A 72,089-nucleotide genomic window follows, 5' to 3' on the forward strand; every position below is an offset into this window, starting at 1 on the left:
ATACGACACCATGTGGGATTCATTAGTACTCAGGCTGGAATCATACTACCCCAGCAGGTCTAAGGCGTCTAGCCTTCCGGATTATTTCCGCTATCTCCATACTTTATTAGCTTACATGATTACAAACAGGGAAGATAGTTTTAGAGCGATCACACAGACCGATGTATTCATCCTCTGGGCTATACAACATCGTAAGAAGCTTGACTAGGGATATATGTTGGCTCGTTAAGTCCGTTCATTCATAGTCGACGCCTAGAAGAAGATGCACTGCTGTTTTGGCTCGTATGTGACTAGGTTAGCCAAAAGACTAGATATTTTGGATGATCGTCTGTCAAAGCTTTTTCAGAATAGTGATATGACACCACTAGGGATCAGACAGATGATCAACATGCAAATGATCACAGCTACTCGACACCCACATGGCATAGAGCACAGGCTCGTTAGCGCAATAATAAGTGAGGCTAGAGAGGCATCAGCTAGAGGAGCCCAAGACCCGATGGCTGAGATTCCAGATGTTAGGATTCCTAACCCAGCCAGAGTGTTTATGCCTACATCAGGAGCCTCCTCTTCTTATTCTGTAGGGACATCAAGTGCTCAGATTAGTGCTTTGGCTGACCGACTAGATTGATTTTGCAATTTATAGCAGCAGAACTATATTGAGTTTGTGCAGCATAGAAAGGAGTTTGGGCAGTTTCAAGAGGAGACTAGGGCACAGTTTTAGGGTTTAAATGATATGCTCCAGCAGCTTATGCATGGGCTGGATAGGCAGGCCATCTAGACAGAATGGCGGAGCGAATTCAAAAGATGGTGGAGCAGATTCAAAAGATGGCGGAGATCGGAGCACAAAATCAGCAATTCATCGATGATATGGAATTCGATCTAGCAGGTTGCTTCATGGACCCTGTACCGCCGTCGCCGCCCCTCCTTCAGCACCTTCCCCTACTCCTCACCCTCTAGTAGATCCAGCCAATGAGGATGCGCCTTCGGCAGACTACCAGCAGTGATAAAAATTTGTGCTCTTTTTCTTTTCCTTTTCCTTTTTATTTTCCTTCTTTATTTTTATTTTTCTTTATTTTTGTTTCTTTTTGCATTTTCATTTTATGTTATTTTATTTCATTTTCCTTTCATGTTATGTTATTTTAGTGGAACACTTTGCTTTGCCGTCTTGATATGTACATTTAATATGATCTTCATTTTTTTTATGATGTGCTACTTATGCGCTATACCCAGTTTTATTTTTTCTAACACTATGGACAATGTTATTCTCAAGTGTGGGCTAGGTATCTGTGGCTCTATCCCTTGATTGTTTAAGGCAATGATAATGGATTATTCTTAGGATGTTAGGACCTAGGTTTTTCATGACATGTAAGCTTAGTTTATTCTTTCGTAATCAATGACTTAATTCACACACTAGTAATTGATTTTCCCTCTCGATTTTTTATTCTTGAAGCAATTTCACTGTATTTAATATGTCAATTTGGCCGGGTTAAACCGGTGTTACTTAAGTTCCTTGCAAATTTATAACCTTTGACTTTGAACTTTGATTATACCAATCTCTTATTCAATTTATGTGATGATTCAATTGACAAGTCTGGGAATCAATTGCAAATTTTAGCCACTTCAAACGTGAGTTTTTGTTCCAAATTTTGAGCATCCATCGCACATTATGCTCATGATTTTTCTTGTTTGAGTGTGCGCTGTACTTAATTTTATTTCTAGAACTTGCTCTGTAATGTTCGTTGAGGTTATATGAATTTTTGAATACCATTAGATGATTTAGGCAACTTAGGAATTCACCACATCTGGCCAAAACCTACCCTTTGTTTCCATTAGTCAGCCAATTTTGAGCCTTAACCTTTTCTTCATGATTTACACCTAATCACTACACGTACACTATTCTATACATCTATTTTTCCTTTCACCTTATATACTGAGTAATTATGTGTTATGCTGCTTCATTTATAGAATCATAGTGCCTAACTTTGTTATAAATTCACTTAGTCTTTTTAGTTATTCTTTGATGCTCCCTTCAATCTAAATTGGATAACTATTCTCATTATTTCTGTCACTAATCATGCAGCCCCTATATAAGCTATTGTAATATATATACATATTATTCAAAAAAAAGAGAAGAAGAAAAAGAAAAAAGAAAAAAATTTCTGACTTATTTCTTAGCTCTTAGCTCTTCTGAATTTAATTCTTGTGAGCATCCTTTACTTCAAATAAGGCTTAGTGAGTATTTTTGTTGTTTTGGCACTTGGATCCTCAAGCATTCATTTTAAATAAGTGCATGATTTTGCAGTATACTCTACATTTCTATCCAAATATTCTTACCTTTTATCTCAGCCACATTTCAACCCTTGTAAAGACCCTTTGATTTTGGTATTCATTTATTCGCAGTAGCGAAGATGAGATTGATGAGCAAGCTTATGGTAAATAGGTTGTGTGCAGCTGCGTTGAGGGAATTTTCTTTTTTACTTGTAAACACTGTAAGTGATTTGAGAGATTCCTGTGAGGCAATGGTTCTTAGTGTTTAATGCTGAATTGTTATATAAGTTGTAGTTCAAGATGGTATTATTATAGTTTTTCTTTAAAGGTGTATAACTTGTTAGTTACTTGATTTTCATTCTTTATATGTTGAATAAGGTTGAGTTGTGAACTTTAGCATGAATTTTGAGAGGCGATTGTTGCTTGTGCATGTATTGAGTTATTGATTGCTTGAGGACAAGCAAAAGCTTAAGTGTTGAGTGATTTGGTGTGCATCATTTTATACATGTTTATTGCCCAATTATTTACATTTTTATGCATAGTTATCTTGTTTTATGCCAAAATCACCTGTGTTTTGGTTCCTTTCATGTTTCAAGTCATTATCGAGGGACATTATCAGTAATCGAGGGAAATACGTGTAATTACGGACCAGAATCCATCAAAATTGAACAAGGACTAGCATTCCAAGGTTGAGCACGGCCTGGACTCTAGTCGTGCTGAACCATCAACACTTGACCTTCAAGAGTGCCATTTTGGCACGATTTTTAAAGCCACCACGGCCTCCACTATGGCCCATGGTGGCTCAGCACCGACGAGGGCACTGCCAGGAAGAAGCCGTGAGTTGCGGGATGCGGAGGTCCAGCACAGCCTAGACTCTGCTCGTGCTGATCGGTACGAGCTTGGCCACGGTCGTGCTGAGAGATTTATATAGGCAAATGTAATTTATTGAGTTAGGGTTTGATTTTATGACTTGATTTCACATATACAAGCATAAGCCATCTTTTCCTAGACTTCAATACTTGACTTTAGAAGACCATTTCATCTATTGAAGGAAGGATTACATTGGTTTTAACATCAAATTGAAGATCAAGAGGAGATTTGGGGCATTCAAGAAGCAAATTAGGGTTTATCATTCGGAATTGGAAATTTAGGGTTTTTCATCCAACTTGAAGAAAAAGGGTGTACATGCCTTCAATTTACTTTTCTGAATTTGTTGTTTACTTTATGTTGCTTATTAATATGAGTAACTAAATTTGTTAAACCCATTGGGGTTCCTATGTTGTTGGATTGATTCTAATGCTTATGAGATTTTGATTATCAATGCTTGTCTCTTCTTGCTTTCATTATTAATGAGATATCACATTATTCATGAGACGTTGTGAGTTGTGGTATTTAGATTGCTTTATATAATTGAGAAATTCATTTAGTAATTGGAAATTTGAATAGCAAGAACTGGTTAATGATCACTTAGAGATAAGGGTAATTGACTAGCCGGATTAAGAATTAACAAAGATTAATAGAGGCGAGTTAAAGCTTAATGCTGATTTAATAATCGATCGTTAGGAAGAGATTCCAACTTTAGTTTATTAGGTTTAGGAATTCGGTTATCTCGAGAAGGAAACCCAATTCAGTTAAGAATTCGTTCACGGGTAATTGCAATTGGTAATCAATATAATCTTTATCTTCACTAAAATCCAACTAGCTTAGGTCCCTTTGGGTTTGCTTTTTCCTTTGATTGTTTTACTAAATCTTTTCAGACTATCTGACACTTAATTAACCGCTTGTTCATGTTTAATCATAGTATAGTAACTTCATCGATTTTGTTAAGGTTAGATAACAAAAGATGCTGCAGTAGTTCTAGGATCACCCTTTCCCGTGAATATGACCTTAATACTCGCCATTTGTGTTAGTCCGCATCGATAGGTTCACTGCCTTAGATTTTAGCTACACAAATAGCCTATTATCTTTGCAATTAAGGGGTCTGTAGTGCCATGGAAATCAACTGCACCCTATTTCCTTAATTTATCATATCTTTTTTCCCTGTTCTCCTGTGGTCCTTGTAGTTCTTGGTCATGTTGCTCAAAGTGTGCTTGTCCATGAGTTTCATGTTGTGTATAAGAATGTGTAGGAGATCCAACCCTATTACTAGGTTGATCTCGTGATGGATGATATGAGGCTTCCATTGAATGTGTATCAGCCGACTCCTCTCTCCTTGGTGGTGCCCTATAGACATGCAAGACTATATTATATGATAATGTTTAGCAATGCACATGTCATGTCATACTCATATGTATGTTCCCTATGGAACCTATCTCGGCTCTGATACCTAAATATGTAACACCCTATTTCTTTACTATTTAGATATCCCAAGTTTTTATTTAGTGTATTAACACAATCATATCATGGTGAAACAAAGTCAATATATTATTTAAGTATATTAAAGATCATAAAATTTTTATTCATATACATGTGAAGTACATGTACAAATATAATACAAAATATATGTCTTTATCATGTGGATGCTTATGATACAAGGAGAGAGAGAGAGAGTGAGGGTTCATCCGGTGACCTTTGCTCCATACTTTATTTATAATGCTATATGCTTCAAATAGTCACACCTCAAGCTTCACTATCTGGGAAAAATAATTGCGATTTAGTGAGTTGCGACTCAATGAATATAAATATCAATTAAATTCTAAAGAAACAAAAATAAACAATTAATATCATATCAATCCAAATATGGTTCATTCAAATGCAAGTGCTAATATATTGTTTATTTATTTTTCATGTGAAACAATTGCCATTTGATTTTGCTGGGCAGCATATAACATGTGAATCATGTGATTTCCTTTGATAATTTGTATTTGCCATATGATTTTGTAAATATTTTCCAAGCCGGTCACAACATCTTTTTAAATCCGTATGTAAGTGCTTAAGTGTCAAATTTGCATTGAACTTATAAACACTTGTATATAAACATAATCAATCAATAAACAAACTACATACATTTAAATAATTAAAACAACTCACCTCAATCACATAATTTCACCACATGTTCACGCTAATCTCAATCACACAATTTCACCCAAGAATTCAATCAATATTTACACTCACATTTTATATATTAATTACGTTATGGACAACCTGTATTTTCTTCTCGAGCTTCATCGATGTCTCGAGATCCTAAAATATGACATATATTTGGTCAAAAATATACCTACAATAAGTGTTTACGCTTGGTATACAATTAGTATATTTTCAGGATATGCCCTTTATATGTGTAAGCTTAATATTTATGCACAATTCTTTCCTATTGGACAGCTTGACCTTGCTAGACATGAGAGTGAATAATTTTCACCACACAATTCTAAATTTGTTGGTTCCTTTTTTTCTATAAAACTAGACACACAGGGCTATAACATATCCAAAAATTATCACAATATAAACTCTTCATAATTAATGATGAATTTTTGAATCTAAATCTACGCTCTGCACAAAAATAGTTTGAGCAAGTCTCATTCAGTTTAAAATTTCTCAAGTTACACAAGTCCAATTGAAAAATCCTACTCTAGAAACTTCATTAACATATAAAGGAACAACTTTCATGTTTTGTATTTCTCCTAATTATTCTTTTATGGCTATAAAAATAGGGGTATAAAATTCTGCTCTGAAACAAAATTTAGGGACTATGAAATCACTTCACACTATAATCATATAATTACAATTATAATATAGAATAAAAATAAGTAACTTACCCAAATCAATAGCTGAAATAAAAAAGATTTAGGTTAGGAATTTGAGAGAAAAAAGGAAAGGAATTATATATAGATTTTTTTTTTATACGAGAATTATAGCTTAATAAGGAGATACACTAGAGTTTTCTAGTGTTTTTATTTCACAAGATAAGGACACTTCCATACACATCCACTACCTCCGTACACATCCACTATCTTATATTTATTATTATTATTATTATTATTATTATTATTATTATTATTATTGTTATATTTTAATCAATTATCAAATAAAAGTCCAAATCAATCTATATAAATAAGTCAACTAGATTCAATTTCTTACATATTTATGTATTGACTACACTTCAATTTTATAATACCTCAAATACATCTTATATTACACATACTAAAATATGCCATTGCAATGCATTTTGACAAATACAAAACAAATGAAAGATGTGGAATTCACATAATCAAATGGAATGATTTGAGATGCATATATTTAAGTGTATTTTATGCAATACATGCAAATTTAAATGAAATGCTTGTGGTTAAGGTCGGGGATGTTTTACAAGATTCTTAGAACATTCCCAACACACTCTTTATTAATTATAAACAATCAACTCTCTATTTATACTTATATTGAAATTCATGTGTGTTTCAATAACATTCTATTTTACTCTTTCGTCAATCTTTTTATTAATATAAAAAAGAGATAATAAATAAAGAGAAAAATATAACACTTAAAAAATGAAAAAAATATATATATATTCTTAATTTCTTTTAACTTTTCTCACTTTATGATAAATTAATAATTTAGGATTATTTAAAAAGTATTTTTAAAAATTTAAGGTACTCTTTTAGAGATGTGGCAAGGAATGTTAACTTCCCCTACACACAAATGTTGAAATAGAAGCAGGGGTAATTTCTCTCCTTTTTGTTTAATATAGTCCCAACACTTCAGTTGGGGCATATAAATTTTTTTCTATTTCAACTATTATTAAATTTAATGAGAAATTGATTGTATTATATTAATTTATATTTAATACTCATTAAAAATATTATTTATTTAAATTTATAACAAATTATTTAATAAGTTGTAATGAAATATTAATATAAAAATTTTGAGAGGCTAAATAAAATGCATATAAATATAAATATAAAATATAAAATATAAAATCATTATTATTAATAATTCTTAATCATGCCAATATTGTTAAACGTGTTTTATTCTTAATTCAGAATCTATAATCACAAATTAATAGAACATTTGCTATAAGTCACACAATTATCATTAACAATAAATCCTCACATGCTATAATTTTGGACTAAAACAATAATTTAAAACATTCATTATTTTCAAGGGCCTCCACCATTATTCTCTACAAGGCTTGTCCCCTTTTTCTTAAATTTTTACGTAAATATTATAAAAAGAGCTAAAAAATATCATTTTAGTGTCAATTTTTTTTTAAAAAAATATTGTTAATCAATATGTTATTTAAAAAAAAATATTGTGTAAAATATTTTAGAATACACACATCAATATTAGGAGTGAGAATTTGGGCTAGATGCATATTCAAATAAAAAAAAATTACAAAATATCATTTAATCCATTTACATGTTTTCGATTAAAACTCTAAACTAAGCTTTTTCTTACTATACTATTTCTAAAAGGATAGTTTTTTATATATATAAAATGCATATGAAATAATAAAAGTGTTTTTGTTGTTATGGAATAAAAAGGAATAAAGCCCAATTTGGCCACTGATTTTATTGTTTGAGTTCAACTTAGCCATTTTCTAAATTTATAGACATTTTAGCTCAATTTTTACGTATTTAGATTAAATTAGCCTTATTTTTTTATAAAAATAAGACTGTGAATTATACACTCTCTAGAAAGAAAGAGAATATAGTAAAAAAATTAAAAAATATTAATTTCTTACATTAAATTAAATTACTTAAATTAAATGATATTTATTGATATTTAAAATAATGTATTATATCAATGTTGGAAGATATAAGGGTGCAGGTTATGAATAGATTATGGAATAAGAGACAATCTGTTAAGAGTTGGATATGTGATCAATCTCCTAGGTCTATGAAAAAATTAAAGAAGAATAAGGAGAAGTCTTTTGGGTGGTTTATAAAATGGAATGAGACATAGGCTATGAGATAATAAAAGTCATGGATAAAGAAGATAAGCATACAGTCAACATTGAACAGAGAAGTTGCAATTTAGAGAGTGGAACTTGATAGGAATTGCCTGTCAACATGCAGTCTGTGCCATGTACTATAAAAGTGATCATCCTGAAAACTATATGGCACACTAGTTTAGAGAGAATTGAACCTCCTGAATTAAAAAAAAATGCCAAGATTCCCCAAGAAAAATAGGAGCAAGGACAAATAAGAGGTAAAGAAGAGATGAAAGTAATCTAGGGTTGGGAGCATCATTGACCTGTGAAGTTTGCAAAGAAGCTGGCCATAATATTAGGAGTTGTCCTAAAAGGACAGCAGAAATCCAGGTACTTAAGGTAACATGTTTTTTGATAATACATGTTCACTTTATGATAATTGGTTTTTAATTGTTTTTTTTTCTTTGTAAGGTTAAAGCAAGAAAAAACAAGAAGAAGCAAAAACTGACAGTAGTGAAGTTAACGAGGCAGCAAAAACATCAAAATGTAAACTGGCAAAGGAGAAGGGATCTAGTTCAACTGCATTGTATGATGTGAGCAGTTTTGATTTACTTAAGGAATTTTATAAATTAAAGCAGGCAAAGGAGAAGAGATAAAGTACAACTGGTTTGTATGATGAGAAGGGCAAAGGAAAAAAACAACACACCTTATGAGTCTAGATTCATCAGGGAGAGACCATCAGCTGCTGAATTTTGCTTAAGCCCTGATTATTTCACTACTGCAAGCTCACAGCTTGAACCTCAAAGGCATATAGGAGTTGTGAATGCTGATAAACAATATTATTCACAATCAAAACGAAGGAATTCAAAAATGAATAGCAAAGGAGCAGATGGTTATATTAACATGAGAACTGGAGTTGCAGAGCTACAAGTATATTTATTTATTTTTAGGTTCAACTACATGGTTATGTTCTGTCATTTACTAATATATTTAATGCCATTGTCGTAGTCTATAACACAATTACCAAAGCATTTATATGGTGGCGTGGAGAAACCTACAACTGACAAGACTGTGAATCCTGTAACAGTTGCAAGACTAAAGAAACCTTTTACACCAAAAGACTTTATTCTTCAAAGGGACCATATTAATGCCACATTTAAAGCAAGAGGTCTTCAACAGAATGGTAGTCCTGCTGTGAGCTCGAATGACTAGCATAATAAAAGATCAAAGAGGATATCAAATTCTACAAGACCTATTTGGAAACCATGAACATTGGAACACTTTGATTTTAGATGGTTATTTATAATGTTGTGGATTTGATTTCATTAACTGTTTTTGAGCAAGTTATGATCTTGCTGTTTTGGATTTTAGTTCATCAATTGTTTTTGAGCAAGTAGTAATCTTGCTATTTTGGATTTTAGTTCATTAACTGTTTTTTAGCAAGTAGTAATCTTGCTCTTTGCTACATTACTTTATTAGTTCTTTTTAGCAAGTTATGATCTTGCTATCTGGGATGTCAGTATATCATTCTTTTTTGGTTAGTTCATTATGTTGTAGTGTTGGGTTAAAGCAAGTTAATGTTCATGCATCTAACACTGTCATCTTTTGGTATTAATGCAATTCAGGTTCATTACGTTTATAACAGTTCCAATTCGTTTTTAATAGCTTCAATTCCTTTAGTTCCATTTCAACATAAAAATCATAATGCTGCAAGCAAATTTCTATCTTCATGCTGCAAGCAAATTTCTTTTTTCTTTTAGTATATGTTGATATATCCTTCATCATTCGTTTGTTCCCAATTAACTCCCATCTTATGAGTGCGGGTTGATAACTTTTACATTTTGCATATTGGATTAGGTGTAACTTTCATACTTCACTTTTTTATTTTTCTCAACTTCCTTTCCACATTACAAAAACATATTTTATTCTTCCTGAATATGTTGCAACATTCACATTATTCTTTATTTTCTTTCACCTACTTCTTTCCCACTTCATAACAATGTATTGCAACCTTTCAAAAGACTCGATAGCTGCCTTTCTGCCTCTTTGCGTCATTGTTTATCACATGTAAATAATTATTAACGATTATTAACCAACTTGCATCATTGTTTATCACGTGTAAATAATTATTAACCAACTTGCATTATTGTTTATCACGTGTAAATAATTATTAACGATTATTAACCAACTTGAACTAATGGGCCGAGAATTTATTAATGGATTAGGAATCCCGCAATGGGTAAAAAATTATGGGCTTAAGTATTTGGATAAAAATTGAATAGGATTTCTCAAAGGATTTGGCCAAATTATTAGACTTAGGCTAGTGCTAAATTTAGATATAAATAGCCGTGAAGTAAAACTTTGGTAAGGAAAAAAGAGTAACCCAACATAAAAGCGTCTTGGTCATGACTAAGACACTCAACCAATATAAGGTCATAAAACTAATAACAGCTTTCATCCTTATTATGAAAAATTACATACAGTGGCAGACATTGGGGGCAAGAAGGGCCATTGCCCCCAAAACTTTTTTTGATAAAATTTTTTATTAATATTTTTTATATTTCGAATTTTATCCTATAAATTTCCTAAATTTTTTCAATTTGCTTCCCCAAAAAACTTCCTGAAAAGATTTTTTTAACAAATATTTTTCATATTTGAGTTTAAATTCCATATACTTTTTAAAAATTTATAATCTGCCCCTTCAAAATTTTAATGCTCCATCTGCTACTCATTACATTCATGCTCGTCTTTAATAAGAAAATAATAAAATAATATATTACATACTTCTAATAGGATAAATATTATAAAACTAGAATCTATACCTAGGTTTACAATTTTAGATTTGTTAAATTTGGGCCAGTAATTTTATTGGCATAATGCAAAATTAGATATTTAGACTTGGCTCATTTAGTCATTTTAATACCTTAACTTTCAATTTAACCTAATAAATACTTAAATTTGTTTTATAATCTCTTAAATACTTTTAATTTTTATTTTAACGACTCTGTACTCTGTTTAATAATAACATTAAATACTTACGTATTATTCACGTGGACATATTGGATGAAACATATGTCAAAAAGTTTAAATAATAAAAAATACGAGTTGAGGCGTCTATCAAATTAAATAAAAAATTAAGATGTTAATAAGTTCATACATTGAAATTTGTATTTAGCCTACTTTTATTAAGCTAAGGTTACTTAATTTATTACACTTTTTTACATTAGGGTTATAAGTTTGGACTTAATTGGTTAGACTTGCACTTATATATATATATATATATATATATATATATATATATGTATATGAAGGTTTTCTTTGAACTAACTAAAATAAGTTTAGAATTAATTGATAATTAATATAATCTATTCTAATTCTATATATAATTAATTTAAATTTTTATCCTAATAAAATTAATTAGTGATGGATCTAATTTATCATAATTTTATATACATTCCTAATCCTATAAAAATTAATAAATTACTAACACTATATATATATATATATATATATATATATAATAGAGTTCAAATAGCTCAATCAAAATATTTAAAAAAATTGAAAATAAGAAATTAGAAAAAAGTAAAATATTTTTAATTTTATTTTATTGATATATTAAATCATGTGTACAAACTAATGGAATTGAAATGATCTTTGGATTGATCAGAAGATCCCTTCAATTGGATAGAATTCCTTACTTGAACGAAACTAAATCTTGTGGAATCATATTGAATATTTGACGACATATTCCATGCCTTACTAAAAAACTGATCCTTGTTTACCAACTACATATTGTCTAACTAAATCCAATTCTCTCTCGATATGTTCCTAAAAATATCTGATTCGTGCGAATTATTCCCTCAACTATCCATTAAGCACAATTTTGTAAAGAAATAGCCCACTTCTGTCACGACCCCATTTGTGGGCCCGTGACCAGCACTAGGTATTGGATAGGCGTAAGGTCATCGAATCCCGTAGTAAGCCTGACACTCACTAACTCAATTAAATCTCATCTCATTTTACTGATGCCACAATTTATCTTAACTGTTAAATTTTACATATTTAATTCGGTCTGCCAAAAGAACTAGGCGAGACCCGAAACTGCAGAAAATTGCAATTGATATATCTACTATTTCTACCGCAGAGAATCTAAATTCTTACAAGTCAGAAAACCGAATCAAACACGTCAACTGATGATGAAGGAGTCGGGTTGCTTGATAAGAGCCGCGGGAAGACTAACAAACTAAAATATGAAAAACAGTAAAATTGAGACCATCAGTCTCGAGAGTGAGTTAAAATCATATATCTCAAAAATAATTTCAAACACTTTAATAATACATTTATTTAATTTGAAATAAATATTAAGTCATGCAATAACATTCGTGTCATGCCATGCTTAAATAAAAATAAAAATATAACCTTCACATACAATGGGACGGGGTACCTCAGCAGAACCCTACTCTCAACATTAACATCTCGACTAATCTCAATACTAACATCTCAACTTTCTCATTGTAACAGAACTGGCGCCCAGAGAGCGAAGCTCAACCAGGATCCTTAAATCCAGTTCAGCCACTAATTATCACTAACATTCTTAGCCTTTCGGCTCTCTTACTCCAATAAGACTGGCGCCCAGAGAGCGAAGCTCGACCAGGGTCCTTAACTCCAGTCTGGTCACTTAGGTTTCCAAATAAGCTGGCGCCTAGAGAGCAATGCTCGACTAGGGACCTTTACTCCGGCAAACACACTCTATTAAGCCCAGAGAGCGATGCTCAACCAGGGCAAATCCTAAGCTTTCCTTTTTAAATTTACCAATTTACCCTTTTTTTCCATAACTCTTGGATCTATATCGATACACTCATCAAACTAATGTGTTCTACTGTTGTTCCATTCTGTGTCATTAAACAATAATAAATTCACTGATGAAGAACATGATATATATATATATATATATATATGAATAGTAATCAAAGAGCATGATACATATGAATAATAATTAAATGAATAATTTAAACTTGCAATCATTTAATCATAATAGTTATTCAAGAATTTATGCATGATGACCTCATATCTCTGCTCTGATGCCTCAGATGGAGCGAGCCGAACAGACGGATTTATCTAATCACGAAAAATAATTTATAATAACGCTGAAACAGTTGACAATTAACCCTAGGTCTAGATCCCTAGAACTGACTGTCTAAAAATCCCGACTCCGAAGAATTCTACCGAAAATTCGGCAGAACCTTCCTTAAAATACAGACATTTGCCCCCAGTAAAACGGGTCCAGGACCTGCTAGAAAAATACTTCAAATATTCGACAATTTATTTTAACGGGAGTCGGGTTCCCAAGATTTCACTATTTTCCTGACTCCGCCACACATCACAAAACACAACCTAAGGCAGGCAGTCCGATAAACAATTATTTTAACACATAAATATTATCTAATACTCAACACAAATCAATAAGCATATAATAAACCAAAGAATTCCAAAACCTACGGGCCAAAGAAAAATTTACCGAGACGCTTGATCGCTCGGTCGACTCGCCTCCAGCTGCCAGAGTCTGATCGACGATCCAAACGCACCAACGGACTTGAAACAATTCGCTAATGACAATTCCCGCTTCCGATCCGATCCCCGATCATCCGGAGAGATTTATGGATGATCTCGGCCGTCAATTTTTAAACAGAGTCTGATCGCTGGAAAATTAGTGTTATTGGAAAGTTTGTGACGAGGGGAGTCCGTTGATGAGCTCTGATCAGCCTAGCCTCTTCGGAGATGGCTAGAAAAGCTTAAAAACTGAGTTGCCAGCGAAAACTTTCCTTCGCTGCAACTTTCTTTTCCGGCAATCCTACAACACGATTAAGGGTGTAAAAGAAGGCTTGCACCTCACTGGTCATTTTGAGACCGGAATCTCTCGAAATGGTCGCCAGAAACTCCTTCTACAACGGTGAGAAGCTGCGATCATCCTCCGCTTGATTCGCCACACCGCCACCATCATGCTCGGAGCTGCACCCACCACCACCTGAGCAGGCGCCTCCCCATCCGCCAGCCGACGTCCCCAACCTTTCTCCCTCTTCTTCTTCTCCTTCCTTCTTTCTTTTCTTTCTTTTCTTCTCTACATCGGCAAAGGGTCCCTGAACTTTTCTTTCTTACCATTTGGTCCCTCATTTCGCCTTGAAAAATTTCTAACTAACCCTTAAACCTTTTTTTACCTTTCAATTAAGCCCCTAACTATTTAATTGGGGCTAAATTAGAATTATTAAAAACACACAATTACATATTTATCCTTATTTTTAAATATAAAATTACCAAAAAGCCCTTGCCAACATGTTTAATTATAAAAATACCAAACGTACAAATTTTCATGAAAAACCCATATTAATAAAGTTATACTTTTAATCCTTATTCCAAAATAAATTTCTAATTTAATCCTAACACACAATTAGATTAATTAATCAATTTGCTAATTATTTTTCAACTAAAATTTAATACCATTAGCTAATTAAAATACCATTTACAATTTCTTTCATGACTCTCAAATATAGAATTTAATTAAATATATTCATTTGGAGAAATTTTTGAATAATCAAAAATATAATTTATTTCTCAAAGAATTTACTTAATTAATTTCTTAAAAATTCAAACTAATAGGATATAGAAAATAGCTCATTTATTTATCTAGCATTAAAATTCTATTTAATTCATTCCAATTTAAACCAAATAAAAATAAAATAAAATAAATTTAAATAAAAACTCATTTATTAATTATTATTACTATTATCTTTATTAAAGAAAAAAAATTTGGGTATTACAACTTCTTTCTCGAGAAGAGATGGGAAACATGCTCAATATCATTTGATTGAATAGTTGACTGAGCTCCTTGTTGTTTGAAGAAACCCTCCACTTCAATTGATATTTTTTCACAAAAAGCAAACATGAGATAACAAATCCAGTTTTTTATTTTATAATATCTTATTTAGTATGCTTATTGTTAATTAATTATATCATATGGTTAATATTTAATCTATATACTAAACTAATTTTATATTAAAGGATCCCTCTAGAGACACACACATATATATAATTGAATTTTATTATTATATTTTATCATAAATCTAATTTGTGTATAATGTAAATAGAAATTTGAAGATATTTTGAATTCAAACAACTCATTCTTACTTTATTGTTAGTGACTCTAATGCAACATATAACATAATATAAAAGAAAATATCATTTAAGCTTTTTAATGTCTGTTTACTATTTAATAATTTGTTGCTATTGTTTATCATAAAAATTTAAAATTTATTTTTTTATATTCACTTTTATTATTTTTTTGAAAAAATACATTATTATTTAATTTTAATAATATTAACACTAAAATCGTATATTATAAAATTATTGAAACTAAAATATTGAACTTTTTAATAGATATGGAGATTTTGTTTTACTATTTTTATAAAATAATTATTAGAATAATATAATTAAATTATTTTAAGAAAAAATAAAAATATTATTCAATTGAATAAGTTTTAATACTTTTTCTTTATGGAGAATTTATTAGTATTTTTATTAAATAATTACTAAATTATATATTAAATTATTTTAAAAAATAAGAAAAATTATTCAACCAAAATAAATAATTTTCCATAATTAATAATTTAAATAGAAAATACAATTAGATAAAATAATCATATCAAGCCTAGAATTCATCGAATCAAAGTAAAGAACAAAATTAAAACGTTTTATAATTTCATATAGATTTATTTAAAGTCTAATAATTTAATAAATTTATAAAGTGTATAATAATATATAATTCTTACTGTACAGTATAAAATAATTAAATATTTTTAATAAATATTATATTATATAATTTATTAGATATTATATTTTATAATTTTAATAATAATAATTTATACACATAATGCATGATGAGTAATAAATAAATAAATTTATATATATATATATTTGGTTTTTTTCTCATTATAGTACATATCAATTGAATACAATTTTTAATATAAATAATTAATGAAATTTATAATTATAAAAAGAAAATTTTGGTACAATTTAGTTTGAAGAAAGTCAAATAATACAGTTCTTAGTATTCTTTATTCAGTTTCTGGAACAGTCCGAAATTTCCAAATCCCATACTCAACCCTAGATCTAACGAATAACAAAATATGATAATATTATGAATTCACTTTCAACAAAAATATTAATAACATTAATAATAGTAAAATAATTAAAAAATTCTTTTGTATACCAGAGAAACGGTCTACTATCCACAAACTTCACTACACCATAACAACCTCTTATCTCCAAAACCAGAATTTATATGGATAAATAGATATAGATAGCGTTTCAGCTTCTACTGAGACAAACCCAAAACCAGAAGCAACCAACAATGGCAACATGTACTTCATCACCATCTTCTCTCATGCTAACATACGGCGCATCCACAGTACACCCGCAGGACCTAACCCCATCACTCCTCTCTTTCAAACCAAAAACTTTCTTTTTAAATCCATTAGCTTTGGGTTCTAATGGAGATAGAAAATCAAGCAAAAGTTTCAATTTTTATACACAAAAAGATGCAAAGATTGGAACTTGTGGAGGCGGTGGCGGTGTTGTTGTGGCTGCTGCTTTGGCTGCAGAGGCAGAAGTAGCTGATGATGTTGAGGAGAGAGAAGAGGGCGGTGATGTGGCTACTGCTACAGTTGCTGCTCCCTCTAAGCCTAAGAAAGGGAAGGCTGCATTGCCCTTGAAGAGAGACAGAGTATGATTTTTGATGTTCTGGTTACTGTTTTTGTGAAGTTTTTATTTTTAGAGTTTTCTGAATTGTGGGTTTTGATTGTTTTGTTTGAGAATTCTTTTATTGGTCATTTATGTGTTTCGATTGTTTTGTTTGGGAATCCTTTTATTGGTCATTTCTGTGTTTAGAATGATTATTTGATGAGGGATTTGATATCAAATTAGAAGGATATTTAATATTAGTGCCTTAGAAATGATGCTTCTATTGATGCCATTGTCTTTTGTGCTTCGTTGATTTCACTTGGTTTTAAGTTTGAAGTCTTCCTTTTGGAATTTTGGTGTAAGAAACTATTTATTGGAGTAGGTCTAGTCTAAGGTTTCATTTCTTTTAGTGAGAGGTGGAGGATGCGGGAAAATGTTTGTTGATCAGTTTCAGTTATAATAGTCAAACACAAACTGTCTTCTCCATTTCCCCTTTTCCGTTTTTGAAGATTATCACACAGTTTCAAGCATTCAATTTTGTACCCTTTTTGTTGAAAATGGTAGGCAAGGTCCAAGAGATTCTTGGAAATTCAAAAGTTGAGGGAAAACAAGCAAGAATATGACTTACAGACAGCAATATCTTTACTAAAGCAAATGGCAACTTCAAAGTTTGTTGAAACAGCTGAAGCTCATTTTCGTCTTAACATTGATCCCAAATACAATGACCAACAGCTCCGAGCAACTGTGAGTTCTTACTTGAATTGGTTATTTGAAACTGCATTCACTCTTAATCATTTGTCGTAATGATAGTTAATTTTGTTATATTTAATGCATAGGTAAATTTGCCCAAGGGAACTGGACAAACTGTTAAAGTGGCAGTGCTTACACAAGGTAGTTATGCTCTCTGTTTGCTGACTTAAACCAGATTTAGATTTGGCATTCCACTGAGTATCTGTGCTTTTTGTTTATTTCAAAGTTTTTGCCTATTTTTGTCATTGAAAATACATGGTTTTCAAATGGAGAATTGCTGACAGAAAATAACCAGTTATTATGTAGCATCTGCAAAGACATTTGAATTATTGCCTCTGAAGATACTAAGTATAGACATAGTAGTATAGACCTCACTGGGGATATCACCAATCCACTGGTGTGCTTCTTGCTTTGAATGCTCTATCAAAAGAGCCAGAGAAGTTGTTGAATACAACTTATCTTAATAAATGTTCAGCCTCTGATTGAAAGACGCCAAGCTGCTTAATTGAGTGGATTTTAGGCAGAAGAAAGAACCACTGATCCTCGAAACTAAGCTTGCAGCTGTGGGCCTAATAATAGGTTATTATCTCTAACATATTCAAAAGTGGTTTTGTTGGAAAGATGAAAGAACAGTTGGATTTCTTCTGCATTCCCTTTTTCCTTTCCCTGGAAGCCTTAGGAAAAGAGTTGGGGGATATGCAGTTGTGTAGCAATGGAAAGGTAGGAATCTTAATACATTGGAAATATAATTTAGGAATGCCTTCAGATGTGCATATCATGCACTGCATATCCGTTATTGTTTTGTGCTTGGTATTTCTCCTATTGAGGTTTTATTCAGCTGAGTTGAGTCTTTTGGTGATGTATTGCTGTCAATTATCTCTTGGGAAGTTTGCTTATGTCTTTCTTCCAGAATGACTTAGGAAACTTTGGGTTTATGTAATTTACTAAAATGAGCATGTCAGAAGAAGATGTTTTTCTGGGTGCTTCTTGGTGATTTTCTTTCTAACTGATCAAGTGAAATTAGGAGGTCTATATTTGTGCTTAAACCAAGGAGTTGAAGCATTAGGTGGAAGAGTCAATTTGAAGTTTACTGGGACTGATGAGATTTTTGTTGGATCCATTACATGATTGTTGGCTTTTGAATGGTTTGTTCCCAAGCACAAATGTTGTTCAGTCAAAACAGTTTTCTGAATACTTGAAGGCTTTATTATATTCTTGTCTTAACAAAGAGGCAACCTTAAAAAAGCCACCAATTAATACTTAGGAAAGTAGCTCAGAATGTAAATTCTCATTGTTTATTATTGTGTTCTAGGTTAGATATTAATATTGGCACACCTTATTCTGAAGTGCAGCTATTAGTGGCTGAGAAACACCATTCGAAACCAACAGATTCCTTTGTTGTTATTCAACAGGTTTTAGATGCTTGGTCAGTCTGCTTCCTCCAGTTGTATTAACTTCAGAGTCTTCTATCCGTCGTTGAACAAGAATTCATATTTAAATTATTGGAGCCTGACGCAGAAAAGAGATTTGAGAGGATGACTACAGGGGGATGTAATTTTGTGTGAGATTGGGTAGAATACACTTCATGCATATTATTTGGTCCCTGTGATAAAAGAAGTTGATGTCCTGGACTTGTCATGTTCATTCTTTGAGGACTTACATATGACCCACCTGCTAACATTTTATTGGATCAGGGTTATGTTTTATTGACTCTTGTTTTCTTGGAATTCTCGAGTATGCCTCATCTTGTTTATGCAATTTTCCAAATGTCTCTCAACTTAAAGTTCTACTTTAATACTCGAAACTGTTATATTCTTTCAACTTGGCCCTACAAACTGTTCTTGCTTATGCATTGCATTCTTCATAACATTAAAACATTTGCAGGTGAAAAATTCGATGAAGCAAAAAATGCAGGAGCAGATATGGTTGGTGGGGAGGACTTGATAGAACAAATAAAAGGAGGATTCATGGACTTCGACAAATTAATTGCATCTCCAGATATGATGCCTAAGGTATTGCTCTGCTTGTCTAGTTGTAGTGTAATTGCAAACTATTCTAAGGTCAATGAGATTCAATTATGATAGTTGTTTTAAATTGTGACTATGAGACTCGCCTCAATTTTGTATTATATCATGCTTTTTTTAAAACATTCTTTCCTATGAAACAATGTTAAAAGACTCTAATTTTAATATAAGTTTGGGTGTACAGCACATCAGTTGGTTAAGCACATTACCTTTTTCTGCTAAGTGATCTAAATTTTCAGCTTCTTTAGTAACCTGCTTTGAAGTTGCAAGGCACATTAGTTAATCCAATTTGGCTAAATCTTTTTTGTTATCCTTCTTGTTGGATTTCACAAATGATGATCTGGTAAATAGAGACTTGTATGTTTGATTGTATTGACTGCAGTTAGATCAGCCAATTTATTCATCTTTTCATTAGTTCATTTAGAAATGGCTGCCTTTCGATGTAAGTTGAAATGAAGAAATTATCTTCCTGATTGCAGACAAACGTTATATGTTTCTTTGCTGCTTCTATCAGGTTGCCAGCCTAGGTAAGATTTTGGGACCACGTGGACTCATGCCAAATCCAAAAGCTGGTACTGTTGCAACGAATATCCCTCAGGTATAATGTGCCTTTGCTTTTATTTTTGCCTTCTGTTTCGCCCATGATTTTGCATATTGCTTTGACTATCAGCTAGAAATAGCTTTTCAACCAAAAACCGTCATTTACATATCTTAATCAACAGAAAAATATTATGAATGCTTTCTTTGCATTAGTAGGATGTAAAAGGAAAAACAGAGTCGGAGAGGAGAACAGGAGTTCACTCTTATAATTCTATATTAGCTAGCAATTGCAAATGCCTGAAAGAGAGAGAAGTGTGTTTGCCCGTCTTCTGCACTGATTCTTTGTGGTCAGAGATGAGTCAGATGAGGGCAATGTGAAATCCAGGAAAAATGACAAGGCTTTTGCTTGTGTTTAACATTTTGATTCACTGTTACAACATGGTTTCCTTTAATGTGTTGCAGGCGATAGCAGAGTTCAAGAAGGGAAAAGTTGAATATAGAGCAGATAAAACTGGGATTGTTCACATACCTTTTGGAAAGGCAGATTTCTCAGAAGACGACCTGCTTGTAAACTTACATGCTGCAATAGTATGTCCTAAAACCTACCTACTACTTTTTATGTGTTTTTCCACTCGATTTTTTGGGTTTTATTGGTATCTGGAGTGTTTCTTCAGGTGCACTAACAAATTCATCTTCTCCCAGAAATCAATAGAAACAAACAAGCCATCAGGTGCGAAAGGCGTGTATTGGAAGAGTGCACACATATGCTCGTCAATGGGGCCTTCAATTCGGTTAAATATAAGGGAGATGCTGGAGTACAAGCTTCCATCAAATGTTTAAATAAAGCTAACACCTGTAAATGATTTCGGCTAAGCATCTTCTTCAGGACTTGCCAGTGTTCAGTAAAAATGTTAGGTAAAAGTTAGGAAGAATAGAGGCAACTTTGATTGTTAATTTTGGTTAGTCATCATGGATATTCTGAGTAATCCTTGCTGGTGACCCAAAATCTTGTATGCGATCGATATTATCAATTTTAGTTACTTTGATCACTAGGAATTGCTCCCGGACCATATTTTCAATTTTATTTGCACTTCTCAATGAGGATTTTCAATTTCAACTGGCACTCTTGTGAAACCTGATAAATTCAGGTTTCTTGGCGGGATCCTGATATGTTGGCTGTTGATATTGTGAAGTCACTGTTTTTATTGTTGTATATGCAGACGCAATTTACCTCTGCATCCATTGGATAACGTAAAAATACATTCTAGAAATGAATAATTGTAAACTGGCTGTGTTAAAGAGGCAGCTTTTATCTGTTAAAGAAAAAAGAGCATTCAAATTGCTACAAACTAGAATATCGAAGCCAATAAACACCTTATTTACAAATTTATTAAGAATTTACCTAACATCTACTTGGGACAAATGAGCTATTCTATTTAATCCTCCATTGTTGATACAGGAGAAGTGTGCCGCAGTATGAATAGTGTAGTTTTCCAAGAAGGAATCATCTATACACAGGGATTACCCTAAAAAGGCACGACCAAAGAACTACAGGGGTTCTACAGAAGAAGCTGATGTGCGACAAAATACAGTTTGCTCCTTGATCTCGTGATGGCAGCACCCCTGGACTGTTTCTAGCCAAAGGATCCCAACCAGAGCATCTTACCGGCAGATGTATTATAGCATTAAGTTTCTCCGACAAGCCTGGCAACAGCTCTCCAACTTTCACCGCTGCTCCAAACTGATTTAAAGAAAACATTAAGCAGTTAGCAAGGTTTATGAGAGCACTTGTTAGAGTAGCTATTCTAATCTAGCTTACAAATTGAGCTTAACCTTTAGCAGGCTGTTCAATCCAAGGCCCATTCATTATATTGAGAATGCTGCATGCCTCGCTGTATTCCAAATCCGGCAGCAGCTTTGGGGTGAGTAAGAAACATCTATGCAACAATGAGACGAGTATTTGCATTTTGCATCAGCATAAACAAGGAAAATAACTCATCTTCATAACTTGCAAGAGATTCTTAAATAATCATATGCAGATATGAAACATGAGGAATCATTCTCATCCTAGCCTCTGAAGTCTTATTTAATTCACGCACAAAGGATAATTTTCTGCACTCTGATAATTAAAGGTTTAATTGGGTAACGAGTGAGCCGGTTTAATTAATCCAAGCAAACTGCTGTCTGTATGAACGGTCAAGACAGTGTTTCCACAAAATCACACTAAGATAAAATATCCACATCCATTTTTAGATGAAATATCCACACCTCCAATGCAAAAATGATTGCGTCTTGGTACTAAATCTCATGACCCATGATCTACTAGAAATCCTATTTGTACTCTTTCATTGTGCACTCAATAGTGATAACCTACTGAAATATTATATATTAAGTTCTTGCTACTGCAGGTGCTACATGAAATTTATATTGGATAGTATAGGTATATGCTCTTACTGTGGAGTGTTTGGTTGACTGGCAGCTCTCACTAACTGCTGAAACATCTTTCTTTCATTTATCGGGTCCATTCCTGTAAAGTATAAACATACGCCACTGTGGTTATCTTTGCTGCAAAGTATTCAAGCACCATATTGTAAGCAAATCACATCTAACCTTGATTAATCTCATCAACTACCCTAAATGGGCAGTTTGTAAGGTCTTGAAGAGAAACAAGATAAAGGACAGTTGAAACTGAACGCTCCTACACATTAAAATTTCAAAAGTTAGATTACTACTGCTACAGTTGCAACCATGAAGCCAAGAATTGTATGCTACCCCTCCAGATTGATGATGAGCACTAAGAACTTGAAGTTGTCCTGCTTGCCTGATGACGTGAAAGCAAATAAGAACAATAAGCAAAGTCATAAAGTTTGAAGCAAAGTTAGAATCACAAAAATTAAATGTTGCAGAGTCCAAATTCGAATAATTTATGCAAGCAGAGAAACAAGAGTGAATCTTCTGTGAAACATAACTATATCTGGATGATGAACTATGGGTGCAGTGCAAATGATGTATTCAAACAAGTCAAACATCCATTGATTGGTTTGAATGACTAGTAGATAAGCCATCAAGACACATGCAATTTTCAAGGGCAAAAAGGTAAATCAAAATTTGTTAAAAAGGCAGGTGTTGTCTTTAATCTGAAGTTCAACAAATAATACTCAATGAACAGTACTTCCTCAATATTTTAAATTTAGACATACCATAATGAATTCGCTAAAATAAAAAGCAGGTGTGAAACTGCCATCACCTGAACTTCACTTTTATTAGTATTCCATATTGATCAAAGTCCTTGTCATGCTCGTCTGCAAAAATATATAATAAAAAACAAAATGAGAAAGTAGAATAAAAAGTGTCACATGAGACTTCATACATTTGAACTTCCCATTGCATTGCTAGGAGGTGACTTCCATGGCTTTAATCTGTGGTTTCAAAATCACCATGGAGCAACCTTTCTATTGTTCGATAGATCACCTTCTTAATTGATAATAGCTTCCACAAATAAGTAACAACCAATAATAGTTCATCTATTGCAAACTGCATTAAAGAACCATAAACTTACCCAGTGAAACTTCTCCAGCAACAGCCATCTCCTGGAAGTTGCGACTAAAAGTTTCATTTATCCGAGCAACAAGGTTTCTTAATGTTGGAAGCCAACTTTCCTGCATGTTATTCAGGAAGACCAATTTAAAGGAAAATAAGATAAATCCAAGACATTAATGTGCATGTAAGAAGTAGCAAACAGTGAGAAATCTGCCAGAAAGAAAGATCTTGACATCAACAAGTTCAATCCTCTATCATTATGGCATCCCTAGTTTATCTACTACGCTTATTCTACTAGTAAGTGAATATTAAACATGGTAAGAAGCATGGTTTTAAATAATGGCTAATGCATTAGGTATTGCCCATTTTGTAACCGGATGTTGGCCACCAAAGTTATTTATCGATAGGTTACAAGGGATTTGAAAACATCCTAAAATGTCAATCTTCTGCTATTCACAACCCTAGCCACCTCTTGTTTTCCAAATCCTCCTTTTCCTTATATGTTTCTTGTCCCCGTTTTATTTAATATTTTCTTTCTCTTTTTTCTTCACTTTCTCAACCTCATTACAATGGTTGTCGTCAATTACAGCACCCCTCGTCATGCCATCGCAACATCATCTATAGCGACACTGTTATTTAACATTGCTCGTCGCCATCACAGCCCCTTCATTGTTCCTGTTGTTACCACCATAAGCCGCCACAACTTCAAATCAAGAAGATGAAGCCCGATTCTCTTTTTCCTCTTTTAGTTTTTTGACTTTGTAATTTTTTTAAAGATTATTTAAGCATGATTTTTGTAGGTTCGATCTTGGGCTTTTAGTAATTGTTTAGTAAGTTTTTGATCCAGATGTATATTGTTTTTGTTAGACTTGTTTAAGATGGAGTATTTTTTTGTGTTAAGCTTTGATTGAATAATATGGATGATTCTTAATTTTATTACATTTGTTGTTAAAGATGGAGAATTTTTTCTGTTAAGCTTTGATTGAACGATTTGGATTTTTCTTGTTTTTGTTAGATTTGTTGTCAAAGATGGAGAACTTTTGGTGTGAAATTTTGCGTTGTGTTTGGTTGAAATCTATAAAATTTATAAAAATCATTTGCAAATCCAAAATTTATGTGCTTTGAATGAAGTGAGTTAATTTAGAATTCTACATAATGAAATTTATGCAGAATTGATTAACAAAACTAAATTCTAATAAAACAAGTAGAATTTTTAAATGAATTCTACATTAGTTTGTCAATATCTTTCATAACACCAAAATATTTTGTTCACTTTCATCATTTCTATTTTACTTTCTCTCATATGTCATTTGCTCAAATGAAATAAATTCTTTAATTGATTACAACCGAACATAGCATTAATTAAATACATGATTGGTCTTGCATTTGCTAGATGCCGTGTGAATCTTTTGTGTTTTAGTGGTCCTAGTGGATGATGATGTGAAGCAGGGGTGGTAACAGCTGTTATGGATAGCAAGAGATGGTTATAGTGGATGATATGGTGGTGATGGTTATGGTAAAGGAAAACAGTGGTGACAATAGGTGGGAAGACAATTCTTTTTCTATTTCTAAAAAGTAATTAAATTTATATAAAAGAAGATAATTTGCTATTATTTAATTTATTTCTGGGAAGTGCATTACTTGCAAAACTTCGAGCTATAACTTGGATCTATATGGTCTGAAAAATACAGCTTCTGGGCCTATTTGCTAAAAGAGTTGCAATTCAGCCTATTTGGACCATTGACACAAGTCAGGGGGTAAATTGACCCTTTCTCCGTTTTTTCTAACCAATAAATTCTAGACTTTTATGGGCTTCTGGTAAAGTTAAATTTCCAAATAATACTGGCCTCCAAGTTCCTCAAGTCTAAAATAACCCTGGTTACATTATATGCATGAAAATGCCAAGTCCAATCAATTACAAATAAGCCCAATTGATACTAGCAAAACAACTAAGAAATTGCCAATAAAGTATAGTTCCAAAGTAAACCTTCAATAGAAATCACAGAACCCAAATTACCCTGAATTTCATAAAAGCAATCCTTGAGGGAATTACTTCAGAATCTGAAACGTGAACACTCACTAGTCACAAAGCCAAATTGTTTTAAATTTCTTTGTGTAAGTGATTTGTTATAAGCCACATTTATAATTTCAAATATTCAGCACTGGTGACCCTGTTATTTAAACACCAATCAAGCAAGGAAGCAAGTGAACTTCACTAACCTTCAGGTCATCAATTTCAGCTAAACACCTTTTCAGTTCCTCTTTATCTGCTTCCAGTTTTCTGGTCATGGATTCTATCTGCAATAACATGTAATGCAGATTAAGCTTTTCAGCATGAAACTAGAGCTAAAATATTAAAGGACAAAAAAGATGGAGAGGTTGAAAATATTACCTTCTGTTGGCGGTGTTCATATTCTTCTAGTACATTATGGTTAAGAAAAAGAATTGAATTAGCTTGAGACATGTTGTCTTGTATAGCAGCTTCCAATTCCTCAATTGTTGTAGGCATCTGTATGTGAACATAAAAGATATATTACCATCTTTTTTATCGCAAAACTAACAGTTAAAGCATATGTATGAAGTAAGACCAGACAAGAACAGTTTCATTGACATTTTATATTTACACATTGTGTTTAACCATCTGTCCACTGAAATAAATGAGACTTCCAAATCCAAAGACTAGAGATGCAACCAAAGACAGTAATCTTCCAGAAAGATATTATTCACCCTTTCAACACAGTCAAAAATTCAAAGTAAGATGATAGATTCCTCCTCTTTGGCGGTGGTTTCATAATAGCATCCTAGATAGACCATACAATTAGTTCAAAGAGCATATAGGAGCTTCAATAGGATACTATTAACAAATTACCAGGCTTTTCTGCTTGAAATCCATTTGGGTGATATCAATCGCTTCAATAAAAAAACTTATTCAGGATGAGGCCCTATGCTGTGACATCAAGTCTGGAGACATGTTGGCACCAGAGTGGGCCATGGCCGTCCAAAGTATCATCCTCTTTCCAAATCATTCCCTTCAAATCAGCTTAGTAAGTTCTAAACTCGTCTGTTCACTATGTTGGCCCCTCCAAAGCTTCTTCATTCGCTAAGCGAAAAGAACACAATCTCGTCTAGTACAGAAATCTTAGCTAATGTACCTTCGATTGGATTTATCATGATAATGTATGAAGCAATTTTTTTAATAAATCATATTCTAAATTTAACCGAATCATTGAAATTACTGCATAAGGATAAAAAGATTTTTGGTTTTCTTTCCATACTTCTATACTTACTTTAACATACCTTTTATCAATTGTATCTTTTTGTTTTTACTAAATGTTTTTGGGTAAACTGTGGACTTAATTATTGAAACAATGATCGGACTTGTTGCCTATAATACACCATGAATCATAGTCCCTATATATATATATATATATATAATCCTTATACCTCTAACTTGGTCCCCCAAAAACTTTATGTATAGCTCCCTAATGTGACCTCCTGTCCCATCACACCAGATATTGTCAACTATCCCATCACACAAGATATTCTCAACTGGCAATTATTAGAATTCACATCTAGAAAAGGAGAAAGAAAACATCACGAGAACTAAAGTTCCAATTCTGCATTCAACCCTCTCAATTCAGCCGGGCTAAGGATCCCAACGACAATCATAATGCTAGGACTGGGATAGATTTGGAGGTCTCTGGAGTTCATAATCTAAACAAATTCAGAGACCAATTACACAGTCTCTAAATAGAATGAAGTTTTGAAGTGGAGAAAGAAACAAACTCAAGCTCTTAAAGCCTTTTCATCAATAAATGAAGCTATTGGTAGGAAAAGTTCACTGATTAAATAGTTGTATATCAATATAGAAAAATTAATTCAGCTTTCTTATATTTTTGTTCATTGTTTTCATGGTATCAGAGCCTAAAATCCTAGGTTTGAATCTTTTTTCTTTTTATCTCGAAAATTTCTGAAGTCACGTCTGGGACAAGCCAGCCTCTTCAGCCATCTCAGTCCGAATCTCAGAGAAATACATCTAAAAACCATCCCATTCAGATTACTAAAATCCGACTAAATGGTGATAATTTTCTTCGATGGTCACAATCTGTTCGCATGTATTTCCGAGGAAGAGGAACGATTGGCTATATCACAGGTGATACTAAGCAGCCTGACGTGAATGACAAAACTTATACCATTTGGGATGCTGAAAACTCAATGGTAATGACATGGTTGGTCAATTCCATGACTGAAGAGATAAGTGCAAACTACCTATGTTATTCTACAGTCAAGGAATTATAGGACAATGTCTCAGAAATATACTTTGATATTGGAAATCAATCACAAGTTTATGAGTTGACCCTTCGACTTGAGGAAATTTGCCAAGGTGAGAATTCTGTGACAAAGTATTTCAATTCTCTTAAACGGATTTGGCAGGACCTGAACTTATTCAATGATTATGAGTGGAAATCAAACGATGACTGCAACCAGTATAAGAAAATAGTTGATACTGGCCGAATCTTCAAATTTCTTGCAGGTCTAAATGTTGAATATGGTGAGGCCCGTGGCCGAATAATTGGAAGAAATCCCCTGCCTCCAATTGGTGAAGTTTTTGCGGAGGTAAGGAGAGAAGACAGTCGGAGACATGTGATGTTGGGAAAGAGGACTGCAGGTTCAACCGCGTCTATGGAAGGATCAGCACTGGCTATTCCTGAAGCTCAAGTAAGCAGTAGAACTTCTCACAACCAGCGTGCAGAAGACAAAAACAACCTGCAATGTGACTACTGTGGAAAGCCATGCCATACTCCCGAAAAATGCTGGAAATTGCATGGTAAACCACCTAATGGTAAGGAAAAAAAAATCTGGTGAACATAGCACACCTGCAGCAAATGAGGCTGAGTCATCTCCATTTAGTAAAGAGCAATTAAGTCATCTTCTTAAACTGTTGAAATCTTGCTCATCATCTAATGCTCCTAACGGTTCTATAGCACAAACAGGTAGTAATTCTTTGGCTCTATTTGTTCTAGGAAGTACTACTCCTTGGATCACAGATTCAAGAGCCTCTGATCATATGACAAGCGGTTCTCAATTGTTTGATTCGTATTATCCATGTTCCAATTCTGAAAAAATCAAAATAGCCAATGGCAGTTTCTGACCTATTGCGGGCAAAGGAAATATTAAAATTTCAGAAAAAATCTCTTTGAAATCAGTTTTATATGTTCCAAAACTTGCATGTAATCTTCTTTCCATAGCAAATTGTCTAAAGAGTGATTATTCCATTCTTTTTTCTCCTTCCAATTGTGTTTTTCAGGACCGGAACTCGGGGACGATGATTGGAACTGCTACAGAAATAACTATGATGGAACTGGTTCTGGGAATAAAACAGCTCATGGGTTAGGTAGTACAAGTTCAAACTTTATCTATGATCAAGTTATGTTATGGCATAAAAGATTAGGGCATCCTAGCTTTCCATATCTCAAATCTTTATTTCCTAAATTATTTAAAGGTATTGATTGTTCAAAACTTCATTGTGAAGCTTGTAATTTAGCTAAAAGTCATCGTGTTTCGTTACCAATAAAACCATATTCTGCTTCAAAACCATTTTATTTGCTGCATAGTGATGTTTGGGGCCCATCCAAAGTTAACACACTTTCTGGAAAAAAATGGTTTGTAACATTTATTGATGATCACACACAAATTTGCTGGGTTTATTTGTTGAAAAAGAAATCTGAAATTGAATAACAATTTAAAGATTTTTCCACATGGTTGAAAATCAATTTCAAACAAAAATTGGCATTCTAAGAACGAATAATGGGACTGAATATTTCAATAAATATTTGAGAACATTTATTTTGGAAATGGTATTCTGCATCAATCCACTTGTCGTGACACACCACAACAAAATGGTATTGCTAAAAGAAAAAATAAGCAATTACTTGAAGTTGCTCGGGCACTTATGTTTTCCATGAATGTTCTTAAATATCTTTGGGGTAATGCACTCCTAACCTCTTGTTATTTAATAAACAAAATGCCATCTCGAGTTCTGAAATTTCAAACACCTTTACAAGTTTTGAAAAATTATTTTTCCACATATAAGATAATAGCAGATCTCCCTTCAAAGGTTTTTGGGTGCGTTTGCTATGTGCATGTCCTAAATATGTTTCACTCAAAACTTGATCCCAAAGCTGGAAAATATGTTTTTTATTAGTTATGCTTCTAATAAACATGGGTACAAGTGTTTTAATCCAGTCATAAAGAAATTTTTTAAGAGCATGGATGTCAGGTTTGTCGAGGATCACTCTTTTTTTCAACAAAATTTTCTTCAGGGGGAGAACTTAGTTGAAGAAAATAATTTTTGGGAAACTTTACCTATTTCTTTAACTAATTCTGATATGTAAACTAGGGTTAGCATTATTAATCCTACTTTGTCAGATGTTACTTTATCAGAGACAGGGGGAGAAGTACTTCCAACGGATCATAATCCAGTGGATCATAATCCTCAACATGAGCTGCAGGTTTATACTAGGAAGAAATTCCATAAAATTACTACAGCCTCAGTTATTCCTTCAGCAGATGTTCAATCAGCTTTGCCGAATAATGGCCCCTACAACTCAGAGTAACCTTCCCTCTACTTCCACTCCTTTTGATCTTGATCTTCCAATTGCTTTAAGAAAAGGAATCCGAACATGCACTAAACATCCTAACTCACAATGTTTGTCATATAAAAAACTGTCAAAAAATCATAGAGCATTTGTGTCTAGGATTTCTAATATGCTTGTTCCAAGAACTATTCAGGAAGCATTAGGTGACCCGAATTGGAGATTAGCTGTGATGGAAGAAATAAATGCTCTTAAAAGAAATAACACTTGGACTGTCATTGATCTACCCAAAGACAAAAAGACAGTTGGGTGCAAATGGGTGTTCACGGTGAAGCTTAAAGCTGATGGAAGTGTGGAGAGATACAAAGTGAGACTAGTAGCAAAAAGATTTACTCAAACTCAATGTATTGATTACCAAGAGACTTTTGCTCCTGTTGCTAAAATTAACTCTATTAGAGTAATTCTTTCTCTTGCAGTTAACTTCAATTGGCCACTTCATCAATTTGACGTCAATAATGCATTTTTAAATGGAGAATTGCAAGAAGAAGTATATATGGACCTGCCACCCGGATTTGAAGAAAAACTTGGAAAAGGGAAAGTGTGCAAATTAAAAAGTTCTCTATATGGATTAAAGCAGTCTCCTAGAGCTTGGTTTGAGCGTTTTGGTAATGTTATCAAGAGACATGGTTTCTCTCAAAGCCAAGCTGATCACACCCTGTTTTTCAAACATTCCATCAAAGGTAAAGTAGCTATTTTGATTGTGTATGTAGATGACATAATCATGACAGGGGATGATTCTCTTGAGATTAGCAACTTGAAGAGTAAACTTGAAGCCGAACTTGATATTAAGGACTTGGGAAAGCTGAAATATTTCCTCGGGATGGAGTTTGCAAGATCCAAGGAGGGAATTTTTGTCAACCAACGCAAGTATGTGCTTGATTTACTCAAAGAAACAAGAATGGCAGGTTGTAAGGCAGCAGATACGCCAATCGAACCTAATGTAAAGTTGAAAACAACGGCAACTAATGAGGTAATGGACAAAGAACGTTATCAAAGATTGGTAGGGCGAGTAATCTATTTGGCTCACACTCGACCTGACATGGCTTTTGCACTGAGTGTTGTGAGTCAATTCATGCATTCACTTGGACCTACTCATTTTGAAGCCGTATTCAAAATTTTGAGATAACTCAAAAGAACTCCTGAAAAGGACTTTTGTTCAAAAAAGGAGAAAATCTTCTGATAGAGGCCTACATAGATGCAGATTGGGCAAGAGATGTAAATGATAGAGATCCACCTCAGGTTATTGTACCTTTGTAGGCGGAAACCTGGTTACTTGGAAAGTAAAAAACAAAATGTGATGGCAAGGAGTAGTGCCGAAGCAGAATTCCACTCTGTGGCACATGGATTCTGTGAAGTGTTATGGATAAAAAGATTCTTAAAAGAATTGAAGATTCCTATACCAGCACCTATTAAAGTTTACTGTGACAACAAGGCTGCAATCTCTATAGCTCATAATCCAGTTCTACATGACAGAACCAAACATGTAGAAGTTGACAAACATTTCATCAAGGAGAAGATAGATAGTGGTGTGATATGTATGTCCCACATAAGCAAAGCTAGCCAAACAACAGATATACTAACAAAAGGTCTTCCCAAGGTGCAACACGAAAATCTAGTTAGCAAGCTTGCCATGAGTGACATCTTCGTTCCAGCTTGAGGGGGAGTGTTGAAAGATCTCGTAAATTAGTAATCTTAGGAATCAATATTTATTTTCTTCTATATTAGGGTAGTTAGTTGAATAGTATATTTCTCCTTAATTAGGGAGGTTAGCTGCTTTTTTTGTTCCTAGTTAAGCTCTTTAAATACCAGTACATCAATATAGAAAAATTAATTCAGCCTTCTTATATTTTTGTTCACTGTTTTCATGGCGTTTCTTTATTCAAAAAGATGCCATTGTTAGAGATCCAAACATCTAGAAAGGCAAGTTATTATTTACCACCCGTCCTCTTCCCTGTATATCTGTGGCATGCATCCATATGCAGCATTAAGGATTTATCAAGTTTTTGACACTTCAAACTATGTAGACTGGAGACAGTTCTTACAACAATCTTTATGAACTAATACAGTTTTTCCAGTTTGAAGTACTAAATTCTGGTCATAGAATAAACAAACCTCAAGAAATGCCTTTTCAAGTTCTGGAGTGATAATGGAAACTGATTCTGCACTTATCTTGGCAGATGAGAGTTGCTGTCGATGTTCCTCTACCTCCTTCTTGCCTTATGATGTACAGGATAGCAGTAAGTAATTCATGAAAATACTTGAGTGCAATTAAATACCAATTGCCTAGGCAATATTCAAACAAAATCCCTTCAAAGTTTATAAGTTTCAGGAGATTTATATAAATATGCTTCAGGGAATGAGCTGTTGTAACCATTTCTTTATCCTTCATACAATTGCTGAGATGGATAAACCATATAGAGACTCCCAATAGTGAACTTCTCAAATTTCTCATTTTCTTAAAAATAAATTAATGCATCTGTGGTCACAGTTTGATACTAAAAGTATGAAGTAAAGAGTAGTGAAAACCTAACAAGAATAGGGCAGAACTTGCCTTAATCATTTAGCTATAACAGAATGCGAAATAAGATGCAGCATTTACATATTATAAGTCCACTTCCATAAATTTACAAGTGATAAATTCCAGCAGTAAAGCAAATTGATACTACAGAAAGCAACATGTAACTCACAATACTCAACGTGAAGTGCTGCTTGCCGAGCAACCTTTTCATGCTGCTTCAAATTGAATTCAAGTTCTCTTATCTAGAGACATTTTGCAACAAAAAGATATTAGAACTATAAAAAAGAAAAAAGAACAGCTTTTAAATGCTGTCATGCATGCAATACATTATAAAACAAATTGAAAAGGTTACAACCTAATGAAGCAACAAGTCACAAGAAAGCAACAAAGACCCATTAACTGTCTCTAGGAGACAGAAAAAAGAAACCCAAGCAAAAGAAAAAAGTAAAACAGCTTCTGATGTAAGACAGATCTTGACAAATTTGCCCATGAGTGCCTCAATAGGGCTATATGGCTTGATAAAATTTCAAATATCAAACATAGCGTTTGTGATGGTTGCTATGGATCCTTAGGCGTTTATAGATGAAATTAAAATTAAAATGGTTCTTTAAGACTGCTTTAATGGTAGGAAGCTAATACATAGACTACAGGTTTAGTGGGAAAGCAACTAATTATTGACGACTTAAGATTAATATGGAATAAATGAAAAAGACACAAATTGTTTTAGAAATACAAGGATTGGAATGGTATAACAATCATAGGGGAATGACTTGTATGCAAATAAAACAAGAAAGGAGGCCAGGCAAAGTGGGATGAACAGAATCAGAATTGGAATTTAGGCTATGTTTTCTTGGAAGGATGGAAAGTAGAAAGAATTTCGAGTTTTGAAAACATTATGGCTAGATACAAAGTAGGAGGGAAAAGTACCCAGACTATTATTTTCAAAATTCAAATCCACTTTTCCATCCTCTCAAAGAAACATAGCCTTAGGTACTATACCATATGGAGATAGAAAAACATAATTGCAAATAAAATTAAGAAAAGAAAAGGAAGCAAGAAAATACAGTTGCATAAAGTAAGGTCATGTTGTTAGGCACCTAACAATTGCAGAGTACTTAGCAGAAGAACACAAGAAGATTAAGAGAGTTGCAGAGAAGAAGAACGGGAAGAGAAAAATCAAGAAGATCAAGAATCAGAAATTTGTTACAATTCTCTCTTAATTAATATAGCAGTTATTGCACTAATTCAGTTACAAAGCTCGTTACAATCTGTTACTAACTAATTTCTTTAATTGGCTGACCATCTATCAGTTACTAACATACACGTGTACATGCTTAAAACTTCTTCCTTTCTTGTTTCAATGCTCTGCCAGAAACTTATCCAACACACTACACCTGCATCTGCTGACTTTAGTCAAACTTCTTCCCATGATTGTAAACATATAGATTCCTTCAAACTCCAAAAGTCCATGAGAACTCTTCGAATTGCTAATCAAACAACATAGAACTTGCTCTGAATGAATTTTAAATGTGGCTTCCACACAACAAAATCAAATTGCAAAGGCATGAAAACCACTACTAGTTTCATTTTTCTGCATCCCACGCGCATCATTCCTTCAAAGCTCATACCAAGATAGAGCAATTATTATTTTTGCCTCTAATTTCTAATAACCCTTAAATTATCCAAAGATTAGAACAACTTGAGTGCTGTTATTACCTAGGCCATCAACACTGCCTGTATTAATATCATTTCACCAGAAACAGGGGAAAAGTAAAATCCAAGTAAATGAGCACCCTGAATAAGATCAAGTTTAATGATCTCAGAAGGATTAACAAAAAAGAAAATCCCAGGTAAAAGAAGAATGTAACTGATACATTTATAGGCACAAGAGATTTAACAAATAAAATTAAGGATCACAAAAACAAAACAGGATAAATAACTCAGATCCAAGTTAGCATAACCCCCAAGGAGTCATTTGGTTATCAAGTGGGTACATCCCTCATGTCAACCAGGCTCTATTCCTATAAAGAAAAAAATCTCCTCCCTAGCAAATCCCCAAGTTTGGCATGTATGATGTGCTTTTGATCAGACAAGGAAAGCACAAAAGTTCGCCTGTGATACTAATTAAAAGCAATTCCAAAATGTAAACAGAACAAAAATAAAAAAGACGAGTAGAATAAGAGAATTAGCAATGAATTAAAGAAGCATGCAGAGAGGCCTAAACAGGAAACCTATCCATCTCCAGCAGTCAGCTGATTCGTAAAATCCATTAATAAAATCTGTAAATATCTAACACATTAGTTGAAGTTCATAATATCTCATGCATGATTAAGATTAAATAGCAATAAAAGACCACCATGAACCAATAATACCTTCGTATCAAATTCAATGGTGGCCATATGTTTTTCAGCAAGACTCCATCTATTAGAAACGGCCTCAAAGAGCAAATTCTGTCCAGAAAACAAAAGATCAAAATAATGACAAGATCAGAGCACACCTCTTTATTTTACTTCTGTCACATGTAAGACAACAAGATCATTCTTGAACAACACAAACATCCAAAAGAAACTTCACCTTAATTGCAATAGCACATTGAAGCCGTTCTCTCTTAATATTTTCTGATTCATCAATAAGTTTTGCCATGCTAGTATCGAGGTCAACCTCTTTCTCCACTGATTCAAGTTTCCTTTTTCTTTGATCTAAGACAAGCGAATCAATAAATCAGAATTGGATAAAGAATGAAAAAGAGATATTCTTGGTAGCAATAAGCTAAACTTGTTGTACTTACTAACAAGGTTCTCCATATCCTTCCGTTTTCTTTTCTCATGTTGTACATTGCTGATAATCTCCTCCTACAGATCATACCATGAAAGAATATTTTTCTTCATATAAATCAATAATTTTGTCTAGCAAACTATGATTGGTTATGAAACCAGATTATAGTGAATTAAGTTGTATGCATAAGGAAGCATTTGAACCAGGCAATTCATGTCGAGGGTTCATTGCATATCATAATAAAGCATCTTTTGCATTCTTTCCAGCATACCCGTTCCTTTTGCAGTTCAGCTTCTTCATTCTCTAACTGTCTTTGCTCTCTCTGTAGTACTTTAAAACTCTCCTCTAAAGCAGTAACAGATTCTTGAAGCTCATGCTTCCTGCATTTTAGCCTTTCAATTTCACCAGAATCTGAACCTAATGACAAACCCAAAATTGGCTGTTTAGATCATTTACAAAGTATTTGGAATAGATGGATTTGATGAAAAATACATAAGCACATACTACATAATAGAAGACGTGAGCGATCAACCGGTTCAACACTTCCAGAAACATGACCACCATATCGTGAGGGAGACCACCGATAGTGATTTTCTGGCGTCCAAAAATCCCAGATTTTCAACTTTGCAACCTCATCCGCCTTCTGATCAGTTTCCTTTGACCCAATATACTAATGAAAATGAAGAAATGTAAGAATTATTTGTAAAGACATGCAAGACAACAAAACTAATTAAGTTTCACAATGAAAAAGTATTTTTAAACTGATATACACTAGTAAAAGAAGTTTAAGAAGCATACTGATCTGTCAAGACCAAACTGGCTGATTAAGACCTCCTTAACAGCATGGGGAGCATCAAAAACTTGGTCAAGTCGGCTATAGATGCCAAGCTCATGCATCTGCTCAAGAGTGACAAGAAAACAAAATAAGATAGTTTGACAAGTTAAAGTGCATTACTTGTTTCAGGAAGAGGTAGCAGATACCTTCTCAGAAACTTGAAAGGCTTCTTTAGGATGGGATTCATCCCTCACGTAGTTTAAGATCGGAACATCAAATGCCTTAAGGTTTTTGACCAAGACATCTCGATCAGTGGGATCCTGGGTTATGAAAGACTGGCAAACAAGCACAACGCACAACCGTTAGTTTAATAGATAGAATACCAATAGTTATCCACCAACCAACAGATGTATGTTAGAATGCATGATTGTGAAGGAAAACAGAGAAAGTACCAAATATCCACGTGAAGTTATATTAATATAAAAGCCACAAATGAACGTAAACCTCATTGTCAAGATAATATGCCAAAAAGAAAAGAGTAGAATCTAGCATGATCAGATATCTATTACTATCACTTTCTTCATTTCTGGCAGACCAAGTGATCCAGGGGTTATCTAGTTCCAAGTTTGTGAGAACAATATACAGCTCGACTCCCCACCATATTATCAGAAGCATAACTTAATTCAGAATTACTCATCACTTAGACATAATTGCAACAAACCATAGTGAAAATAAGAATAGAATCAAATTAATTTATAAATCTAGCTGCAATTGATGCACTTGTACAACTTCTGTCAAACGCATATTCTGACAAGGATGATAAAAAATGTACAGAAGACTATAAACCTGATAATTTTGTGGCTTGTGCTTTGGGAGCTTTTGAAGGAGTGTCTTTGAGTGTGATTCAACATGAATTGAAGGCAATGATTCTCTAGTCTTTTGGATGTTTATGGCTGTATTTTATTCTGTTTTTGGTTCAGTCACGAGTTAGAACCTCGCAGTGTCTTTTCTTTCTTTAATAAAGTTCATCTTTCTCTCACATGAAGCAATGAAAAGAAACTGCTGTGCAGGTGATAATATATGACTTGACATTTAAAACTGTTCAAGGTAACAGTACCAATACTTCTCAACTACCTCAAACATACAAATGTCTGCGTGCTAATTTTCTTCTACTAACCTTCAGATTGACAAAATACATAAGGCTTCTTCCTTTTAAACACCTTCAGCAATCTGTCCAAATGCCACTATCAAATAAATAAACTAGCATTTTCATTCACAATACACCAAAACTTCTTGGAGTGCTTATTTTGCTTTATCCTAATCCCGTTTAGTTAACAGGAATTATTGACACGCAGTTCGCAGCTCTATAAAATATGCCAACCTAAGTGTTTGTGGTCTTATGTTATTTGCCCATAATGGCAGCATATATAATTAGAATTACAGTAATATCTCATTAATACAATCCATTGTATAAAAATTTATTAATTACCAGAGGTTACTAATTTTGTAGAACCTCTAAAAAAAAAGAATATTTCATATATATAATGTCACTACATACTTTTAGAGTTGAAAAGTTCTCCTTATGCTAATTTAGCCTTAAAATATTTATTCTTTGTACGTTACCAATGAGCTTGATATACATCTCCAATAAGAAATAAAATGCAAGTATTGACATATCTCCAACTAAGAAATAAATGCAAGGAATATGAGAGACCATAAATTATTAGGATATCCGTTTCCAATAACAATTACATATTCTTGATGGCCTAATATATATGCAAATAAGAATTTAAATGCAAGTATTGACATAACTCCAACTAAAAAATTAATGCAAGGAATATGAGAGATTATTAATTATTGGGGTATATGTTTATGATAAATGGGTTGGGTAGAACTCATTTCCAAAAGCTAGCTCAAAGAAAGAGAGTGCCCAATCCATATATATACACCATAACAGCCCAAACTAGGCGATGTAGGATAAATACAACTTCTAACACCCTCCCTCACGCTTAGCATGACATGTAAATGGCTGGCTCTGATACCATGATAAATGGGCTTGAGTAGAGCTCATTCCCAAAAGCTAGCTCAAAGGAAGCAGGTGCCCAATCCACAAATATATACCATAACAGCCCAGTAACTAGGCAATGTGGGATAAGTACAACTTCTAACAATTTCCAACAAAAATTACATTTTTTTTATAGCCTAATACATACGCAGAGACATGTACTTGTAAGAATTAACCTTAAGTTTAATCTATTAGACCTAAACTCAATTAATTCCTAAAATATAAACTTGTGCTCTAACTCATTCAATTACATACACCTAAGCTTAAGTAAGTGATAAGATGGATAGCTCACATCATATATAACCTTTTCTCTGAAATTTATCTCTCCTGCCAACCAAAGTCCCTACATTTTCCTAATTTCAAAAATGAAATCCTTAATGAACTTTGTCACCCTCCTTTTTTTCTTAATCACTAGCTCTTCTTAATCATTATCTTTTTAATTGTGATTTTTCATTGGTTTCATCAATTTTTTCATTGGTTTCATTGATTTTTCAAAACCCATCTCTGTCTTTTCTTTCCACTTCTATTTGTCCAATTCATTAACCATCAACACCACCACCGTAACAATCACCGACATGTGTGATCTACCATCATCATGGTTCTGCGATAATTGTTTAGATTGACTAAAAAGGGTGTCATTTTAAGAGAGAGATATTGGCAATTAAAGCAAAGGTAGAGTGTTATGAAAGTAAAGCAGTAGAATGAGGGGAAATTGTACTCGCAGAGAATAAACCCTGCTTTCTTATTATTATTCTGCAAGGGATCATAGCCTCGCTCTACAACATTCTGATATTCCATCTTCTCTCAGCTGGTAACAGCTTGCATGTGGTTGAAGTCCTGGATGAATTGCAAGAGAAGGGATTACTACTTGAATTGGAGTTGAGTTGAGAAATGGAAAAAAGAAGCTATGTTACTACTTGTTCAAAATGCAATTGAAGGACTTCTCTGTCATTGTAAACTTCAAGAAGCTGAATATTTTCTGGATTGCATGGAGAAGATCCAATTTTTAAAATTTTTATTAAATAATATACATCATCTTTTTCTAATAATGATTTTAATGATGAATTTTAATTTTTATGAAAAAAATGGACAGAAAATATGTAAAATGTAAAATTCCTTTTGAGAGAGAAAAAAAGAGAAAGGTAGCAATAGAGTAAATAAAAGAGGACCTCACTCACGTTACAAGTTTGATATAATGCACATTATCAAATCAGCTGTCAGGCGTTTATGTATTACGAATATATTGAGTTCAGATGTCTAATAGGTCAAACTCAAAGTATAGGCTGCTATCTAACTAATTCTTACAAATATAGGTGTGTGCATATGTATTAGGCCTATTTTTGATATTTGTATTAATTATTAGATTACAGAAATATTAAATTATGCTTATAAAAAGTAGTCAGTTTTAAGAAATTTTATTTAATTTTAGAGGTTATTTTATTAGGGTATCAACTTAGATAGTTAGTATTGTACTGAGAAAAAGACTAACTTATAAATAGCAATTCTCACTTTGTCAAATCCACTGAGAGTATTCCAAACCCCTTGCATCCTACTGTAGTATTCAGGCCTATCTTTTTGAAGTGGGTGATCTTCAAAGGCCAGTTTATTTTGGACCTGCACCGCTCTTAATATGGACAAGAATTCCAATCTTTTCTTTCCCGAGGGTAAAAAGAAAGCAAATTATAACAGAACATTAGTTATAAAAACTATGAAGAAATTGACTATTCTAGCACCTTAGGATCATGATTTTCCTAGCTTAACATCTTCATCCATTCTCCATAGTAATTTTGGGTTTCCCAATGCATTATCTTTTCATTCAAAATTTTAAAAGTTAGGCATAACTGATTTACTCTTCTTTGATATTAGGCTTAATAGCATTAAAAAAAAATCCAAATGTCTATAAAAGTGCAATTTTGGCTAATTTTTTTAAAAATTGTGAATTTAGACATGAGTTGTCCAAATTGAGTTGCTTGTCAAAATTAAGCAACATTGATATTGATGTGGGCGCCAAAATGAGAAATCAAAATTAAGTAATATATATAAATGATATAGCACTGGGACACATCAATTTGGATTTCTCATTTCCTAAGTGGTGTCTATATCACTAATCATGTTGCTTAATTTTAACCAACTACTCAAATTGCCAAAAATTGTATTCAATTGGCCAAATCATGGCTAAAATGATAACTTTTAAGGAATTGATCAACATAACAAAATTTCGTAAAAGTTTCGATTTTTTGGTTTTAAGGCTTTGATATTTTACTTAAACCTTTCACCAATCTCCTCTCATATTCATCTTATGCAACTGGTGTTTTGTAACAAAATAGTACTACACCTTCTGCCATTCTTTAATTGCCTTAGTTCCCACTTGATGAGTCATAATTCTACTGGTAAAGCATAAGACTTACATGCAAAAAAATTTATGAGTTGGACTATTGTGGATAGAATGATGCCATATCAGGTAGGAAACCACAAGCCTTTCCCTAGCTTGGGCTTGCCTCCTTTATTAACGAGCTTCAACAAATGAGCTCAAGGGTGATGTTATTGAGCGGACTCAGAATAGCTCACTAGGCTAGGCTCATATGTAGTTCTCATTCATGATAATAACACATACTGCAAGAAAAAAGTCAAGATGCAAAAGACTTCTAGATCGTAAATTTTGATGTACAGCACCACAAAATTTAAATGAGAAAAAACTTGAAAAGATAGTATTAGAAAATACCTTCCAAATATAATATGGGACTTGACCTTCTAAGTAATCCGCATGCATCCGATCCGATACATTAACCTTAGTTTGCAATTGCAATATAATTAAAACAATAGACAAAAAAATTCATAATAGCAAATATTTCAAAATGTACCTCAAGCAACACAGGACCATACACTTCTGCTTTCAATTCATTTCGATGTTGCTCCACCCACTTATAAGCATCAAATATCTTTTCAGCTCCAGAGTTTCTTAACGCTTGTAAAAGTTTGTTCTTTGTATCCTCCATATCCTTCAACCTATAAAAGAAGAACTATAAATATAATATTGAGGAAGTCTAATTCTAGGGTTAGTTTGGTATAGTTTTTGTTTTTTTATTTATAAAAAAAAAACTAAAAACTATTTAATATTTTTCAATTGTTTCTTCAAAGCAGTTTTTATTTATTCAGCTTCATATAAGAACGTGATGAGATGTAGAGAGAAAAAGTGGAGATAATAAGAATTAAAAAAATGAGTAAACAAAAGAGAATGTAAGGAGGAAAAACAGGAAAAAAATTTACGAAAACAACATTGCTGATTTATTGAAAATAGGTTTTGTTATTTGAATGATATGTAAAAAGTTCTAAAAAAAAATAAAAAACAATTCTAACAAACACATTTATTTTTTATTTGAAAAAGTAAATGAAAAATATAAAACAAAAATAATAATAAATGCCTCCTTAGTAAAAGGAAATGGAAAAAAGTTTGATCCTTAACTTGAACTTACTTGTCTAAGCACTGCTTGAGCAATAGTCTCTTTTGATCTAAAAGCTTCTCAGTTTCTGATTTCTGCAACCTCTTTTCTTTTGCAGAAAATTGTAGCTCCACAATCTGATTATGTAATCTTCCCTGGAAAACATTAAAGAAATTGACCATAAATTTCAATCTTCTCCTACCCTTCCTTCCAACAATAATTGTTAGAAATATAAAACTATTCTTGAGGTTTCACGTAACAGCTTAAGCTTTTGAGTGGAATGGTTCTTTGACAAAGTTCAAAGCATCTACAGTTGAAAGGTCTATAGTTTGATCCTTGACCATCTTAATTAAATATTAAGCACGAGATTAGGTTAGTTTGTGCTTGTTTACGCTTTAAACCTGTTAGAAGTTTTATTTTGTCCCATATTGATAAGTTATTGGGCTGTTATAGCGTATATATGTTGATTGGGCACCCTCTTCCTATGAGCTAGCTTTTGGGAATGAGTTCTACCCAAGCCCATTTGACATGGTATCAGAGCCAGCCTTTCGTCTGCGATGATGGGTTTGGACCTGGCCCATTTGTATGACATGCTAAGCGTGAGGGAGGTGTTAGAAGTTGTATTTGTCCCACATCGACAAGTTATTGGATTATTGCAGTGTATATTTGTGGATTGGGCATCCTCTTCCTATGAGTTAGCTTTTGGGAATGAGTTCTATCCAAGCCCATTTGACAAAACCCAAAGGGCATTCGCGCCCAGGTGTGTTACAACTATAAAGTAGTTCTTATAACTTTATCTAACAGCTTAAGCTTTTTAGTGGAATGATTCTTTGACAATAATAATAATAATAATAATAATAATAATAATAAGTCCTAATAACCTAAAAAATTCAAACTTTTGCAAGAGTTTACTATTTTGGACAATTCTTTAATTTAGCCATTATTTAGCTAACTCAGTTTTGGGCAAATTGAGTTATTGGTCACAATTAAACAAAGTGGATAGTGACGTGGATGTCACTTAGGAAATGACAAACCAAAATTAAGCAACTTGTAGAAATGATGTCCCATCCAGAATTTCTCATCTCCTAAGTATTGTACATGTCAGTGCCCATGTTGCTTAATTTTAGCCAACACAATTTGGTTAAAATTGCATTAAATTAGCCAAATCTTGGTTAAATTGACAATTTCTAAGGAATTGGCCAAGACAGCAAAATTTTGTGAAGGTAAAAGGTTCGGACTTTTTAGGCTATTAGGCCTAATAATAACCATAACAACAAAAAAATAAAGCAACCGTAGATTTTAGAACTGCAGAACAGTGTGCTTAATTCCAATCCAGGCAAGTTCCCATATAGCAGTTGAAAAAGTTCAGTAGTTAGGCGCTTATTTCAAAAAAAAAAATTTAGAACCTTTTGCACATTGTATACCCAAGTAGAATTCTGGGAACTAGTATAAGCGTGAGAAAATCCAAGTTCCATATTCCATTGCAGTACAAAAATTTTAAGGTTCTAAGGGACTGCAAAAAGTAAATAAAAAAAAAATAAAGTTCTAAATTATTGTTTCCAGCACCAAATGGCCAAAAATTCATTTGTGTATGCCAAGCTCAACCCAACAACAACAAGTGAAATATGATTAAGAGTTATGGTATTCAATCTCATGCTGTAAGATAACCAAGAAATTCCAGAGATAATAGCATGATCAAAAAATGATAGAAGCCTCATTTGACACCACCAGAAGAAAATATCAACTTAAGCTGGAAAGTTTAACTTACAAAAACATCCGTTGGAGGCTCATAAGTAGGCAGGTTTCGAAGTTCTATTTCAGCAGCAGTAAGATCATTTTTAGCTTTTAGAATTCTTTGTTGACGGGATTCTTCTTGTCTCTTTAAGTCTTCCATCTCTTTGCGTTTTCCTTTAAAATTCACCTCCTATAAGCAAGTAATAAAGATCAAAGCGATAAAAAAGATTATAAATTTAGTCACTTCTACCACCAGATATTACAGTTATCAGAAGCACAAAGACACAACAAAGGGCTCAATATACCAAATGGTTTTCCTTCTCCAGAAGTTCCATGCGTTGCTTAGTATTCTCATTTATGAGACTGAGGACTTTCTTGCATTTAGAGTCCAGCAGGGATTTATCCTTCTTTTGTTTGCTGCAATAAATACGTCACTAATAGATAAATGAAAAAGTTATTATATGGCTATTTTCTTCCTAACTCAATAAATCTACTTAGTTTGACCTCTTAGTCCGCTAGCCTTTCCATCATTCTCAGAGTAAAGCTAACAATCTGGAAAAGACACTACTCTAGAACTTTATCTGATTCAGAAAAAGAATTTAATTTTCCTTCACAAGATAGAGCTTTGAAAACTAAGAAAAGGATGAGCCCTTCCATAGAGAAAATGCATAGCTGCAAAAGATATTTCTCAAACATCTATAGACCTCAATGACCCTAAAAAAAAAAAGGAAAACATTGCTAGTCATACTGAAATGGTGGCATTCAAAATGAACTACAAGATCTGATTATGGCTTGCAAAAACATTTTTTTTCTCCAACAAATGGAATGCTAGAAGAGGAGGTTGTCACATTCTAAAAAAATGAAAGCTTTTCCTAAATAAAGAAATTTGCATTAATTCATTTTTTTCATTTGACCTATGTCACCCCTACCTCCTTCATCATTGATGAGATAAAACATCAACATTGACCATGTAGGACATGTGAATTTCTCAACAGGCCAACAATTTAGAAAAACAATAGTATCAATTCTCACACAGAATATATCCCAAAAAGAATGCAAATTAAGCACCATACTCAATGGGTTCTTTGAGATCTTTCATAATTTTTACAGCCTCCTCCAACTTCTTTTGGGCATCTTTTTCCTGCTCTTTAGCTTCCAGATATTCAGCCTTCTTCATATCATACTTCAGCCATGGCAATTTCTTTTTCATCCATTCAACCTGCAGATGACATCATTGAAGCATCAGATGAACATTGTAAATAAAAATGATAATCAAGTCAACTGACCTAAAGAGTTACCTTTTCCAGAAGTTCTTCTCTTTGGCGGACACGTTCTACATCCTTTTCAAGTTCAGCATTAAGGGCCTTCAACTGATTCAGAGTTTCCCCATTTCTCTCAACAGCCTAACACAGGAAAACATGGTAAAAAGACTAGCACAAAAACTTCAAAAGATCATTACCTCTGTTTCCAGGAGAGATAGATGTTATAAACTAACCACTTCAATATTTTTTAGTTCACGACTTTTTTCAACAAGGGCACGGTGTTGTATTGGAAGTTGAGGATCACCGACTGCCTTTTCAGTCTCTTCTAAAAGTTGCACAGGAGTCAACTTTGCAAACTCACAGACTCTGTCTTGTGGTAAGAACTGCAAGGCCCACCGCGGCACAAGAAAAAGAAAAGAAGAAAGAAAAAAAATTGAAGCAAACAGAAAACATAAAATTATAGAACAATGATTCAAAAATATATACCAGCTACATATTGCAAGCATTAGAGATTCTAGCACCTCTTACGTGGTTCTTTTAATCACGGTTGGAGGGGAGGTTACGGAAGTGGTGCTGAATATCATACAACTTTATAATAGAAAAATACCATACTTTTTCAATTAACGCTAGTAATACCTAATTAGTTGGTTTGCTAATCTAGAGAATTCCAATTCCTTTTTCTCCCTTATCTTTGTGTAACTACTAAAAAGAAGTAGTGTGGTAATTTACACACTAACAACACTTGTCACTGGTTTCAGATTTATAACAACTATCAGGCCAGAAAATATTTTTGAAAACCCAAAGACGTAACTTCAAGCAACCCTGAATTCAACGCATGCAGGTGCCAGACAATAAGCTCAAATGCTTGAATAACGATTTGCATTCTCTTGAGGAAAATAAATTACATAATGAGCGCCTCATACACGAAGAGGCAATATATAAAATACCATAATGCTATAGAATATCAAAAAAGAATAACCAACAGCAAGTCCTATGACTTACTTGAGTCAAATTGTTGACTTGGATGTTGAACCTTTGAGTTATTTCACCTATCTCTTTTTTAGGTACCACTTTTCCTGCATGGATGTGTAGTAGGTAAATATACCCTCCATTCTTTAAATATGCAACAAATAATTTTCTTACTTAGTTGATCTCATTTCCTTAATTTGATAATAAAACATGCATAAGAGAATAAAAAGAAACATTCTAATTAGTCCTCCCTATCTTATAAAATCTCATTCAAGAAAACACTACTGCCAAAATGACTGGACCATGAAATGCAAATGCTATAAAGATACTAAATGACTAACCATTGTATAACCATTCTGACTTGTTATGTGTGTCAATTTTGCGCATGATGGTGATCCTCTCATCTTTTGTGTTTCCTCTCAAGGATATTTTAATGTATGCACACTCTTCACCACGCTTCACATATGCTCCAACACTTGTTGCTCTCCCAAGAAGCTGCAACAAAAAGCAATCCACCTTCAGATAGCATATAAGAGCAGTCAACTCTTATGGTCAATCATAAACAGACTTCAACTGACCTGAGGCTCACCACCAAGACCAAGTGCAATTGCACATACAATAGAACTTTTACCTGACCCATTTGGTCCAATTACAAGGTTCAAGCGTGATCCTGGTTTGCAAAATAAGTGATCATAGGTCATGAAGTTGTGAAGCTCCATTTCAATTATGTTTCCAGGCATATAATCATCCTCCCCTCTAACAAGGAATCGAAAGAAGAAAAACATTAATCTTCAATGTAATTGCCCATAAATCATAATAATACTCAACTCAACCAAGTCTTAATTCCAAACCAGCTTGGTATCAGTTCTATAGATCCTTTCTTTTCTTTTACCCAGTTCAATACACAATACAAAAATTTGATCATCTAGCGGCATTTGTAGCTTTTAGAAAAACACCAAAAAATTTCTACAGTGTGAAATATTGCTATTAGTGGCACATTTTGTCTACTTGGGCATCCAAAAATATTAATGTCTCAACTAAAAACCATTAATCATCGATAGGTTTTGCTTAAAAAGGTTTCCCATGCCAAAATTTCAAAGGAAGTGTTGGAAAGAAATTGTCAGTTTGAGACTTTTATTTCAAATTGTAAATAAGGATTTGGACTAGTAAAGAAGAGTAGTTAAGAAAAAAAGGGTAGTTAGTATTTAACCCTTGATTTTTGGTCTAATACATTGATTGCCCTCGCGTCATTTTTATTATATTAAATCCCCCTTATGTTTTTTTAAAACCAACTATTACTCCCTTCAGTCCAAAGTCAATGCATTCAAAGGACCAAACTGATAAAAAAATATTACAGTATGATCCTTGAACTTTCTATCAAGGATTAGACTAGTTCAAAATTAATTTTTCTTTATCAAATTAGAGTAGAGTTTTTTTAATTTTTAACATAGTTTAATTCTAGTGTCCAACAAAATAATAACAAAAGTAATATTTCAAACTATAAATTTGTATTTTATTTCAATAATTTAAGCCTAAAATATGTAGTAATTTAATAATGCTACTACAAATTTAAGTATTTTTAAGATATTTAAATCTTTAGAATTAAATTGTGCTAAAAATTAGAGTAAGTAAAAAAATGATAACTAATCATTTTTGTTAGATACTAAAATTAACTTGTTGCAAAACTAACTATTAATCCCCCACTAAGATTAATAATTTCACTCTAACTTGATTAAAAAAAAAATCTTTAGATGAGTTTTATACTTAGTAAAAGTTTAAGGATCAGATAATAATTTTATTAATCAATTTAGTCCTTTGACTACATTGACTTTGGATGTAGGGGGATAGTGGTTAGTTTTGGTAACTCGTGTATTAGAGTAAAAATCTGGGAGTAGATAGTAATTATCCAAAAAAAAAAAAAAACCAAAAACTTCAGTCGCATTGCAGATTAATGCATTTGACATTCCATTTCTTTTGTAGGTTTGTCGAGGTCATCTTCACATAAGCTTTTTACAAGTCCATAATCACATTGGTATCTAGAATCTAAAAAAGAACAGTACTATAATCAATCTAAAAATGTGTACTTTATTCAAGTCTAATTTACAAAACAGATAATAACTAACTTTACATTGAATCACACTAAACAAAAAGAAAAAACCACAAGTTTGAATACCAATATGGGGATTGATAACAAACTTTACTCAATCCAAACATATAGAAACCCTATAAATGGAGCTCAAATTAACTACAAAAATTGAAAATTCTAGCTCCCTAAAGTCCAATCACAAACATATAAACTTGAAATTCCTAATCTTTATCAATTATATTGCTATCACACATACAGCTAATATGGAGTTCAATAGTAAAGATTGAATTTTTGAACTGACCTGGTGGTTTTGGCGCGTTTCGAGGTCCTATTAGGAACCTCCGCTATTGAAGATCGTTTCATCTGAGAAGTCGTTTGTTTCTATATTCTAAAAATTGAATTGAGGTCTCTCTGAAAGGAATAGAGAGAATTAGGGTTTCATGGAGCGAGAGAGAGAGAGTCCCAGAAGCCAAAATTGGCGGGAAAACGAGAGAGAGACACTGAGCGAGCGAGTGATACTATTATTATTAGGTAACCAAGCGACGTCACTGTAGAGAGGGACCCAAAGTCTCTTTAAAAGAATTTTTTTTAATGGAACAAATCTTTTTTTTAAGGAAATAGAACCAATTGTTGATAATAAGAAGAATGCTATTTTAAAACAATAATTTAAATTTCAATTGATGTAAAAGAATTAAAATATACATGTATTATTCTGTTTATTTCTTTATTTTTAATAATGATTAAGAAATCATTTTATGTATTTTTTAGATTTTTTTGTAGGTTTTTATATTTCTTTCACTTTTTTAATTTTATCATAATTTTATAAAGAGATTCACAACTCATAAATTTATGTATACTGATATTTCATATCAAGTTAATGTGATTTTCTTTTTCTTTTTTTATTTTTGGGTGATAGTTATATTATTTGTACTTTGGATATATATGTTTTCAATTTTCAGAAATTTTCAATTCTTTTTTTCTATGATGGTTATTTTGTCATTATTTATTTAGATATACAGTGTCTTGTACTATTCTAAAGTTAATTATTTAACATAAGTATAGTAAAATATTCTAAAGTTAATTATTTAACGTAGATATAGTAAAATATTTATATAGTATTTCAGTCTCAGTTAAATTTTATATTATAATAAATTATAAAATATTTTAAATTTTATTTTAAAAAAATATTTTTTTTATAATAATAATTATGTATATATTTTTTACATATATTTTATTATACTATATTATTATTTTATCTCTTAAATTTTATTTATATAATATAATAAGATGTTAATATATGGTAGTTATTATTTCACTAATAAATTTAAAAAAATATATATATTCAAATTTTTATTAAGTTACAACCTCATCTCAGTTATAAATTTTATTTGACTTTAAATAAATTATTATAAATTTAATAATAATTATTTATTATCTAACCAAACACAAGTAAACAATTTCAAATTTCCCCTAGAATAGTGTTAGATTCAAGGCCCCAATTTATGAGTTTTTAGGAATTACAGATTAGGAAATTATTAGTTACAAAAATTGCTATAACTTTCCAACCATAACTTGGGCCCTTTTTTTCTCTTTAGGCAGAAAAAGACGAACAATATTATGAAAGTACAAGTATAAAAATATCATAAACAAGCTCCACATTCTTGGCTCATAATTGGCCATATCCAAAATATCATAAACAAGCTCCATCATTCTTGGCTCAAATTTGACTGCTGTAACCCATGCTTATCACACCCAATCCATCCATCAACATTCCCACCTTTTTTCATGGCTATTACAACCACCATAACCATACCATCACTGAATTTCCAACACCCATCATCATCATCTTCATACTATTCTTCTTGTAAGTTTAGTGCAAGTTTAGCAGTCTCCAATGAAGCTCTTAGCATGGCAGCAGCAACTGAAGCAGTAGCATTGGCAAGTGCAGCAGTAGAGGCTGCAAAAGAGGCTGTGACATTGGTTTCTCTGAGTGGAGAGAGTGGGAATAGTTTAGTAGCTAGGAGGAAGAAGAGAAGAAAAAGAAGAAAAGGGTTTATTGAGTGTTTGAAGGTGGAGGAGGAGAGGGATGATCAATGTGAGGGAGCCTTGTTTCAGCCTGTAAATAATGGGTATTTAAGCTCAATAGAGGAGGCAGAGTTTTGTCTATGTCTCAAGGTACATGTGTTTCTTAATTAACAAAAACAATTCTTTACAGTAATTGATTAATTGATGCCCAAGTACCTGGTGTTTTTATATTCTACGAAATTAATGGATGCTTAGTAACACAGGATAGTTTAGAGCAATAAATTGGAAGAAACATAAATAGAAATGTTTGAAATATTACGGATTCTGAAAAGAATTTACGCTAGCGCCATATTTACTTATAAATTGTTTACCTGAACATGCTCTGACCCTCCCGAATATGCTTATCTCGTATTCTGTGAAAATGCTCTATGTTATAGCTACTGTAACTGAATATTTCAGTTTCTTTAGCTAGTTTTACTTCTATTGTTATATGCAAATGTCAGGTACTTGTTTGTAAATTTGATTAATAGCCTAGTTCTCTATCACAGACTTCAAGTGCCGAAAACAGTAATCTTAATTCTCATTAGCCCGAAACCTGTACCTCATTCTGAATTCATTCACCTGAGATGCTGAAGTTCTTGCAATTAACAGGATCATGCAAGAGTAGAAGCAGCAAGAAGAAGAATTGCTGAAACTCAAGAACATGAGCCGACTTCGAAGCAGCTAGCCGAGGCCTTAAGGATGAGGAAGAAAAATGTAGATAAGATACTGTGCAAAGGAAGACAATCCCGGGAGAGAATTACTGGCAATTATCGAAGGCTTGTTCTCTCCATTGCCAATCGTTACCGAGGCAAAGGATTAAGCCTTCAAGACCTCATTCAGGTTCTTACAAATTTTCTTTTCCCTCAGTATTTCTGCCAATGCTGTGATAAGAAACGAATTTTCACTTTAACAGGAAGGGAGTATCGGGCTTCTTCGAGGTGCAGAACGATTTGATCCAAAGAGAGGAAACAAGTTATCCACATATGTTTACTGGTGGATCAAAGAGGCCATCATTACATCCATATCAATCAACTCTAGAATAGTTAGACAACCGGTGAGACAGTTCAAACACTTGATTTTGGTTAAGACCCTTTTTTTTCTTTTTCTCAAGTAATGAACTTCACTTTGGAAAACAACAATTTGCTTTCCCTGCTGAATTTTGCTTTGATCTAGTGTAGAGAAGCCTGTGGGATAGGACGACAAAAATTGCAGAGGCTAAAATTAGCTTGACAGAAAGATTAGGGAGGCTGCCTTCGTATCGTGAGATTGCTAAAGAGCTGAACGTTCATGTCTCAACAGTAAGGCTTGTTTTTTCGAGGAGCAGATCCACAGTTTCGTTGGATCAAGCAGTAAGTGACCAAGGTGGTATGACACTGCAGGTACTTTCTGAACTTCTGAATGAGAATATGTAAAATGAGTTCTGCTGCACCGATAAGCTTTGGCTTAATGGTACTTGAGCCGTCTCTAGGACAGTGAGAATTGAAACCTGCCAGAGCCCAATTAACCAGAAAAAGAAATGTAGTTCTACTGCATCAACTGGTCTTAATTTACTTCTGTTGCAGGAGATAATACCCGGTCCAGAAGAAATGATGCCAGAGAATATGGTAAAGAAACAGTTATTGAAGAAAGAGTTGGAGGAGCTCATTCAGACACTTGGAAAAAGAGAAGCACATACATTGAGATTAATCTTTGGACTAAATGGACAGACACCTCAGTCATGCGATGAGATAGGAAGATCACTGAAGCTGTGTAGGGAGAGGGTAAGACAGATCAATAGCATTGCATTGTCAAAACTGAGACAAAAAGAGATTACAGAAAGTTTGAAAGTGTACATTGTATAGAATACCCTTGTGTAATTCCTATTGAAGCATATACCCAGGGGGTGATTGCGGGGCGAATGCTTTTCAAAGCGGACTCCCATTCATTAGATAGAGAAGATCACCAATATTTCATGATCCAGGATACTCTGCTGTTGCTGCATGGTAATCTAAAATTAATTAAGAAGGAGAAGAAAATTTTGGGCATGAGATTTATGCAATTATTTGTGCAATGATCTTTGTGAGCAACTGTCTGCTTTGGGAGATGTAGTAAATTTTACTAGCTCATATCGAGGCTTGCCTTAATAGACCCCTTTTGTAAAATTCATTAAAATAGACAAAATATCATTAATCTCAGTTGAGTTGTATATATAAGTTTCTCCAACAAGCTTCTCATGCATATCATAAAATTTGAGAAAGAAAAAAAGAGGTGTCCAAAGCAATTTTTTTCCAGATTAATTTTGTTTAGCCATTAAAGGTCTTTTATTGCAAATCGTTCATCAAGCGTTTGTAGTCCAACGGTTAGGATAATTGCCTTCCAAGCAATAGACCCGGGTTCGACTCCCGGCAATCGCATCCACTTTTTTTGTAATATATATTAATTCTGAGGCCCACTCCTATGGTTCTCTGACCTCACACTAGGCTAAGTAGCAGAGAGTTGGAACTAATACATGAATATCTATTTTATTCCAAGATGTGAATCAATAACAATAATAATGATAACTATATTTGTGTTCTTGGAAATATATATTCATAGGAACTACATTTGTACTGTTTATTTATAGATATATGACATCCTTTTATTCCAAGATGTGAATCAATAACAATAATAATGATAATTACATTTGTGTTCTTGGAAATATATATATTCATAGGAATTACATTTGTACTATATATTTATAGATATATGAAATCCTTAGTCTGACTTGTGCAGATTGTGAAGGATATACAAAGAAGCAGATGATAAGAAAATGCAAATAGAATAGCTTAGTAGATCCATGCCAGTTGCTATTGTCACCATCTTGCTCCTCTCAAACATCTTCACTAAAAGGATCATTACAATAACATGTCCTACTTTTGTCTTTAGTTCATCTAGTGAGCAGATCTTCATCCATTTTGGTCTCTCCTAATAAACCAGAAAAGGAAGAGGAAAAAAGTTCAAACAAATCTTGGGTTAAGAAAGTGTAACTTTATATACATGCCACATTCAGATGGAAGAATCCTGTCAGGTCCTGCAGTATGGACTAAATTTTACCTTCAATGCAAACATTCCAAACAAGGAAGATCCTTTCAGGGCACGATCGACTTGGGGAGCAACATCAGGGGGCACATTGCTGATGAATAATCCGTACAAGCCCATGCCAAAGATTAGCATCACAGTGCCAGCAAGATAAACATCTACCAACAAGCATAAATATGTCAGAACACAAGTTCACCTTCAGTAGAAGACAGGCTGCCTAGTGGCTTTGATGACAATTTAGAATGTGTCTGAAAATGAGTGTATGGCCCTCAGCATTCAATTGTATATTTTAAATCTTCACTGTTGCTCCTAATGTTATATTTCAATTTCATGGCAGCAGATATATTCCATATGATGATAGTGTCATCAATTTGGTAATAGCAATGATTAATAGTGTTCATTTAAATTTAGTAGAAGCTCACCAATAGCTTCAACTAAGCGTAGAACCATCTGTCCTGTGTGAACTCCTTTGCAGCAACTTGTCCAATAAACTTTGTATGCATCAACAATGTATACACAACCCTACAAAATTCAGGACAGAATTAATCATTTAAGTTGTGTGAGGCCCAATTTTCTATTAATCTTGATGTAAAAAAGCAGCTAATAACACTTTAGCTTGACCTATTTGCTCATACTACAAAGCTAAACTCCCACAAAAAGATCAATGGCTTGCAAGTTGTGTTTCACATTCCAGCAGCTGGCCATTCTACTAGGAATGACAAGATAGAGCAAGTTTTATATATGGTATGGAACAGTATGTTCGGCTTGAATTGCTCCTCATTGTGATAGAAGAGCACATAACAAACATATGACTAATGCCATTACTCAATTATTCTAACAGAGTGAGGCTTGATTTTCCTACCATGATGCCAATATTAATGGCCTTGAGGCCAATATTAATGGCCTTGAGGTCCTACTTTCTGTTAAAACCTCTATTATCCTAGTAATAAGAGAAATGATTATTTTTTTCTTTTAGATGCAAGGTAAAAGAAAGTACATTTAAGAAGCACAAGAGGGAACCAGCCAAAGAACCTCCAACAGCCAGCAGTGCCAAGAAGCGGAAGTCAAAAATTATCTGCACCCAACAATTAACAAGAAAGGAAGATCATTGTAAGATTTGATCATCCACAAAAATACTAAAACAAACATATATGAGAATGTAGTATTAATGTACTACTGATGGAGAAGAGGAGAAATTAGAATCTTGATTGTGTATATGCAGGTGCTTGGCAACTTTTTTTTTTCTATATCCTAATCTACAAGTAGACATAGTCCAGTTACATAGGAAAGTAAGTGGTACTCAAACTCTCAACAAATAATATTAAAAAGAAAGAAAAGAAACCCCAACTCTCAAAATGAGTGGAAATAGAACCTAAAATCTTCTACTCTCAGAACCTTAATCTTGACTATTTGATCAAAGTCCCATTAGCTTGCTTGGCCATTCCTGCTCACTATGTTCAAATGCATTTCTATTTTGCAGTCAAGAACTTCTTTTTAATTTTCTAATTGCTATCATGATGGCTGTTTATAAAAAAAAAAAAATCCTTTGGAATGTTTTGCATGCCTAACTTGAATAAACTAGTATTTTGTTTTCAACTTGTCATATTCTTTCTCCAAAGTTTATAAAATTTCTCCACCACATATTTTTAGCCTATCATTAAAGTAGCTTCTTCTTTCCTCTTTGTCAATGGCACCTGTGGATTAAAGTAGCCTAACAATTCCCCCAAAAGAATAAAGAAAGCATCATAAAGAATTATTATATATGAAAATCCAGAAGAACAATAAGCAAGGAAAACTAAAGAATGAATACCCTCTCAATATTAGATTCAGTAGAGCGAACAAACTGCACAACTGGGCTACTGCCAGATGGATTAGCAAATGCATAGTTGAAGCTGGAATTATGTGATCTAGAAGACTCAGCAAAAGGCTTTGATGGGTTCTTAGAAGAATCAATAGGAGACGTTGTTGTAGCTGGTGCTGGTGCTGCTGGTTCGTGTGAAGAAGAAGGAGAAGACGAACTTAAAGTAGCAAAAGGACATAACAATCTCCTGCTAATAGTTATAGGCCGGTAGCGAATTGGGGTTGATGAGATAGAGAGGGGAGAAGTAAAGATTGAAGCAGAGAGAGCCATTACAGCTACTATTGACGAGTTCCTAGTGAGTGGAGAGTAGAGAGTGTTAGTTTGAGCGAGTGTTTGATGATGATGATGATGATATTTTCAGACACATGAAACATGGGCAAGAAATGAAGTGAGATTGTGAGCATAATCAGATAAGAACCAATTAATTACAGGATTGAGTTTTGATTCTTTTCACTCCATTTTTTTAAGGGTTTTCTTTTGAGGACCATACAAAAGGACAATAATTGATCGACAGACTGACAGAGGAAGTAAAGGTTAGAAAACTATCAGAATTATCAGTACAACAAAATTTTCCAATCTTCCAAGTTGCAATTCAATGAATAATCGGCACTTTCTAATTTATTTTAGGCGAAGGCATGCTTGACTGCTCGAATTTTAATTTTTAAATATTTAGTTATTTTAATATTTTAATTTTTAATATAGATTTTATTTTTATAATTTCTAATAAATTTAATTTTTAATTTAATTACATATTAAATGTTAAAAATTATTAAATACCACTAAAAAATTGAAAATTTATTAATTTGTTAAAAGTTTAAATTTTCAAAATTATTAAATAGTCAAAATTTATATTATTTACTTAATAATTATTTTTTATATGTACTAAATGGTGCATATAAAAAATGTGAATTTGAAATGTTTTACAGTTTGAAAACTATAAATTTAAATATATAATGATTCATTTTATTATTTTATATGTCTTTTCCGTAAAATAAATATCTTAACCAAAAGCGTGCAGATAAGAGATGTTAAGAGTATATTTTAGTTTAACTAAGATTTTAAATTCAAACTTTAGGTATATAGTTATGTTAAAACTCTTGAGGGAGAGTGTAATCACTCATAAAAATTCGACATTTACACTATATATATATATATATATATATAAATTTACTCAATTGTGTATTTTTATTTATTTTTTAGATGAAAGAAAATAAAATGTTGCACTTTTTCTTAATTTAAGTAAAAATATTTTTATTTCTTTCTAAAATAAATTTTAATTTAATACAGACTCACATAAGAGTGAAGATGTCATTCTAATTTAATAAAATGTGACACATCAGTACTTTGACCAACTTGAAATTTATTAAACTAACAGACTACTAATGGAATAACTGTTACGATAAACGACATAAAAAAAAGGAAGATAAAAGTGCATATTTTTTAAAGCTATAGGACGGAAATGCAGATTATATTAAACCTCAGGGGGAGCATTTGTAATTATCCTAGTTCAAAATAAGGTCAAGAGATATATTATCACTGATATATGATTGTGCATTTCATGCATGTAGATTAGCTTATAATGAGCTTGGTGTATTATATTTTTTGCTTTAGTTAAAGTTATTATAATTAGTTAGTTTTTCAGCTTATTGTATTCTGCCATATCAACAATTGCAGTTACAAGTTATTGTTGTGTGACTCTTGTATAAGAGCTGATGAGCTCATTCTTTCATTTTAATGAAACAGTTGGATATTTTTCAATATGGTATTAGAGCTTTACTTGCTTTAGCTTTTGTTAAACGTTATCATCGTTACTAATTGGACATTAATAATATTTTTCCTTCATGATGACTTTTATGAAGAACTATATATGTCTCTTCCACTTGGCTTTTAGTGTTAATGGTCCTACAAAAGTCTGCAAATTAAGGAAGTCATTATATAGTCTAAAGCAAGCAAGTAAATAATGGAATGCCAAGCTGACTAAAACTTTATTGCAAATTGGTTTTCATTCTACTTCTTTTGATCCTTCTCTTTTCTTGAAAATCACGTCAACTTCTTTTATTGCTCTTATGCTCTATATAGGTGATGTGATTCTTTCCGATGACTCTATCTTTGAAAGGGATACAATCAAGTCCTTGCATGATCAATTTAAAATCAAAGATTTAGGCCAACTCAAGTTCTTAGGCTTTAAGATTGTTAGATCTTCTGCGGGTAGTAACTTATGTCAAAGAATATATACTTTAGACTTTAACTCCAAACCATCTTCAACTTCTATTATTTCTACAATAAGGCTAAGCCAACAGCACAGTCCTCCCCTTTCTGATAACACTACTTATAGGAAGTTAGTTGGCAAGTTGCTTTATCTTTGCAATAGCAAGTATGATTATCCTAGTATTTGGACAAGCCTACCAAAGCTCATTAATAGTTGTTCATAGAGTGCTGAGATACATTAAGGGTGCTCTTGACAAATGTCACGATCCAATCTGTGGGCCCGTGACCGGCACTAGAGAATGAGTAGGCATAAGGCCACCAAATCCCGTTGTAAGTCTGACCATTCACTGACTTAATCAATTTCAATCCAGACTTTGACCATTGGTACTTTTCCACCATTAAACTTTAGCCATCAGATACTACAAATAAAATTCGGTCTACCAGTATAATTAGGCAAAACCGGGATCTACATAACATTTCAAAATGACAAATCTAAAACTTCTACTGTGAAGATTCTAGAAGTTTAAAAGTCAAACATACCAAAACTTTGATACATTAACCTGAAGATGAAGGACTCTGGACTAGAAAAAAGAACTGCAGAAAAGCTAACAACACCTAAAAACAGTGAAATTGAGACTGTCAGTCTCGAGAGTGAGTTAAAATTATATATCCAAAAATAATTACAAACACTTCAATAACACATTTTTTAACATAAAATATTAAATCATGCAAAAATATACGTGTCATATCATGCTTCTATAAAATAAATTTCACATACTACAGGGCGGAGTACTTCAATAGAATCCTAATCCCTATTACTATCAGCCTTAGCCTTTCGGCTCTCTCGTTCCAACAGAACTGGCGCCCAGAGAGCGAAGCTCGACCGGGGTCCTTAAATCCAGTCTGGTTACTTAAATTTCTAATAAAGCCGGCACCCAGAAAGCAATGCTCGACTAGAGACCTTTACTTCGGCAAACTCACTTTATTCAGCCCAGAGAGTTAAACTCAACCAAGACAAGTCCTAAACCATTCTTTTATTACCTTACTTAAATTCATATCGATCCTCTTGCGGTCCTGATACAACCCATCAGGTGGCATGTTCTACTACCGTTTCGTCCCGAGTCAACATACACTCACAATAGCATTATGTAGAAAACGATACATATATGAATAGTAATTAAATGAATAATTTAAGTCTAAAATCAATAAATCACAATTGCTATTTAAAATCTACGCATGAAACATGTAAACAAATATATGACTTTAACTCACAGTTCTGACGATCTCCTAGCTCTGCTCTGATGCCTCGGGTGGAGCGAGCCGAACTGACGGATTTATCTAATCATGGAAATAATTAAATTAGTAAATATAAAACCTTTGGCAATTAACCTTAGGCCTAGACTCCTAGAATTACTGTCTAAGAATCTCGACTCGGAAGAATTCTACCAAAAATTCGGCAGAACCTCTCCTAAATTACGGACATCTACCCCCCGTATAATGGGTCCAGGACCTGTCAAAAAAAATTTGAAATATAAAACGACTAATTATCGGGAGTCGAGCCACCAAAACTGCATTAATTTTTTCGACTCTACGACACAATACAAAACACGATTATTGACAGACAGTCCAACAATTAATTATTTTAACTAACAATCCTCACAATATTTTTCTAATGCTCAACACAATTAAATAAAGACATAATTATATCAAAAACCTCTAAAATCTACGGTTTAGAGAAATACTGAGACGCTTGATCACTCGGTTGACTCGCCTCCAGCTGTGGAATCCGATCGACGATCCGAATGCTCTAATGGACTCGAAACAACACGTTGATGATGATCGCAGCACCCGATCTTCCGATCTGACCCCTCGATCATCCGGAGAAATTTACGGACGATCTCGGTCGTCGATTTTCAAATGGAGTCTAATCGCTGCGAAACCGGTGCCATTGGAAAGCTTTAACTGAGGGGAGTCCGAATATGCCCTCCGATCGGCAAAAGCTCACCGGAGACGGCCGGAAAAACTTGAAAGCTCGGCTGCCCTCACTTCGCCGAAACTCTCTCCTCCGGCCACCTTTGCAGAACGCAGCTGCTCCCAAAAGGAAGCCCACAATCAGGTGAGTTGATCGCCACCCAACTTGGCCACCACTGTCATCGGAAACGCCCCGCACGGCGTCGACAGCTTTGCCATCACTGCCTACTCTTTTTTTTTTTGCATTGCCATCACTGCCTGCTGGAGCTGCTGCTGCCGACGCCAACCATCGCCACTGCGCTCGAGCTCGACCAGCCACGGACGATAGCTCCTCTTCTCCCTTTCCCCTTCTTCTTCGGCAACCCCAATCTCCTTCTTCCTTTCTTTTTCTTTCTTTCATATCGCCATTAGATCTCCAAATTTTTCTTCTTTATCATTTAGTCCCTCAACTTTATTACTTATTAACAATTTTGCCTTGCAAAATTTTTGATTAACCCTTCAACTTTTCTTTAGCTTTTCAATTAAGCCCCTAACTATTTAATTTGGGCCAAAATAAAATTATTGAAAATATAGAATTACTTATTTACCCTTGCTTTTAAAAGTAGAATTATCAAAATACCTTTATCGACGCATTTATTTACAAAAATACCAACCATACAAATTTCATTTAAACCCCAATTTAAAACAATTATATTTTAATCCTTATTTCAAAATTAATTGTCAATTTAATCCTAACACTTAATTAACTTAATTAATCAATTTTCTTAGTACTTTCCAATTAAAATCAACACCATTAGCTAATTAAAATTTATCATTCCTAAATAAATTTTTTTATAAAATATTATTTATTAATTCTTTCATAACTCTCAAATATAGAATTTTAATTCATATATTCATATTGGGTTAAATGAAAAATATATATAATTTATTTTTCAAGATTACTTAATTACTTTCTTAAAAAAAATCAACTAATTAGGTATAGAAAAATAACTCTCTTATTTTTATCTAACATTGAAAGTCTATTTTAAGTCATCAATTAAAATAATCAAAAATAAAATAATATTAATTTAAATAAAAATTTATTATTAATTATTACTAATATTATTATTATTAAAAAGAAAAAATTGTAAGTATTACAACAAAGACCTATTCTTTCCTTATAATTCTTTTTTATAGCTCAAGAGCTTCTCAGATTCTAATTGGGCTTCCTGCCTTAGTATTAAGAAGTCCATTTCAAGTCACTGGGTTTTCCTTGGTGATTATTTAATATCTTGGAAATTAAAAACTTAATCAACACTAATATCCCTGATATATGGTTGTGCATCTCACGCATGTAGATCAGCTTATAAAAAAATTTAGTGAATTATGTTTCTTGCTTTAATCAAAGTTGTTATAGTTAGTTAGTTTTATAGTTAGTTAGTTTTTCAGCCTGTTGTATTCTGCCACATCAACAATAGCAATTACAAGTTATTCCATTACTTTTCTATAAGAGCTAATGAACTCATTATGTCGTCATCAATGAAACAATTGGATTTTTTTTAATAAAAGATGGTAACATATACCTCGCTGGCCACAAGTGTAAAGCCTTCTTCTGGAATTATCAAGTGTTGTTGACATTCATCAAGAAGCAATTTGATAACAATCATACTTTTTCGCTCTTTCTTTAGTCATAGACTATTTGGTATTGAATATATGTCTAGTATTTCAAAAAGCTTTTTATCCAATATTCTTAAAGTAAAAGACTTTTTGCTTTAGTATATAAAGAAACATGCTTCTTTAAGTTTGTAAAGAGCCTTGTAAAGTTTTGGGCTCGCATGCATAAGAATTAGGCCAAAAGTCCAATTCAAATGTAAATTATGAATTTCCCTTTATGCATGAAATAGGCTTGGGCCTAATTCAAGTCAAATTTTAATACTTGATTAATTATTTATCTTTTTTTTCTTTAAAAACTTTTATATTTTGACTTAATTTTTTGAGTTACCTATTTTAAGCGATTACCCTAGTTATCTATTCTAATGTTTAATTATTAGAGAAAATATCTCTTATTTTAGTTTATGAACATTGTATTATAACGTTATAATTTTAGTACTATAAATATACTCCATTACTGAGTATTTGATACACAACTTTCTACTTTTCTTTTTCTCCTTTTCTGGTGGGTGAAAATTCTTTATGCTGTTGCTTGTTGAATTCTGGAGGATTGTGAAATAAATCCTTAAGGATAATGCCATTTTTACATGACTCAAGCTCCATTAAGACTTATTTTACATAACAATCTTAAGATTTAATCTCTAATATGAGTTTCTGATAGAAATGTTGCTGCCTCCAATGCTAATGCTATCAACAACAACATTGTCCATGCTGCTCCTGCTACTATCTAGCTTGTTCCATCTATGCCATATGCCAAGCTTTTTCCTGACATCTCCAAGATTGAAGTATTTGGTGGCCAAAACTATAAAAGATGGCAAGAACGTGCTTTTTCTATCTTAAATATTCATATAGTTACTTTTGCCATAACATACCATAAACTTGAGCCAACGGCTGATCTGAAGCAAATGTAATTATGGATCATGCTAATAAGGTAAGTAGGCATAAAATTATCAGTACGCTTAATGAACTTTTTGATGTCTATTATTTCTATAAAGTAGCAAAACAAATTTAAGACTCAATCAACCTCAAGTACACTGCTAAAAATGTTGACAAATAAAAGTTTGTGATTGGAAATTACTATAGATGGGAGATGACAGATGATAAAGACATCAAATGCAAATTAATGAGTATCATAAGTTTTTAAAGGATTTGAAAGCTAAAAATATTACACTTTCAAAAGAAGTTTATTGTTGGCCTTTTAATTTAGAAGTTGCTCACTTCATAGAAGGACTGCAAACAACAGTTAAAGCACAAGCAAGAGCAACTATCATTTGCAGATTTGGTCACTCACATCATAATCAAAGACACCAATCGAAGAAAACTAAAAGCTACTAAAGCAAAGGAGATGGCTTCAAAAGCAAATCTGGTGCAAAGGAAGACTCACAATAAAAAGTACGATAATAAACCTCCTTATTTTAATTAGCAACCCAAAGTTGCTAACTTGACTACCTTCAAGAAAAAAGGATGCTACTTTGTTTGTGGAAAGTCGGGTCATCATGCACTTTAGTGCAGGAGCAAAGTGAGAAATGACAATCATTCTAAGCCAAAGGCAAATTTGGTCAAAAGAGATCATATAATTGTTGTGGTCATTTGTCAAGCTAATCTGGTGGCTAATGTGAAAGAATGGTTGATAGACTCTGGTGCTACCAGGCATGTTTGTGCTGATAAAAATGCTTTTACCTCCTACATTCAAGAAGGGGATGGAAAAGAACATGTGTATCTTGGTGATTCTCAAGCTACAAATGTTTTTAGTAAAGAAAAAGTTCTTCTCAAGCTCACATCTGACAAGATTTTGGCTCTTAATGAAGTACTCAGTGTACCTAATATTAAAGCAAACTTAAATTCTAAGGCTCTATTAATGAAGCATCAAGTGGTATGGAACTTGAGCCAACATGAGATATTAACAGTGACAGTAGCCCAATCTTTATGATTGGAGATCCCATGAATAAGGTTCATACGTAAAAATAAGTCACTTGTTAATTGTACTAGCATAATAATTTTCTTTCCTATAGTACGAGTAGTGCTAGACTCAATAAGTAAGAGAATGAGCTAAAAGCTCTTAATATATTTCATATCCCTTAAGAGTGTTGTATTAATTACAGAATATATTTGATGAGATCACCTATATAAGTGTGGAGTAGGGTTGCTCCTATGAGATTATGGAAAAATCTTTAAAGCACTTGGGAATTATTAGGCACGCGCATGGCCTATTTAGTGCAAAACACAAAAAACAATAAAAATTGTTGGGATGTAATTTGATTGGTAAGATACTAACCTATGACAAAGAGTTTTTAGTTCATAAAAGTTAATTACTCTACTAATAACTTGATATGTTATATCTTATCTTTCTAGGTCTGGTTCATAGTCCAAAAGACACTAAATTCGAAGCATTTTGTACTCATGTTTAACCCAGGAAAATTATTTATTTATCATAAAATTCTTTTGAAATATGTGGGGGATTATTGGATATATATCTAGTATTTCAAAAAGCTTTTTATCCTACATCCTTAAAATGAAAAACTTTGCTTTAGTTTATAAAAAACTTGCTCTTTTTGGGCTTGGAAAGAGTTTTATGAGGTGTTAGGTTCGCGCGCATAAGAATTTGGCCAAAAGATCCAACTCAAATATAAAACTATAGATTTCCCCCTTGCATTTGCAAAATGGGCTTGGATCTAATAAAAGTCCATTTTAATACTTGATTAATTATTATTTTTTTACCTTAAAACGCTTATATTTTAACATAGTTTTTTGAGTTACCTATTCTTAAGCCACTATCTTATTTAACTATTATAATATTTAACTATGGGAGAAAATATCTCTTATTTTATTTCATGAATATTCTCTTATAACATTTTAATTTTAGCACTATAAATACAGTCAATTACTGTATATTTAATATATAGCTTTCTAATTTTCTTTTTCTCTTTCTCTGCTGGATTAAAATTCTTTTTGCTACTACTTGTTGAATTCTTGGGAATTGCTGAAATAAATCCTCAAGAATAGTACCATTTTTGCAAGCCTTAAGCTCAACTAAAACTCATTTTACATAACATTTGGCAAGCTTTATAGATTCCTCATGACAAAGAATTTGTTGAAGAGTGCGAATTAGATAAGGATGACATCTTCTTCTTACAATCACATTCTTTTATATCTAAAGATTTTTTACTAGATTTAAATTAGGAATTTTAAAAGAGAATCATCATGTTTATCATTCATAGGAATAAATTTATATATCTTGATATAGAATTACATTACTTTAAGAATGATTAGGAAATAAAATAACAAAAAGGATAAAAGAAATTGATTGAAGATCTTCAATCATGTTAGCAAAGTCTTGAAATATTTCTTCTTTAGGTGTGATTTACTCGATGACTTTTTTGCCTTTATATGAGTTTTATTAAAGAAGAATCCTTCTTAAAATTTTTTACCCATTATCCAAACTTTCTTTGGAAAAAATATAATAAAACTTCCATATAGAAAGATGGAACTTCCACAAAGGAAGATAATAAAAATTTCATAAAAAAAACCTAAAAAAACACACTTAATAAAAAAGAAAACAAACATCATAATAGTAAAATATAAGAACTAAATTAAATCTAGAAAATCTAAAGTTATTGAAATAAAAAAATAAAGACATAAATAATAGAAATGGATGACTCTCATACAAAGACCGATCACCATCTGTTAATTTTTTTTTCTTTAGAAAAGATAAAGAATAAAACTTACAGAATAAAAAAGTAATTCATGTTTTTGTTAATAATGCTCTTCTTTTCTCTTCAATAACTCCTAAAAAAGATATTTTATTACTGCAGAAAATTTTAATCATACAACTACCCACACATGTACTATTTTTAGATAAATTATGAATTTTAAATATTAAGTTATTTGAAATTAGTTTTTTTTTTTAAATAATTATTTAATATTTTTTATTTTTATTTTTAGTCAACAAAATAAGTGCGTGAAAAACACGAGGCAATGAATGTCAGTCATAATGTCAAAATCAGACAAAAATGTAAATTTATGTATTAAATTGGAGAAAAGTTCATTTTGTGTAAAATTGTACTTTTTATGAAAATTTAATGGGCAATTTATGCTTTTATCCTAAAAAAGAATAATCTCATAAATTAAAACTAGCTTGAAAATTCTATCAAATTTGATAAGATATTATTTAGTTATGGAAAATTTTATGATTACTTTATTTCTTTTTAACCCACCAATTAGATAATATCAACTAATTTTTGTTTACATAAATTCTTAAAAAAAATTTGATAATCTGTAACCAATTAAAATAAAATTTGCTAAAGTAATATAAAATAATTTTTAAATTTATGCACTCTTAAAATGCACAAAAAATTAGTTTATTTTACGAAATAATATAAAGGTGATTATCATTTTTCGTAATTCAGCAATAAATTTCGCGATTATAAAAAAATTTAGTATTTTTTATAAATTTATCAATTTTTTCGTAAATCATTAAATTTTACAAAAGTTATCATTTTCCGTAACTAGCTTCACTTACGAAAAATTAGTGTAATGTGTAAAAAAATATGGAAAAAATGGTCATTTTCATAACTTAATAGTATTTTTCGCGATTACGAAAAATTTCATATTTTTCATAAATTTATCATTGTTTTTCGTAAATCATTAAGTTTTGTAAAAATAATCATTTTTTTGTTATATCATTTATTTTTGACAACTAATAACATTTTCAAAAACTTAATATAATTTACGAAAGAATACGAAAAAGATTGTTATTTTTCAATAATCTATTTTATGATTACAAAAAATTTAGCATTTTTTGTAAATTTTTTATTATTTTATAAATCATTAAATTTTATAAAGTAATATTTTTTTTAATAATATGGTTCATTATTTTACAATTAGTAACACTTGCAAAAACTTAGCATAATTTGCAAAAAATATGAAGAGGATTGCTATTTTTTTATAATTTAGCAATATATTTTGCTATTACAAAAAATTTAATATTTTTCATATATTTTTCAAATTTTTCATAAATTATTGAATTTCTCACAAAAATAATTGTTTTTTCTTAATAACATTAGTTTTTTTCGCAATAGTAACACTTACAAAAAACTAGCTTGAAAAAATACGAAAGAATTTATCATTTCTCGTAAAATATTAATTATTTTCATAATTATAAAATTGTAGAGGATTTAACAGTTATTGATTATTTTTATTTATAAAATATGCAAAATAAAATTTAAGCTAATTAAAAGTTAATGGCGTTTAAAATAAAATAAAGTTACTTTATTTTAAAAAGTCACTATGGAAAGTATCTTTAATTATAAATCAATTTAAAAAATGTTAGCACAAAGTACGGATAACTCCTCAAATTTTTAGTCGAATATTAATTAAACTCTTAAACTTTAAGTCGGAATAATTAAGCCCTTAAACTAAATAATACAGAACAATTGAGCCGTTTTACTTTTAGGTTAACTATTTTGGCAAAAGGTACGAATAACCCTTTAAATTTTTAATTAAATCTCAATTAAGCCTTTAAACTATAAGGTGGAACAATTAAGCCTTTAAACTAAAGGATTATTATTTCAACAAAAGAAAAAGATAAAACACTTTCATTTTTTATACCTAGGTTTTATCTTAACTTTTTCATTTTACACATATAGGTTTTATCTTTCTTTATTTGTTGAAATAATTATTTTAATTTTTGTATTATTTTTTTATTTTATATTATTTCTTAGAAATATAAAAAATAAAATTTATAATCTAGTTATCTTTATGCTATTGTTTGTTATTATCTATAGTAGTAATGAAGTTGTATAAAGGAACTTAATTATTCCGTATTATTTAGTTTAAAGACTTAATTGATATGTATCTAAAAGTTTAAAAAGTTATATGTACCTTGTGCTAAAATGATTAATAATAGCAATAACAAAGTTATATAGAAATATCTAATTATTTCGTATTCTATAGTTTAAGGGCCAAACTATTCCAATTTAGACTTTAATAGCTTAATTGAGATTTGGTAAAAAATTTAAGAATGTATTTACACCTTTAGCCAAAAATGTTATACAAGCTATGGATTTATGAATAAATTCCACAAAACTAATAGAATATACTTCTACCAAACACAGTAGCCATTTAGTTTCCTTCCTATTCTTTCCTTTCTTTCCTCACCTTTTCCCTCCGTCAACTAATGACGAAACAAACACCAAAATAATTAATTTTCTTTTCTCTCATTCTCTCTTTTCTTCACAAGAAAACTAACTGTTAAATTCAATCTCTGAAACCCTAAATTTTACTTCCCTCTCTCTAAATCAATAAAGTCACTATCTTTCTTCAAATTTAATTACAATAAAAACTGCACACTGGGTCTCGTCCCTGCCTTTATTTGTTACATTGATTTCAATTTTGCTAATACATTCACCCAAGGTAAATTATCCTCTTATCTTTCTCATACACAAGAAATAGTAATTTTATTTTTCAGTATGGTGTTAAAGTTAGCTTCTTTGTTATTGATTATGGAAAAAATGGTGCTTTTGCAACTTCTCAAGGTATACATAATAAGTGAGAAGTGTAAGTATTGTGTTTTGTTGGTTGGTTTGTTTATTTTGGTATTTCTTGTATTAATTGGGAGAAAGCTGCAATTAGGTGTAAAGGCCAAGAGGCAGTGAGTGAGACCAACTTGATCCTAGCTTTTTTTTTTCTTTTCTTTTTGAGCTTAATTGCTGTTGATAAGTTTTGCAGGATATGCATATGAAAATTAAAATATCTTGTTTAGGAGACATCATACTAATTAATCAGTACTATAAGAAGAGTAAAGACTTTGTTTCTTATATATAAATGAAATTAGATTACTAGTTATAACGTAGTTGATAAGTATTTTTTTTTTTTGTTTTATAGATTTCTAGGTGGCAATATACTATCTCAATGCTTTTCTTTATTAATTCTTTTTGGACTAGCGTTTGAGTATATTAGGAGAATCTAATGAAAAGTCCTGAAATGTTGACTTAAAGAGGGTGGCTACATTTGGTTGCTTAGTGATGTACATAATTTATAGCGGATGCTATTCTACTGATACCAGAAGAAAAATGGTTTCACTTCAGAAAGTTCATTTTTGTCAATGTTAGATTCATGTAAGATTGGTTTTGAAATCAAGGCCGTTGTACACTCTAATTACTTAATCAGTGTGAAACTTCTATAGAGTGATGCATTTTACATGTAACGGCAACTAAAAAGCTTGACTTCTGTTAAGGTTTTCATTGAATTATTCTTTTTCTCTTTGTTTTTTGGTTATGTGCTTTTTAGCAGTTTGTAGAAGATGCAGAAAAGGAAGTCTTGAAGTTGCAGTTAAAATGTCTTGAAGAATTATTCATTAGTTGTCCTGTTGGTTCAATATTTATGCATTTTTTTAATTTCTTGGAATTTCTAATACATTTTTTCTTGTTGTGCGTTTATCTTAAATTTTTCTGACCTCTTGTCTGTTCTCATGATTTTGGCTTTAGGATTTCAAATATGTTTTCTGTCAATATGGAATTTGGCTTCTAGTCTCCATGGTATTGCCGCATATATTGTTAGGTGCATTCAGCTGATCTGCCTTACCATCTGGTTTTTGTATTTTGGCTTATTTTTATGGATTGTACAAAGTATTTTTGCCTACAATTGATTGATATAGTTTGGTATCAAGACTGTACTGAGTTAGAATCATAAATGCAGTATTAAGTGTATTTCGTCTTGATCGTGGTTTGTCCAACGCTTGTGTTTGATTTTAGGCATCAGTCGCTGTTGCAACAGAGTGAGGCAGGAAATTGTATTTTACCTCCACCAGAGATGATATTGAACAATTTTAATGGTTATAGATGTAAAGGGTTCTAGACTTTGACGTGTCACAGTTTTCGGACACTACGGATCTTGTTATTTCTTTACGGCAATGGATTCTAATAATATCATCACAGGCATTGAAATTTTGGAACCTCGTGATGATATGGAGTTTGATTCACATGAAGCTGCTTATTCATTTTACAAAGAATATGCAAAGTCTGTTGGGTTTGGTACTGCCAAATTGAGCAGCCGGCGTTCAAGGGCATCAAAGGAGTTCATTGATGCAAAATTCTCATGCATAAGATATGGGAACAAACAGCAATCTGATGATGCCATTAATCCCAGACCTTCTCCAAAAATTGGTTGCAAAGCAAGCATGCATGTGAAGAGGAAACCAAACGGGAAATGGTACATTTACAGTTTTGTGAAAGACCATAATCATGAGCTCTTGCCTGCCCAAGTGCATTTCTTTCGGAGCCACAGGAATGCTGATTCCCTTAAGAGTGATGCCAGAATACGGAGACGGAAAAATTTGGCTACAGTGTCCAAATTATTTGGTGCATATCAAAATGTTGATTGTTTGGAAGGTTATATGAGAAATCAGCATGATAAGGGGCGAACTTTGGTTCTTGAAGCAGGAGATGCACAACTACTGCTTGAACTTTTTATGCATATGCAGGAAGATAACCCAAAGTTCTTCTACGCTGTTGATTTAAATGAAGAGCATAGGTTAAGAAACTTCTTCTGGGTTGATGCAAAAGGTGTGGAGGACTTCAATAATTTTGGTGATGTAGTTTGTCTTGATACTACATATTTCACAAACAAGTATAAACTTCCTTTGGTCCTCTTTATTGGAGTGAATCATCATATTCAGCCTACATTGCTTGGTTGCGCATTGATTGCAGATGAGACAGTTTATACATTTTATTGGTTGATGCAAACATGGTATATTGCGATGGGTGAGCGAGCTCCACGCATGATGCTCACTGATCAAAACAATGCCATAAAAACAGCTATTGCAGCGGTTTTTCCACAAACGCGTCATTGTTTTTGCTTGTGGCATATATTGGAGAAGATCCCTCGGCAGCTTGAGTTTTTGAGCCCATGGCATGAAAGTTTTATGTTAAAATTTAATAAGTGTATTTTTAAATCATGGACAGAGGAGCAGTTTGAAAAGCGATGGTGGAAATTACTTGACAAATTTAATATTAGGGAGGTGGAATGGGTTCAATCATTATATGAAGATCGCAAATATTGGATCCCTGCTTTCATGAGAGGTGTATCTTTTGCTGGTTTGTCTACAATTTTGCGATCTGAAAGTGTGAACTCTTCATTTGACAAATATGTGCGCTGGGAAACATCGATGAGAGAGTTTATAGAGCAATATAGATTATTACTTGAAGATAGGTATGAAGAGGAAGCTAGAGCCGATTTTGATGCATGGCATGAAACACCTGAATTGAAGTCCCCATCACCTTTTGAGAAAAAAATGTCACTTGTGTATACGCATGAAATTTTCAAGAAGTTCCAAGTTGAGGTTTTGGGAGCTGCCGCTTGTCATCTGAAGAAAGAATCTGAGGATGAGACAAGCACATTGTATAGTGTCAAAGATTTTGAAGACAATCAAAGTTATATGGTTGAGTGGAATGAATCAAAATCAGAAATTTGTTGTTCATGTCGTTCATTTGAATACAAAGGTTATCTTTGCAGGCATTCTATTGTCGTGCTTCAAATGTCTGGTGTATTTAGAATTCCACCTAAATATGTATTGCAACGATGGACGAATGCTGCTTTGAGTAAGCATTCCATTAGTGAAAAACTGGAGGAGGTGCAAACTAAGGTCCGTCGTTACAATGATCTATGTCGACGAGCCATTATTTTGGGTGAAGAGGGTTCACTTTCTGAAGAGAGTTATAATATTGCGCTGCGCTCCATAAAAGAAGCTTTAAAGCAATGTGCAATTCTGAATAATTCTGCTAACAATGTTGTTGGTTCTACCTCTTTATTTAGCATTGAAGAGGAGAATCAATGCAGTACTACATCTAAAGATGTGGTATCGGATCCTCACTTGACTGGTACATACAAGACTCCTAGGAGAGTTGAAGCTGGAAAAGGGAAAGAAGACAGTGAAAGTAATGCATTTAAAAAAGGAAAGGTTAGTATATTTTGTTGGCTGATATCCGCTCTTTTAATTGCTTTGATAGTAAAGGACCTTTTCTGCATGAATGATGTTAATCATGATTTGCTCAATGCATATAGCAGGTACCTCAGTCGGGAACTGCTAGTGTCGGGTCACAGGATAGCTTCCACCTAATGGTTTGTGATGCTCAAAGCCTAATGCATTGAACTTGCGGTTTAAGCATTATATATGAAGTCTCTTGCAGTTCTCATCATTTTTTTTGTCTTTTATTCTTTTGGCAGGAGATGTGTGACTTAGGGCCAACACAATCACATAATATAGTGACACCACAGTTGCAGAATATGGTGCCAACAGTGTTTCATAGCATGACATCATCAGAGTTTCATAATATGGCTCCAAGTCACCTGCCTGAGGCTCGACTTCCTCAGTAATGTGCTGTTGCAATTATTTGTAAAGTGTTTGTACACATTTTCTGGCGATAGGACTGTAGGAAAAGAAGCTAACCATTTTTCAGGTATAAATATCAGCCTAAATGATGAAATAGTAATTTGATTTGATGTTATTATGGCAGATTAAACTGGGGTTAACTTGTGGATGTATGTTCCCTTTTGTTACTCTAGCTATTCATTCGATTGTAATTTTCCTCTTACAAGGTGCAAGTAATGGAAGGCATTGGAAGCTGGGTTGTAATTTAGTTTTTTCAGAAAAAGTAAACCTTTTGCTTTGTTTGCTCTTTCACTTTCTTCCAGACTTGTGCTTATTTCCAGTATTGCTGACTTGCGTGGCATGTCGTAACCTAGGTTGTGGCTCTCCTTATTTTTCTTCCCTTTTTTATATTATAAAAAAAGAACTCAGGTTATTATTTTTTTTAAAAGAAAGCAAATAGGTTTTTTTCCAAACATGCCCCTTTGCGATAAGAAAACATTAGAGAAAAAGTAAAATGAAGGAGTAATTACTATTTGCATTCTGTGTTTTTTTTTTATTATACTAGTTATGTCCTAACATTTAAAAATTATATTTTTTTAACCTTTTATTTTATAATTTTATACTAAAAATTTATTCCGTCAATTTTTTTTTAGAAAATTATTAATTAGATTTAATTTTAATATAATAAATAAACTATAAAAAGCTCTTTGTATATTATATCGAAAATCAGGAGGCAAATAGTATAAAGTCAAAATCTATTTAACAGTTGATTGAAGGAGTTTTTAATATAAAATTGCTAAATAAAAAGATGAAAAAAAAAATTAAATGTTAGGAGTAAGTAATATAATGTAAAAAAATATAGAAGCCAAATAGTAATTATCTTTGAAATGAAATTATAAAGTTGAAAG

At 32.5% G+C, this 72,089-nt stretch overlaps 5 protein-coding genes and 1 non-coding gene across 12 annotated transcripts in view; 4 read left to right on the plus strand and 2 right to left on the minus strand.

Annotated features, from left to right (window-relative positions):
• The first annotated feature begins 16,414 nt into the window (after positions 1–16,414).
• LOC8259274 (50S ribosomal protein L1, chloroplastic) lies at positions 16,415–21,298 on the plus strand. Its single transcript, XM_002517725.4, has 7 exons — positions 16,415–16,910; positions 17,432–17,611; positions 17,704–17,758; positions 19,502–19,629; positions 20,156–20,239; positions 20,644–20,769; positions 20,884–21,298. Exons 1-7 carry the CDS (start codon positions 16,539–16,541, stop codon positions 21,019–21,021), a joined length of 1,083 nt encoding a protein of 360 aa, XP_002517771.1. The 5' UTR covers positions 16,415–16,538; the 3' UTR covers positions 21,022–21,298.
• A 161-nt stretch (positions 21,299–21,459) lies between these two features.
• On the minus strand, positions 21,460–48,693 carry LOC8259273 (structural maintenance of chromosomes protein 5). Of its 3 annotated transcripts, XM_002517724.4 has the most exons (30): positions 48,303–48,687; positions 46,494–46,671; positions 46,257–46,410; positions 45,949–46,022; positions 45,180–45,329; positions 44,983–45,087; positions 44,758–44,903; positions 43,990–44,101; positions 43,719–43,874; positions 41,984–42,105; positions 41,372–41,516; positions 41,233–41,298; positions 36,652–36,780; positions 36,469–36,567; positions 36,175–36,340; positions 35,942–36,087; positions 35,684–35,747; positions 35,470–35,594; positions 35,268–35,345; positions 33,065–33,137; positions 32,490–32,593; positions 26,114–26,230; positions 25,942–26,019; positions 23,741–23,840; positions 23,429–23,483; positions 22,954–23,002; positions 22,792–22,879; positions 22,636–22,708; positions 22,015–22,118; positions 21,460–21,922 (listed from the first exon to the last, which is right to left on the minus strand). In XM_002517724.4, exons 1-30 carry the CDS (start codon positions 48,362–48,364, stop codon positions 21,867–21,869), a joined length of 3,174 nt encoding a protein of 1,057 aa, XP_002517770.1. In that variant the 5' UTR covers positions 48,365–48,687; the 3' UTR covers positions 21,460–21,866. The 3 variants fall into 3 exon arrangements, with proteins under 3 accessions (XP_002517770.1, XP_015573871.1, XP_025012853.1); XM_015718385.2 differs by lacking the exon at positions 48,303–48,687 and having other exon boundaries at positions 46,547–46,671; XM_025157085.2 differs by lacking the exons at positions 21,460–21,922; positions 22,015–22,118; positions 22,636–22,708; ... (1 more) ...; positions 22,954–23,002; positions 23,429–23,483 and adding an exon at positions 25,739–25,782 and having other exon boundaries at positions 48,303–48,693.
• A 977-nt stretch (positions 48,694–49,670) lies between these two features.
• Positions 49,671–52,106, plus strand: LOC8269093 (RNA polymerase sigma factor sigD, chloroplastic). Its single transcript, XM_015718381.3, has 5 exons — positions 49,671–50,176; positions 50,678–50,908; positions 50,982–51,122; positions 51,247–51,447; positions 51,631–52,106. The coding sequence occupies exons 1-5, from the start codon at positions 49,787–49,789 to the stop codon at positions 51,907–51,909; spliced, it is 1,242 nt and encodes a 413-aa protein (XP_015573867.1). The 5' UTR covers positions 49,671–49,786; the 3' UTR covers positions 51,910–52,106.
• Positions 52,107–52,389: 283 nt separating this feature from the next.
• On the plus strand, positions 52,390–52,461 carry TRNAG-UCC. The gene has a single exon. It is a non-coding gene; the product is annotated as a tRNA-Gly (tRNA).
• Positions 52,462–52,683: 222 nt separating this feature from the next.
• Positions 52,684–55,563, minus strand: LOC8259271. Its single transcript, XM_002517722.4, has 5 exons — positions 54,936–55,563; positions 54,123–54,200; positions 53,548–53,647; positions 53,141–53,283; positions 52,684–53,011 (listed from the first exon to the last, which is right to left on the minus strand). Exons 1-5 carry the CDS (start codon positions 55,254–55,256, stop codon positions 52,802–52,804), a joined length of 852 nt encoding a protein of 283 aa, XP_002517768.1. The 5' UTR covers positions 55,257–55,563; the 3' UTR covers positions 52,684–52,801.
• An 11,410-nt stretch (positions 55,564–66,973) lies between these two features.
• Positions 66,974–72,089, plus strand: part of LOC107261160 (protein FAR1-RELATED SEQUENCE 4) — a 6,207-nt gene continuing 1,091 nt past the window's right edge. The window contains exons 1-5 of one of the 5 annotated variants that reach the window (XR_007216415.1): positions 66,974–67,226; positions 68,567–70,770; positions 70,875–70,931; positions 71,037–71,269; positions 71,409–71,449. Coding sequence is in view for 3 of the 5 variants with exons in the window: in XM_048375911.1 (XP_048231868.1) it covers positions 68,725–70,770; positions 70,875–70,931; positions 71,037–71,186 (2,253 nt within the window). In the remaining 2 variants the exon portion in view is untranslated. Of the gene's footprint in view, positions 67,227–68,299; positions 68,373–68,566; positions 70,771–70,874; positions 70,932–71,036; positions 71,450–72,089 lie in introns of those variants that run through there. The other 4 variants (XM_048375911.1, XR_007216414.1, XM_015718402.3 and 1 more) reach the window with 4 other exon arrangements.

Source organism: Ricinus communis, chromosome 6, assembly GCF_019578655.1.
Source record: "Ricinus communis isolate WT05 ecotype wild-type chromosome 6, ASM1957865v1, whole genome shotgun sequence".
NCBI classification, from domain to species: Eukaryota; Viridiplantae; Streptophyta; class Magnoliopsida; order Malpighiales; family Euphorbiaceae; genus Ricinus; species Ricinus communis.

Bases quoted from the DNA above. Each gene is read 5' to 3' on its own strand.
- LOC8259273 (XM_002517724.4), bottom strand. From the start codon at position 48,364: ATGAAACGATCTTCAATAGCGGAGGTTCCTAATAGGACCTCGAAACGC. The intron at 46,672-48,302 runs GTCAGTTCAAAA...ATTCCTTGTTAG, and splicing joins AAACGCGCCAAAACCACCAG to AGGGGAGGATGATTATATGC. The intron at 44,102-44,757 runs GTATGGTGCTTA...TATTTATTGCAG, and splicing joins GATCTCAAAGAACCCATTGA to CAAACAAAAGAAGGATAAAT.
- LOC8269093 (XM_015718381.3), top strand. From the start codon at position 49,787: ATGGCTATTACAACCACCATAACCATACCATCACTGAATTTCCAACAC. The intron at 51,123-51,246 runs GTGAGACAGTTC...GATCTAGTGTAG, and splicing joins CTAGAATAGTTAGACAACCG to AGAAGCCTGTGGGATAGGAC. The intron at 51,448-51,630 runs GTACTTTCTGAA...CTTCTGTTGCAG, and splicing joins AAGGTGGTATGACACTGCAG to GAGATAATACCCGGTCCAGA.
- LOC8259271 (XM_002517722.4), bottom strand. From the start codon at position 55,256: ATGGCTCTCTCTGCTTCAATCTTTACTTCTCCCCTCTCTATCTCATCA. The intron at 53,648-54,122 runs GTACTTTCTTTT...TGAATTTTGTAG, and splicing joins CCCTCTTGTGCTTCTTAAAT to GGTTGTGTATACATTGTTGA. The intron at 53,012-53,140 runs GTAAAATTTAGT...CTGGTTTATTAG, and splicing joins TTGGAATGTTTGCATTGAAG to GAGAGACCAAAATGGATGAA.
- LOC8259274 (XM_002517725.4), top strand. From the start codon at position 16,539: ATGGCAACATGTACTTCATCACCATCTTCTCTCATGCTAACATACGGC. The intron at 19,630-20,155 runs GTATTGCTCTGC...TGCTTCTATCAG, and splicing joins CTCCAGATATGATGCCTAAG to GTTGCCAGCCTAGGTAAGAT. The intron at 20,240-20,643 runs GTATAATGTGCC...AATGTGTTGCAG, and splicing joins TTGCAACGAATATCCCTCAG to GCGATAGCAGAGTTCAAGAA.